The sequence below is a fragment of the Mauremys mutica genome, chromosome 12 (genome assembly GCF_020497125.1).
Source record: "Mauremys mutica isolate MM-2020 ecotype Southern chromosome 12, ASM2049712v1, whole genome shotgun sequence".
Taxonomy (NCBI): Eukaryota; Metazoa; Chordata; order Testudines; family Geoemydidae; genus Mauremys; species Mauremys mutica.
The window spans coordinates 54,912,733-54,969,782 of NC_059083.1; the positions used below are offsets into that span (position 1 = coordinate 54,912,733).

At 49.5% G+C, this 57,050-nt stretch overlaps 2 protein-coding genes across 7 annotated transcripts in view; one reads left to right on the forward strand and one right to left on the reverse strand.

Moving 5' to 3' along the window:
- Positions 1-4,536: 4,536 nt before the first annotated feature.
- Positions 4,537-14,654, reverse strand: LOC123345423 (zinc finger and SCAN domain-containing protein 2-like). 6 transcript variants are annotated; one of them, XM_044982286.1, is made up of 3 exons: positions 14,494-14,654; positions 7,985-8,109; positions 4,537-6,782 (listed from the first exon to the last, which is right to left on the reverse strand). In XM_044982286.1, the coding sequence occupies exons 2-3, from the start codon at positions 8,016-8,018 to the stop codon at positions 5,458-5,460; spliced, it is 1,359 nt and encodes a 452-aa protein (XP_044838221.1). In that variant the 5' UTR covers positions 8,019-8,109; positions 14,494-14,654; the 3' UTR covers positions 4,537-5,457. The 6 variants fall into 6 exon arrangements, 4 of the variants coding, with proteins under 4 accessions (XP_044838221.1, XP_044838224.1, XP_044838223.1 ...); XM_044982289.1 differs by lacking the exon at positions 7,985-8,109 and having other exon boundaries at positions 4,537-6,779; XM_044982288.1 differs by lacking the exon at positions 7,985-8,109.
- Positions 14,655-42,006: 27,352 nt separating this feature from the next.
- Positions 42,007-57,050, forward strand: part of LOC123345427 (zinc finger protein 34-like) — a 20,028-nt gene continuing 4,984 nt past the window's right edge. Inside the window, exon 1 of the mRNA XM_044982302.1 lies at positions 42,007-42,204. The gene's annotated coding sequence lies outside the window, so the exon portion shown is untranslated. The remainder of the gene's footprint in view (positions 42,205-57,050) is intronic.

Below are 57,050 nucleotides of genomic sequence, written 5' to 3' on the forward strand. Positions count from 1 at the left end.
TTGTATATCCACACTAAGGACACTAATTCGACTTTGTGAGTCCACACTAACGGGGCAAGCGTCGACATTGGAAGCGGTGCATTCTGGGCAGCTATCCCACAGTTCCCGCAGTCCCCGCTTCCCATTGGAATGCTGGGTAGAGCCCCCAATGCCTGCTGGGGGAAATATGTGTCGAGGGTGGTTTTGGGTAACTGTCGTCATTCAACCGTCACTCCCGCCCTCCCTCCCTGAAAGCGCCGGCGGGAAATCTGTTTGCGCACTTTTCTGGTCAGTGACAGCACTGGATGGAGCCCGCTGCGATCATCGCTGCACTTATGGCCGTTGTCAACTCCTCGCACCTTATCGTCCACCTCTTCCACAGTCAGCTGCTGAGAAATCGGGCGAGGAGGCTCCGGCAGCGCGGTGAGGACATGAAGTGTCAGAGTGGCACAGACCTCTCACAAAGCACGGGACCCCGCGCCGCGGAGATCATGGTGGCAATGGGTCACGTTCATGCTATGGGACGGCGATTCTGGGCCCGGGAAACAAGCACGGACTGGTGGGACCGCATAGTGCTGCAGGTCTGGGATGAATCACAGTGGCTGCGAAACTTCAGGATGCGTAAGGGCACTTTCCTTGAACTCTGTGACTTGCTGTCCCCTGCCCTGAAGCGCCAGGACACCCGGATGTGAGCAGCCCTGAGTGTGCAGAAGTGAGTGGCCATAGCCCTCTGGAAACTTGCAATGCCAGACAGCTACCGGTCAGTAGCGAACCACTTTGGCGTGGGCAAATCTACCGTGGGAGTTGCTGTGATGCAAGTAGCCCACGCAATCATTGACCTACTGCTCTCAAAGGTAGTGACCCTGGGAAACGTCCAGGTCGTCATAGATGGCTTCGCCGCGATGGGATTCCCAAACTGCGGTGGGGCTATAGATGGGACTCACATCCCTATCCTGGGACCGGCCCACCAGGCCAGCCAGTATATTAACCGAAAGGGCTACTTTTCAATGGTGCTGCAAGCACTGGTGGACCATAGGGGACGTTTTACCAACATCTACGTCGGGTGGGCGGGCAAGGTTCATGACACGCGTGTTTTCAGGAACTCTTGTCTGTTTAGACGCCTGCAGGAAGGTAGTTTCTTCCCGGACCACAAAATAACTGTTGGGGATGTGGAGATGCCTACAGTGATCCTCGGGGACCCAGCCTACCCGCTAATGCCCTGGCTCATGAAGCCCTATACAGGCGCCCTGGACAGTGACAAAGAACTCTTCAACTACCGGCTGAGCAAGTGCAGAATGGTGGTGGAGTGTGCTTTCGGACGTCTCAAGGGGAGATGGAGGAGCTTACTGACTTGCTCGGATCTCAGCGAAACCAATATCCCCATTGTTATTGCAGCTTGCTGTGTGCTCCACAATCTCTGTGAGAGCAAGGGGGAGACCTTTATGGCGGGATGGGAGGTTGAGGCAAATCGCCTGGCTGCTGATTACGCTCAGCCAGACACCCGTGCGATTAGAAGAGCCCAGCGGGAAGCGCTGTGCATCCGGGAGGCTTTGAAAGCTAGGTTCCTCAGAGAGCAGGGTAACCTATGACTGTCCAGTCTCTTTACAGAGAAGCTGAACCTGCCCCTGTTTCAGTTACTATTGACTTTTTTCAGCGGTTACATACCCCGTTCACCAGGTTTCCCCACTTCCAACAGACGTTTAAAAATAAAGTTATTGGAACATTTTTAATTAACAAAGTTTTCTTTACTAACGAATTCGCGTTAAAGGGTTCAAACAGGGACGCAGACTGTGGTGGGTACGGTGTGCAGTGATGTACAGACCGCTTCTACACTCAAGGAATGACAGGCTCCTGCTCCTACAGCGGTCTCTGGGGGGAGGATGGTTACAGGAGGGTGTCCAGGAAGGGGTGGGTTTGCAGGAAGGGGTGAGGGGTGTGTGGGAAGGGTGAGTAGATGTAGGGGGATGATGGCTCTGGCTGGGGCTCAGGGCATCGGAGAGGCTCATGGCTAGGGTGGAAGGGCATGGTAAGGGCAGCCTGCCTTGCCATTTGTGGATGCCAGGCGCTCGGACCCTGGGGCAGCATACACCTCCCAGACTGACCTGGGGCAGCAGACACCTCCCAGAGTGACCCGGGTGCCTAGTGACTGCACTCTGTGTGTAACCTGCTGTTGATCCTGCCCCCATGTCTGTACCCTGGTAATGGTGGCTGTCCTATGCAATTAACAAACCCCTATCTCCCCTTCACACAAAGTCTTCTGCAAAGAAACATGACGGAAACAGTAATTAACAGCAAACTATTTTTAATACTCAACTACACAGTTGGGGGATGAAACTGGGATTTGGGATTGGGTGAGCCAGGAAGGGAAGCAATTCTCATACTTTAGGGAATGAGAGCTGTTTGTTACATGAGCGCTCTGCTGGGGTGGAGTGACAGTTTTCACGGCCCCTAGCGCCCCTCCTTCTTGTTATTTTGGGTGAGGGGGGGACAGGACTTTGTGGCGGGGGAGGGCGGTTGCAGATACAGTTCAGGGGGGCTCTCTCCTCCTGCCTGCGGTCCTGCAGAACATCCACAAGGCGCAGGAGCATGTCCGTTTGCTCCCTCATTAGGCCAAGCAGCGTTTGAGTCGCCTGCTGGTCTTCCTGCCGCCACCTGTCCTCCCGTTCGCTGTGTGAGCGCTGCTGCTGAGAGAGGGTCTCCCTCCACTGGCTCTGCTGGGCCGTCTCGGCTCTGGAGCAGGCCATCAGTTCAGCGAACATCTCGTCCCGAGTCTTTTTCTTTCGCCGCCTAATCTGCGCCAGCCTCTGTGAGGGGGATGCCGGGGCAGGTCGGGAAACAGCCGCAGCTGTGTGATGGGAAAAAGGAAGTGATTTCCTTGCAAAGATACATGTTTGCGAACACTGAACACAGTCTAGTCTGTTTCTGTGAACAAGACCATACACGGCACCTATCTCATGCGCTCTCAGGACAAGTTCGAATTTTCGGCATTCGCTTTCATTGCCTGGGGTCTTGCACTGGAGATCAGACAAGCGGGGCAGGACAGCAGAATCCGTGTAGCAGCCAGGCCTGGTAAGCCGTAAACTTTAGGCTGCTTAAAAGTTAATGGATAGCAGTGCCCTCCTGCTGCAGGCAATCTGGAAAGCATAAACTCTGACCCTGTTCCACCCCCTCGCGGCTGTCCCCGGGAAAGATCCCTGTATGCTTCCCCTCTGCAGCCTCCACCACGTGGCTGTTAAACAACGCTTATTGTTATGCAAAGGAAAAGTGAAGCATTCCCAATAGTAACATTACACTAATTCCCCTAATTAGATGCAGCAGTCGCCGAGCGAGATCACCCTGAGGCGGGTCACTAAGAGAGACAGAGAGCGCATACTGCGTGAAACCCTGCACAGACCAGGGCCCTATGCTGCCATGCTCGTCGAGGCAATGCTCCCACTGTACGTGAGGATAGCCTGGCGCGGAAGAGTATGCTTCCACGGAGCACCCAATAAGGCACCTCTCCCCAGGAACCTCCTGCGGAGGCTTTTCGAGTACCTCTACGAGAGCTTCGTGGAACTCTCCCAAGAGGATTTCTGTTCTATCCCCATATGCATTGACCTTCTTTTCATATAGTTTTTATTCCTGTTTTTTAAAAAATAAATGTTTACATGTTTATAGCACTTACCGACTGATCCTTCCCGATTCAGAGTCCGGGTTAACGGCCGGGGAGGGTTGGTAGGGGATCTCTGTGAGGCTGATGAAGAGATCCTGGCTGTCGGGGAAAGCAGTATTGTAACCGCTGTCACCTGCCTCGTCCTCCACAAACCCTTCCTCATCTTCCCCATCCGCGAACATCGCCGAGAAACTGCCCGTCGACACTATCCCATCCTCAGAGTCCACGGTCACTGGTGGGGCAGTGGTGGCAGACCCACCGAGAATGGCATGCAGTGCCTCGTAGAAGCGGCATGTCTGGGGCTGGGCTCCGGAGCGTCCGTTTGCCGCTTTGATTTTTTGGTAGCCTTGTCTCAGGTCCTTGATTTTCACGCGGCACTGCGTTGCATCCCGGCTGTATCCTCTGAGTGCCATGGCTTTGGAGACCTTCTCGTAGGTCTTTGCATTCCGTTTTTTGGAGCGCAGCTCCGAAAGCACAGACTCATCGCCCCACACAGCGATCAGATCCAAGACTTCCCGGTCAGTCCATGCTGGGGCCCTCTTTCTACTCTGAGATTGCATGGACCCCTCTGCTGGAGAGCTCTGCATCGTTGCCGGTGCTGCTGAGCTCGCCCCGATGTCCAACCAGGAATTGAGATTCAAACTGGCCAGACAGGAAAAGGAATTCAAATTTTCCCGGGGCTTTTCCTGTATGGCTGATCAGAACATCTGAGCTCGGACTGCTGTCCAGAGCGTCAACACAGTGGTGCACTGTGGGATAGCTCCCGGAGCTACTAAGGTTGATTTCCGTCCACACACAGGCTAACTCGACATAGCCATGTCAAATTTAGCGCTACTCCCCTCGTCGGGGTGGAGTACCGAATTCGAACTAAAGAGCCCTCTATGTCGAACTAATTAGCTTCCTGGTGTGGACGGTTGCACGGTTAAATCGAATTAACGCTGCTAAATTTGACATAAACTCCTAGTGTAGACCAGGCCTTAGAGAAGGGAGGTAGTGCATCATGGGAGATGTAATCCAGCTGAGAGCCTGGCCCATAGGGGAGAATGGGGACATGACGAGGTAACTGAACTATAACTCCCATCAGTAGCGTAGCTAGCGGGGTTCAGTGGAAGCAGCCGCTTCCCCTCAGGGCGGCAGGCACGGAAGTGGTGCCTGCCGGCCGGTGCTGCCAACAACACAGCCGGAGGAGCCATGCGGGAGCGGCAGACGCGGCCGGAGGAGCAAGGGGGCTGGCTCCTCGGCTCAGGGCTCGGTGGCCAAGCGCTCCCCGGCCCCCCCTACCCGCCCCTTGCTAATGCGGCGGGCGGGGGGAGGCGAAAGGGCCCCTGTGCCTTTAAGGCCGCCTGGCTGGTGAGCCCTGCATGGAGCGCGCTGAGCACTGGGAGCAGGCCGGGGACAGGCGGTGGCACAGGAGGGAAAGTGAACGGGGGTGTGTGTGTGTGCCCGGTCAGGGGCGTGGCCAGAGGAGGAGCCAAGGGGTGTGTGGCCAGAGGAGGAGCCAAGGGAGGGCGCCTTTTTTATGTTTGCTCCCCCTATACTGAAAACCTGGCTATGCCACTGACTCCCATGAGGCAATGTAGCAACATTTCCAAAGCAAAATATTTGAAGTTCGGGGCATTCAGTATTTTTGCCCCCTTGCCTCCCCCCCCCCCAAAAAACCAAAAAACAAAACACCCACCAATTTTTTTCCCCCTAGAAAGCAGACACTTGACACTTTTCACAAAAATGGGTCAGATTAACGCCCCCAATTTTCCATTAAAAATAGTTTTCATGGGAAAGTTTCAACCCATTCTACAGATGTATAGTGTCTTTTTCCTGCGTGGGATCTAAGCACTGCTGCTTTGCATGGGCACCACTGTAATATGCAATAAAGTCTGGGCTGTCACCACAATAGGGACAGTCACAGGGCAGCCCTCCTTCTTGTGTTTCCGTTGATGTGACACAAGTCCTGAGCTGTGACGGAAGCTTTTCCCACACTCGGGGCATCCATAGGGCTTCTCTCCGGTGTGGAGTCTCTGGTGGGAAGTCAGTTGTGAGCTCACGGTGAAGCTTTTCCCGCAGTCAGGGCATTTATAGGGTTTCTCTCCTGTGTGGATCCTCTGGTGCCTGATCAGCTGTGAGCTGCAGCTGAAGGTTTTAGCACAGTCCAGGCACCTGTAGGGCTTTTGCTCCATGTGGGATCTCTGATGGACAATGAGGTTTGAGCTCCGATTGAAGCTTTTCTCACAGTCAGGACATTTATAGGATTTCTCCCCTGTGTGGGTTCTCTGGTGTCTAATGAGCCTGGAGCTGTTCTTGAAACATTTATTGCACTCGAGGCATTTATAGGATCTCTCCCCTGTGTGGGTTTTCTGATGCCTGGTGAGGTGCGAGCTCTCATTGAAACTTTTCCCACACTTGCTGCATTTATAAGGTCTTTCTCCTGTGTGGGTTCTCTGGTGTCTAATAAGGTCAGAGCTGTTCCTGAAACATTTCCAACACTCAAGGCATTTATAGGGCTTCTCTGCTGTGTGCACTCTCTTGTGGATAACAAGGGTTGAGCTCTGGCCAAAACTCTTTTCACACTCATCACACTTATAGGGTCTCTCTCCTGTGTGGATTTTCTGATGTCTCAGGAGGTAGGAGCTCACGCTGTAGCTTTTCCCACACTCGGGACACTTGTAAGGCAGGTCTCCCGTGTGGGTTCTTTGATGTGCAGAAAGATTGGAGCTGTGATTAAAGCCTTTCCCGCAGTCAGGGCATTTGTAGGGTCGCTCTCCCGTGTGCAATCTCTGATGAGTAGCGAGGTTCGAACTCCTGCTGAAGCTTCTCCCACATTCATCACACTGATAGGGCCTCTCTCCTGTGTGGATTCTCTGGTGATCAATAAGGGCTGATCTCCACCGGAAGTTCTTCCCACACTCACCACATGTGTTTGGAGTCTCTCCAGTGGGGATTTCCTGGTGGATGGTTTCTCTGAGCTCTCTCTCCACAGGCTGTTTTCCTTTCTGCCTAAGGGACCGGCGCAGATTCCACCTGTCAGTCCCCTGCTCCAGGCTTTGGGAAACGTTCCCTTCAGGATGTTGCAATAACATCGTGGGCGGGTCCACTCGCTCGGCACCTTCCTGCTGCAGATTCTCTTCCTCATTCGTGCTCACTGCCCCATCACCTGCTGGGACACAGAGAGAATCCAGACAGGAGTAAGTCCCTTTGCTGGGGGGAATGGGGACCTCTGAAAGGGGAACAAGAAAGGGGGGAACAAACTAAAGAGAAGCTGATTCAGGAGCTGAATACCTGAGAGGAGAAAGGAGGGGACCAATTCTCTTCCACATCACATCTGAACGCTAAGAGAGAGGGAGAGACTACCAGCTATTAGTCAGGGTGGGTGGGAAGCTATGATGAGTGACGTTTGCCATGAGAATACAACCCCTGCTGGGATAATCCTGACCTGGGTGAGAAGAGGCAGAACTGGTGGAGCTCATGGACCTTTTGTTGGAATCTCAGATTTTTGCTTCCTTCACTAATGGTTTCTGAGTTGGTTGAACCACCCCTGGGAGCGCCCTTTCCTCAGAGTCCTGGACAGCCAGGACCCACAGCTCTTCCCCTTGCTCAGGTGATGCTGAGTTTGGGAATAGGAAATCCTGCTCAGGGGACAGAAAGCAAATGGAATCAAACCTACCCTCTGTTTGCTGAGTGGTTGTTAGGGAGGATATGCCAGGATTTTAACCCCTTTCTTTGCTGTAGAGACATTTAATATGAACAACAAGGGAAATGGTCCCAGAGCCCCCTGGGAAAGGCAGCACATGTGGCCCAGATGCTGAGTCACTAAAGTGAGTTTAGGGATCTGCACCGACAGGGAACTTGGAGCCAGATTTTTAAAGGTCTTTAGGTGCTTAAAGATGCAGACAGGCGCCTTGTGGGATTTTCAATAGCAAAGAGGCACCTATCTCCATGTACTTTGGAAAATCCCATGAGGCAGCTATCTGCATAGTTAGATGTCTAAAAACCCTTGAAAACCTGGCCCTTGGGGGACTTAGGCAGAGCCGACTCATGAGACACAAGTCCATCTCTGAGTTGGCAGAGGGGTCACAGGCCCCACGGGATGAAACCTGCCCTGGGAAGGAGGGACTGGGAACAGGGAGTTTCTCCCACTTGGGAGCCTTACTTATGGGAAGAGCAGCACCATCATTATGTCCCTGAATCTCTGGTCCCACGGGAGAGGTGCAGAGGGGACGGTCCCTCACACATGGGATATGGGATGATAGAAGTGGCTCCCTCTGAAATCTAAGAGGCCAGGAAACACCCTTTAACACAACCCAACCCAGATGCTTCAGGACCCCAGCTTGCAGTACCTGAGAAGACAGGAATCCTTACCCAGCAAGGTCACAGTCTCAGAATTCTCTTTCATGACGTCCCTGTAGAAGGCTCTCTGACTGGGTTCCAGCAGAGCCCACTGCCCCAGAAAAATACACAGGCACCTCCTTGAAAGTCAATGGCTGCTGAAACAGCAAGGGTCCCTCACTCAGTATGTGCTGCCCCTGCACAATCTCACAAGTTCAGTCACTTGCTCCCCTTCCTCAGCCTCCCTTGCCATCTGCCCTATCGCCAGGGTTAGAGCTCCCATGAGCCCTGGCATATATCCCCTGCTGACTGGCCCCTCATGTCAGCCCCAAGTTACCCCGTCCCACACAGACCTGCTGCCCCCTGCGCTGTTTCCAGCATCACATTGCTAACCGTTAAATAGATGTTTAAATCACACCCTCTTTGTGGCTCTTGGCGGAGTATGCAGAAACCTCAGATTAATTTTCACTGTGTTTCTGGCTATTTAGTTGACCTCAGTTTCAGTTTTCCCACCATGTTAGATGGCACATCAGGGAGCTGGGTGTGGCTCATTATTACACTCCTTATATGCAAAGTCCTACTTGGCTTTTGGTGTAAGTTAGAGCAGCCTTAATGCTATTCTAACTTACACTTTGCTTTCCACAGCCCCCTATGAGCCCCAAGAGACAGAAGAGCTGTTGTGCAGTACGTTCTGACCATGCTCCCAACACACGCACACCCCAAAACAGAAGCAGCAAAGAATCCTGTGGCACCTTATAGACTAACAGACGTTTTGCAGCATAAGGTGCCACAGGATTCTTTGCTGCTTCTACAGAACCAGACTAACACGGCTACCCCTCTGATACTTGACCCCAAAACAGCTATCTCCTAATTCTGGGAGCTGTGCTTACACCCCCTTTCTGTAGGTCTACACTGCAACTAGACATCCATGGTTGGATTGTGCCAGCCAAATCGGGCTCATGGGGCTCAGGCTGCAGGTTTGTTTCACTGCTGTGTAGATGTCTGGGCTTGGGATGTAGCCCAGGCTCTAGGACACTGTGATGTAGGAGGGTTTAAAAACATGGCCTTTAGGGAATATTTGGCAACCAAATTCTACAGACAAGTGTAGAAGAAACACTAGAGTGTTGGATAGAAAGACAAAATAACAGTTGACAAAGGCAGTCTCCATTGGTGGATCAAAGAAATGAAAGAGTTTTGACACCAACCCAGGAAATCAGAAAGCCCTGAAGATATATGATCCCAAAGAATAAACTTGTGTATTAAAAAAAAGAGAAAATCTCCCCCCAGGAAATTTTAAAATTAAAATGTTGCAAGGCAAATGGGAAATGTTATACTAGAAACACTGAGATCAGATTGCTAAAGCCACTAGCGAATTAATATTTTGAGTGATTATTTGCTATTAAAAATATGCACAGTGATGCACAATGACATCCACCTGCGGAATGTTAATGCAGGTACATTATGAAGTGCTCAGGCCATGGCTACACTTGCAGATGTAGAGCACTTTGGGTTAAACCTGCCTTCAGAGAATGCACCAGGGAAAGTGCTCCATTCTGTCCACACTGACCGCTGCAAGCGCACTGGTGTGGCTTGCGCAGCACTTGAAGCGGCATTTGGAGCGGCGCATTATGGGCAGCTATCCCACAGAGTACTTCTTCCCATTCTGGCGCTGTGGCTTGTGGGAAGGGGGTGTGAGGCATTCTGGATCCTGTCCCAATGCCCCATGATGCATTGCTTCGCATCCCAGCAATACCTGTGTTTCCGTCCACATTTGGCGCCATCTTTCAACGGTTTCTGTGCAGGGTTGTCTTCCCGAACTGTTGTGGAACATGCTGATGAGTCTCGCCAGCACGTCTCGTTTGGCAGTCGAGTTACTGCTTAAGATCCAAAGTGACAGTGAGGAATCCAAAGATGATATCGAGTTGGGTAACGCGTACAACACGAAATTGCTTGTCTCATTCACAGACATGCTCTCCACCGTGGAATGCTGCTTTTGGGCTCGGGAAACAAGCACTGAGTGGTGGGATCACATCGTCCTGCAAGTATGGGATGATGAGCAGTGGCTGCAGAACTTTTGGATGAGAAAAGCCACTTTCATGGGACTGTGTGCTGAGCTTGCCCCCACCCTACAGCGCAAGGTCACGAGATTGAGAGCTGCCCTGATGGTGGAGAAGCGGGTGGCTATTGCAGTCTGGAAGCTGGCAACTCCAGACAACTACTGATCGGTCGCTAACCAGTTTGGAGTGTGGCTGGCTTTGAACAAATGGGTTTCCCTAACTGTGGAGGGGCGATCGATGGGATGCATATTCCTATTCTGGCACCATCTCACCTAGCCTCCCAGTACGTTAACCGAAAGGGGTATTTCTCCATGGTTCTCCAGGCGCTTGTGGATCACTGTGGTCATGTCATTGACATTAATACAGGCTGGCCCGGAAGGGTGCATGACGCACGCATCTTTCGGAACACTGTCCTGTTCAAGAAGCTGCAAGCCGGGACTTTTTTCCCAGACCAGAGGATCACTGTAGGGGAAGTCAAAATGTCCATTGTGATCCTTGGAGACCCCGCTTACCCTTTAATGCCGTGGCTCATGAAACCCTACACAGGGAGCCTGGACAGCAGTCAGGAATGGTTCAACTACAGGCTGAGCCAGTGCCAAATGACTGTGGAGTGTGCTTTTGGTCATTTGAAGGGCCACTGGCGCTCTCTTTATGGGAAGCTAGACTTGGCCGAAGATAGCATCCCCACGGTTACATCCCCGTGCTGTACCCTCCGTAATATTTGTGAAGGGAAGGGTGAAAGCTTCACTCAGGCATGGGCCTCGGAGGTTCAAACACTGGAGGCTGAATTTGCACAGCCAGAGAGCAGGGCTATTAGAGGGGCCCAGCGTGGGGCTGCAAGGATTAGGGATGCCTTCAGGGAGCAATTTGAGGCTGAAAGCCAGCAGTAATATCTGCTGCTCTGCATGGGAGTTAAGTGCAGTGGCTGTGTTTGACACTGACTTGCAGTACTTGTTGCTTTCCTGGGCTAAGGTATATTTTGGTTTATGCACTAATAAAGTACGTTTTCAAAGTAAAAAACTCCATTTATTGAAAAGAAAATTCATTTATTGAAAAAAACAAAAAAAACAAAGTAACACAGAAATACCAAAAGGGCAAGGGGGTGGGGTGGGTACCAGTTCACTCATAGGCTTGAGTATGTCCTGATTTCATACTCTCTAATCCTGTCTGGAGTGCTGAGCACTGAGTGCTGCACTTCAGGATGGCTATAAAGTATGTTGAGGGGGGTTGAGTGCAGTGGATAAGGGTCGTAGTTTTTGTGGGTGGGTGTAGGGGCAAGGTTGCGGAAGATTGGCGAGGAGCTAAGTGGCAGACTGAGTACATGACTGAATGTGAGCGGAAGATGCAGGCCATTCAGTGAACTTTGCCTGATAGACCCTGCCAAGATATGGTTTAGTACAGTTCAGCATATTTTTTGTCTGTAAACAAGTCAGTTTATATAATGTGTACAATTTATGACTGTAATGAATGTAGCCAGCTGTTAAACCCCATATAACCCTGAGATGAGAGCGGGGGATATAGCATCGTAGAGGACTCCCCTTGGTGGAGTCCTGCCTGGCCAGCTGTCCCAAACAGCCAGAGTCCCCTGCAGCCCCTTCGTGCGCCTCAGGGACTCCCCGCACAGCTTGGAGTGTAAGTCCTTCTCTCAGTAAAGCCTTGCTTATTATCTTCAGGCTGAATGTCATTCTTTCGCTGGTATTTTGGCCCCCCTTGCAGGCACAGTGGGTGGTGAAGCTTCGGGTGTAGGAGGCAGCTGGGGGCGGTAAGAACCCAGATGTTGGGGAAAATGGGTTGGAGAGGACATGGGGACACAAGGGGAAGAGTTTTGGGACAAGGGCTGCGGAGGGGGGAGGGAGGTGAGCGCAGTAGTGTTCCACCTGCATGGCGACGAGCGCCTGGATAGAGTCCGGTTGACACTCCATTATGCTAATCAGCCGTTCCGTGCTTTGCTGCCAGTGCATCACGTTTTCCTGGTGGATCCTCCTTTCGTTCTCCCTCCACTTCTGTGCCTTTCGATTCTTCATGCAGCATGTCTTCTTTGCTTTTACGTGGCCTCTTCCTGAGTCTTCTCAGTCTGTCGGCCGGTGATAAGAATGACGGCTGAGATCTCAAGGTTGCACCTATACAGACAAAATGCAACACTTAACAGAGGCAGCATTGTACACACCAGACAGAGCAATGATTCCCCTGTATTTAAGGACAGCAATCACAAAAAACATACTTTGCCTGTCCCAAAGCGAGCGCACATAACCCACAGGAGCCCCAGAAATGGTGAGTAAGCACAGGGTCCATGGGGACTGATTGTTTCATGGCTGTACTGTCCTCTGGGTTTCTGTGCCTTAGGGAGAGCCAACAGCTGCAGGGGGCACCTACACTGAACACTATCCCAACATTCTCCACAAGAGTTCGTCCTGGAAGATCTCTCACTGCTGAGGGTGACCGGGGAAGCAAGGGAGGGTCTTCTCCTACAATGCAGCTTCCGCCCTGGCCCATACGCAGCTTGCCTGTGTGCAGCAATGGTCCCCCCTCCTTACCCAAAGAACCCGTACCTAAAAACTTCCTTCCCGAAAAGAAAGCTGCTTACCAGGAACCTCCGTTGTTTGTCCTTCCTCAAGCACCGGACGCCACGACTGGCTGCCTTGCTCCTGGCTCGAGAAGAGTTCCTGGCTGCATGCATCTAGGGATTCCGGGGTGTCTCCCCCCTGCCTCAGCACCATCGCTCACTCTTTCCTCCTCCTCTTCCTCCTCCCCCCCTTGCTGTGCTGGGCTTGGAAGTGTCCATGGTGGTCGTTGCAGTGGAGGTGGGATCGCCCCCAAGTATCACGTCCATCTCTTTGTAGAATTTGCAGGTCGTGGGGGCAGCACAGGAGCGGCCTTTTGCCTCGTGGGCTTTGCGGTAGGCATTCCGCAGCTCCTTTACTTTAACCCGACACTGCACCGCATCCCTGGCCCCTGTCCATCATAGCCCCTGTCCATCATGGCCCTTGATATGTGCCCGAAGGTATCATACTTCCTATGGCTGGCGCACAGCTGGGACTGCACAGCTTCCTCCCCACAAACACTGATGAGGTCCAGCACCTCGCCATTGCTCCATACTGGGGATCGCCTGGCGCGTGGAGAAATGGCCACTTGGAAAGATGCGCTGAGAGCACTCCACGCCTGGCTGAGCAAACAGGAAGGGGATTTTCAAAATTCCCAGGGAATTTAAAGGGCAGATCTGACGCTTGGACAAGGCAGCAGAGTTCAAAAGTGATGACCAGAGGGGCTAGAACAGGCATTGTGGGACACTTCCGGAAGCCAATCAGAGTGCATTAGGTGTCCACACTGGCGGCGCTCCAGTGAGAGCACAACAAGCGTTATTCCTCTCGGGGAGATGGAGTACCAGGAGCGCTCCAGCCACGTAGTCAAAGCACTCTACGTGCCTTACCAGTGTGGATGGGGAGTGAGGTAGAGAGCTCTTGGAGGCCTTATTGTGCTATAATGCACAAGTGTAGCCAAGGCCTCAGAGTGAGCCAAAGAACAGTTTAAAAAGAAAATGACTTAAAAGAATGCAACTACGTTCCATGGATCACAAGAAAAAGGCAGAGCAATTCAGGCAATGAGAACGGCAGCTAGGGCATTTTGTGAACTGCCACAGGGTTTTATGCAGACACAGAAACTGATAAGGGACTCTTTCAAACCCTAAAAACATGTCTGACAATTACCGTTTTTTTTTATGGGGTGGAAGAGAGGAGCTGTATGTAAAATATGTCCCTGAACCAAGTCTCCTTTGGCAGCTCAATACACCATGTTATTTAGGGAAGATCTGCCTGGCCTATGCACTGGGCTGCCCTGTGCCTTCAAGAACTCAGCCCTAGAAAGTCAGGGCCGCTCGGGGGGGGGGGGGGGGGAGCAATTTGCCCCATGCCGTGCAGGGGCCCTCATGAGAATATAGTATTCTATAGTATTCCAACTTTTTTTTTAATGGAAGGGGCTCCCGAAATTGCTTTGACCCGGGGCCTCCTGAATCCTCTGGGCAGCCCTGTAGAAAATGGGTGCTGAGCTGTGGAAGGGAGGGGAGAGGGCAGCCCCTCTGCCCCCACACTCTATTTTTGCAAAGACTGCAGATGACTCCCCGGTCTGGGGTCATTTCTATCCCCTCTGCTGCTCCCTATCCCAGGGTTTTCCCTCTATCCCGTCTGGCAGTGCCTGTATCCTGTTCTTAACCCTGCTGCCTACCCCCTGCCCGGATTTTGTCCCTTGGCCCCTCTCCTGGCCCTGCCTCCAGCTGTGACACCCCCTGTCCCCCATGCAGTCCGTTTCCCCCCTGCACAGACACTGTCCCTCCCTCCGATTTGCCCCCTGGAGACCCGGAAGCGCGTTGTTCAGGGTGGGAGCCGGGGCACCAGCAGGTGGGACTGAGCAGCCTCAGTTTGCAGGAGCAGCAAAGCAGCAGATGGTACCATTGTCCCGGCCCCAGCCCTTCCCCCGGGTCTCTCCCCTCACCTGCAGACTCCGGCTCAGGGGCTGGTGTCGGCAGAGCCCGGGGCTGCCCCCGCAGAGAGTCCCCCCGGCTGGGCACAGAGGGGCGCTAGGGAAGGTCTCCCCACGCACACACTCCGCTGGGGAGCAGCAGCGACTCAGCCCGGGCTCCCGGATCATAATAGAGTCTGCAGCAGCGTCTGACCCAGGAAGTTCAGCCCCGGATCTCCCGGATGGGCAGAGTAGCATTGCGGGGGGCGCGAGGGGGCGTTAACTCCTCAGCTGCCGGACTGCTCCGCGAAGGAACATGCGATACATATACAATTAATGGATAGTTAACAACACATTCTAAGAAGTTGGATCCCATGGCCACAACCACCTCTCTCTGACCTGTTTGGTACCCAGCATACACTGCCAAACCAAAGCTTCCCAAACTACAGTGGGATATCTTCATGGTGCACCTCACTCTGAATCTATACAAGTGCTTCTGCTGAGTACCCTGACTGCTGAGACAAGGAGTCCAGGAGGCAGGCACACAAGTGACATAGTAACCATAAAAACAACAAGGAGTCTGGTGGCACCTTAAAGACTAACAGACAAGGTGCCACCGGACTCCTTGTTCTTTTTGTGGATACAGACTAACATAGCTACCTCCTGATACTTGACATAGTAACTGTAGTGACTCTATGCTGACATAACTTGAGTTAAGCCACACTTAAAGTCAGGGGTGGCTCCAGGCCCCAGCACGCCAAGTGCGTGCTTGGGGCGGCAAGCCGCGGGGGGCACTCTGCCGGGAGGGCGGCAGGCAGGCAGCCTTCAGAGGCACGCCCGCGGAGGGTCCACCGGAGCCGTGGGACCAGAGGATCCTCCGCAGGCACGCCTGCGGGAGGTCCACCGGAGCCGTGGGACTGGCGACCGGCAGAGCGCCCCCTGCGGCATGACGCCGTGCTTGGGGCAGCAAAATGTCTAGAGACGCCCCTGCTTAAAGTGTAGATATGGCCTTAGGTATATTAAATGTTTGGAAGAAGTAACAGGAAAGTATGAGGGCAGACTAAGATTGATTCAGGTGTTCAGGCTCAAGGCACTGGAACTGGCCTTACTGCACTCTACAGGCACAGGAACAAAGAGGCACATAAAAAAAAGATATAATTTATTTATTAAAATTTCTTGGCTCAAGGATATATAACTCATGATTTTAGAATTCTTGTGGTTGTAAAGGTATCTTGGGGTTGTAGATGTGTGTTCATTATATTTTGAAAGGCAAAACTATGAATGGGTTCATTGAACAAAGAGTTAGATCTGTCCCTCAGGATAAGTACATTGGCTATTACCCAAGATAATCAGGGATGCAGGCCCATGCTCGGCATGTCCCTAAACCGTCCTTTGACTGCCAGATGCTGGGAGTGGTTGGTTGGTTGGATGCTGGGAGTGGTTGGTTGGGATAGTTCACTGAGGGTATGGCTACACTTGCAGCTGTACAGCACTGAGAGTTAAACCTGTCTTCGTACAGCTGTGTAGGGAAAGTGCTGCAGTGTGGCCACACTGACAGCTACCAGCACTGCAGTGTGGCCACATTTGCAGCATTTGCAGTGGTGTTGGGAGTGGTGCATTATGGGCAGCTATCCCACAGCGCACCTCTTCCCATTCTGGTGCCATGGATTGTGGGAAGGGGGCAGAGGGTGCAAGTCATTGCCTGGTCTGATCATTCCCTTAGAAGCACCTGGCATTGGCCATTGTCACAAGACAGGATAGTAGATTAGGCGGATCCACGATGACAGTTCTAATTTTCTGCAAAAATTACAATAGATTTTTTTTCCAGGGAGAAAGATGTTGTAGGAGATAGTATAATGGTCACCACCTCTCTGCCAGGGTCGAGTGGCAGACTCCTCCGCCCCTGGGACCACTTGCTGCAATCCCCTGGGGGATCCTGTTACTGCAAAAGTCCTTCTTGCTGGTTACACACTCCTGGGGTTTAATCAGCCCCTGAAACTGTCCCTCGCTGACTCTTCAGCATGCCTGGTCCCCGTCAATCCCCCTTCGCTTTACTCCTCCCCAGTCACTTACTGCAAGAAGTGCCATTCACGGAGTGCAGTACATCCCACTGCTATCACTGGTTGTCACGGAGTGTGGGGGGAGACTAGGCCTGGCACCCCCGGCTTCCTGTGAGTCACCATGACTCTCACCCAGCCAGTAAAACAGAAGGTTTATTTGGATGACAGGAACACAGTCCAAAACAGGTCTTGCAGGTACAGACAACAGGACCCCGTTTAGTTAGGCCCATCTCGGGCCCCCAGGTAGGCCACAGCCCCGTTGAGAAGCCCAAGCCCCTCTCCATTTCCCAGCCAGCTCCCAACTGAAACTCCCTCCAGCCTCTCACTCAGCCTCCCCCCGGCTCCTCCCCCAGCCTCTGTCCTTTGTCCAATTTCCCGGGCAGAGGTGTTCCCTGGCCTCCAACCCCCCCTCCTGGGTTCTCAGGTTACATGCTCAGGTATGTTTTCTTCCCCAATGCAGGCAGTCCCAGCAAAACTCCCCTGCCACCTTCCCAAGTTCATACTCCCCACTCAGCATTCACATAACACAGCAAGAACATTCCCACTTCATCACAGTGCTGGGCCCGTGCTCTGCCTCTCTAGGCCACAAGCAGCAATGGATGCCTTTGAGACAGCCTGCGAGCTGCACCAGGTAGATCCTGCAGACAGGCTCCGGGTTCTCATCCCCTTACTGGACCCCAAAGCCGTGGCATTGTACTGCCAACTGGAAGGGTCGGAGAAAGGGGACTACGAACTATTAAAAAAGGCCTTGCTGCACGAGTTTGGTCTGACTCCTGAGATGTACTGGGAAAGGTTCCGGGGTCAGGATATAACCCCTGAGGTCTCATATCTGCAACTAGCCATTCGCATGGAGGGATTCGCCAGCAAGTGGGCAGATGTGGCCCAGACGAAGGAGGACCTGGTTAAAATGATCATACTAGAGCAACTGTATGAGCAGTGCCCATCTGACCTGAGGCTGTGGTTGAGGGACAAAAAGCCAGAGAACCCGCAACATACAGCGCGGCTGGCCAATGAGTTTGTGAAGAGACACAGTTGGAAGTAACAGAGGAGAAGGACCTCGGAGTATTGGTTGATCACAGGATGACTATGAGCCGCCAATGTGATATGGCCATTAAAAAAGCTAATGCGGTTTTGGGATGCATCAGGCGAGGTATTTTCAGCAAAGATAAGGAGGTGTTAGTACCATTATACAAGGCATAGGTGAGACCTCACCTGGAATACTGTGTGCCGTTCTGGTCTCCCATGTTTAAGAAGGATGAATTGAAACTGGAACAGGTACAGAGAAGGGCTACTAGGATGATCCGAGGAATGGAAAACCTGTCTTATGAAAAGAGACTCAAAGAGCCTAGCCAAAAGAAGGTTGATGGGGGATATGATTGCTCTTTATAAATATATCAGAGGGATAAATATTAGGGAGGGAGAGTGTTATATCCTTGGGGCAGCCGGAGTAGGAAGCAATCACTTGAGGCCAGAGAGCAGACAGCTAACGAAAACCTCCATTTTATTTACAGACCATAATACTCTAACTCAGTTGCCATAGCAGCAAAAACCATGACAACCAAATACACAACATATTCCTCCCCCCCTAATAAGAACATCCCCTAAATAAAAAAAAACACACTAGACTAGAGAAGGAGGGTAGACTGCCTCCATTCCCGCTAAACCCTGGGGATTATTTTGCCCCATAACCGTGGGTTCGCCCTAGCTAGAGATCCAGCCGATGAGGAGGCCTTCTGTCTCTAGGTGGATTACGGCGAACTTCTGGTGTTATTGCACCCGAAAGCACTAGGGGCTCAGGGTCCGCAGCACGAACGGGTGAGGAGGTGGTATCAGCTCGTGCTGGGCAAAGGGGTATCTCAGCCGCCGGCAGTAATGGAGGAGAACAGTCAGGAACAGGTGACTCGTGATTCGGTGCCTCACCAGAAGAGGTGAAGTCAGACCCCTCAACTGCAGATGGGTCCTGAGGACTGGCATGACCTGGCAACAGCTGATCTACATGTCGCCGCCAGGTTACATTCTCTGTAGTCCGGACTGTGTAGGAAACAGGTCCTGTTTGAGTGATGACTGTGGCCGGGACCCATTTAGCTCTGGAAGTATAATTCCGAGCCAAAACTGGCTGTCCCGGGCTAAAGGTTCGGTCTTTTGCTCTGGGTGCCCATCTGATGACTTGATATTGCTGCTGATGTTGCACAATTTGTCGGGGTTCAGAAGGTTTCAGCAGATCAAAGCAAGTGCGCAGCTGTCGTCCCAACATTAGAAAGGCTGGGGATGCCTGGGTCGTAGCATGAGGGGTGTTTCTGTAGGAAAGTAAGAAGATATCCAGACGCTTTTGAATGGAGTGTTGTCCCCTTGCTGATTTCAAAGCGTTTTTCATTGTCTGCACAAATCTTTCAGCTAATCCGTTGGTGGACGGATGATATGGTGCTGACGTGATGTGGTGTATCCCATTTGCCTTCATAAAATTTTGAAACTCCTGAGAAACGAACTGCGGTCCGTTGTCGCTCACAAGTTGTTCTGGCAGACCAAAACGACTAAAGAGTCCTCGTAGTTTTTGGATAGTACTCTCTGCAGAAGTGGACTGCATTATAGAGACTTCTGGCCATTTAGAATGGGCATCTATTGCCACCAAGAACATGCTTCCTTCAAGGGGACCAGCAAAGTCAACGTGAATACGTTGCCACGGGTTTTCAGGCCAGTCCCATGGGTGTAGGGGTGCCCACTGGGGTGCATTCCTCACACCCTGACATGACATACAAGCTTTTGCCTTCTCTTCAATAGCGCTGTCCAATCCAGGCCACCAAAAATAGCTTCGTGCAATTTCCTTCATGCGCACTATTCCACAGTGACCGGAATGTAGCTGTTCTAACATCTGTGATCTCAGCGGTGGTGGAATAATGACACGTCTCCCCCACAACAAACAACCAGATTGGACCGATAACTCCATCCGTTTGGACATGTAGGGAACAAGGTCGGATGAGACCGGAGAGGTTTGTCGAGATTTTCCATGCATCACCAGGTCCATAACTTGGGACAATACTGGGTCAACGCGAGTTGCCTTCTTTATCTGAGTAGCAGTGATGGGTGTATTCTCTACCTGTTCAAAGTAAAAGATTTCCTTTTGGGCACTATCTTGATGTTTGACCGGCAAAGGCAACCTCGAGAGGCCATCTGCATTGCCGTGCAGAGTGGATTTCCGATATTTGATTTCATATGTGTGTGCTGAAAGTATCAATGCCCAACGTTGCATACGACTAGCAGCTAATGGGGGAATGCCTGTGTAGGGTCCAAAAATTGACGTCAGAGGTCGATGGTCTGTAAGAAGAGTAAACTTTCGCCCAAAGAGGTACTGATGAAACTTCCGAATTCCAAAAACAATTCCTAATGCCTCACGTTCGATTTGGGTGTAGTTAGTTTCTGCTTTGCTTAGAGTGCGTGAAGCAAAAGCAATAGGTCTCTCTTCTCCTGAAGGCATAATGTGTGACACGACTGCTCCCACTCCATAAGGGGAGGCATCGCAGGCCAATTGCAGGGGTAAGGATGGATCAAAGTGCGTTAGAACTTCAGAATTTAACAATGCATCCTTAGCTTTGTTAAATGCAACATCACAGGCTTCAGTCCACTTCCAGGCCTTGTTCTGCCCAAGGAGCTCGTGAAGTGGTTTTAGCAGTGTGGCTAACTGTGAGATGAACTTTCCATAATAGTTCAGTAGTCCTAGAAACGAGCGCAGCTGGCTTACATTTCGTGGTGGGGGAGCCTCCACAATAGCTTTAACTTTTGCAGGGGCCTTATGAAGACCTGCAGAATCGATTATGTGTCCCAAATATTCAACAGAGGGCTTGAAGAATTCACACTTGTCTTTGCGAACTCGTAGGCCATACTCTTCCAATCTTTGTAGGGTAGCCTCTAAATTCTTTAAGTGATCCTCTTCATTTCTTCCAGTGACCAGGATGTCATCCAGATAGCACTGAACTCCTGACAAGCCACACAAGATCTGGTCCATAGCTCTCTGGAACAGGGCGGGAGCCGATGTTATTCCGAAGGGTAGGCGACAGTATCGATAAAGCCTCTTATGAGTCACAATAGTCAACAGCTCTTGGGACTTTTCATCGACGTACATCTGTAAATATGCTTGACTCAAATCAATCTTACTGAACTTTTGTCCCCCAGCCAGGCCTGCGAAGAGGTCATCGATGCGGGGAAGCGGGTATTGCTCTGCACACAACACTGGGTTGACAGTGACTTTAAAATCCCCGCAAATCCGGAGAGAGCCATCTTTCTTCACTATTGGAACGATAGGAGTGGCCCATGAGCTATGGGTAACTGGTATTAGGACTCCATTGGTGACCAGGCGCTCCAGGTCTGCTTCAACCTTTGGCCTGATGGCATATGGCACAGTTCGGGCTTTCAGATATTTTGGTGGACTGCCAGGTTTAATGTTCAATGTCACAGTGATTCCCTTCATACTTCCCAAATCATCTCCAAAAACAGCAGCATGTTTCCTTAGTATAGGGGTTAGACTGGTTTCTTCTTTAGTCATCCGGTGCACTTCTGCCCAGTTCAGTTGAATCTTCCCAAGCCAAGACCTACCCATTAAGGCTGGGTAGTTACCTCTCACCACAAACAGTGGCAATCTAGCGGCCTGTCCATTGAGCTCCACCTTAACATCAATAGTGCCCACCATGGGCACAGCTTCTCCCGTATACGTCTTCAGAACAGTTTTTGTTGCCTTAAGCGGAAGATGCTGTAACTTTTCTTTATACACAGTCTCAGAGACCAGCGAGACAGCTGCACCGGTGTCCAGTTCCATGCGTATAGGTTTGCCCTCCAATAAGGGGGTTACCCAGTATTCATGTGAGCCCGCTGCCAAAGACAAAACATGCAGTGGCACTTCCTCTTGTGATGAGGTGTCTCCTTGATCATCCTGGGTCTGCTCTAGAGTATGCAAGGTTCCTCTTTTTGTCGGCCAGACCACAGGCCTCTTTTTCTTTTGTTTACAGGCACACTCAATGTGTCCCTTTTTGCCACAGTGTCGACACACCAGGTCCTTACACCAGCATTCTGATGCCTGGTGTCCTGGCTTACCACAGCGGTAACATTCTTGACTCTGCACAGTTTTGTGGGTCGGTTCTTGTGACACTTTTTGCACCCTAGGGGGTGCACCGATGTATTGTGCCTCCCTTGTAGCCAGTTCCATGGAGACAGCAATATCAACAGCCTTCTGTAAGGTAAGCTGAGCCTCTGTCAGTAGGTGCTTCCGTATAGCTTCACTGTACAGGCCACACACTAACCTGTCACGCAGGGCATCATTTAACATTTCTTTAAATTCACAGTGTTCTGCTAGCTTTTTTAGAATGGCTACAAATTGTACAACTGTTTCATCTTCCTTTTTGGTCTCTTTTGTGGAACCTATATCTTTCAGCAATTACCAGTGGTTTTGGGGAAAAATGGGACCCCAGGATTTCCACAATGTCACTGTAAGATTTAGTTGCTGGCTTAACAGGGTGTAGTAAGCTGTGTAGCAGGGAGTAGGTTTTAGCCCCTACAACACTTAAGAATATTGGCACCTTCTTCGCTTCTGTAATGTCATTTGCAATAAAAAAAAGCTCAAAACGCTCAGTATACACATGCCACTGCTCTGTATTCTCATCAAAAGGCTCCAGGGGCCTGGTCAGAGTAGCCATGATTTTTAGTTTCACTTTCACAGTCAGTGCAAAGAAGCAGCTTTTTTTCTTTGTTTGGTCTTTACCTTGACTTCTACTTCCTTCTGTTACTGGAGCAGCACCAGAATCCCACCCTCGTCGCCAGTGTTATATCCTTGGGGCAGCCGGAGTAGGAAGCAATCACTTGAGGCCAGAGAGCAGACAGCTAACGAAAACCTCCATTTTATTTACAGACCATAATACTCTAACTCAGTTGCCATAGCAGCAAAAACCATGACAACCAAATACACAACAGAGAGGAATGTGGACACAAGAACAAATGGATATAAACTGGCTATCAGGAAGTTTAGACTTGAAATTAGACGAAGGTTTCTAACCATTAGAGGAGTGAAGTTCTGGAACAGCCTTCCAAGGGGACTAGTGGGGGGCAAAAGACATATCTGACTTTAAGACTAAGTTTGATAAGTTTATGGAGGGGATGGTATGATGGAATAACCTAATTTTGGCAATTAATTTGGCAATTGATCTTTGATTATCAGCAGGTATGCCCAGTGGTCTGTGATGGGATGTTAGATGGGATGGGATCTGAGTTACTACTGAGAATTCTTTCCTCGGTGTGGGCTGGTGAATCTTGCCCACATGCTCAGGGTTTAGCTGATCGCCATATTTGGGGTCGGGAAGGAATTTTCCTCCAGGGCAGATTGGCAGAGGCCCTGGAGGTTTTTCACCTTCATCTGCAGCATGGGGCATGGGTCACTTGCTGGGGGATTCTCTGCACCTTGAAGTCTTTAAACCACAATTTGAGGACTTCAATAACTCAGGCATAGGTTAGGGGGTTGTTAACAGGAGTGGGTGGGTGAGATTCTGTGGCCTGTGTTGTGCAGGAGGTCAGACTAGATGATCATAATGGTCCCTTCTGACCTTAAAGTCTATGAGTCGATGAGCTCAGAGTCATTGCATATGCCTCCAGGCTTCTGGGTCATATAGAGCAAGGCTTTACCCCCTGTGAAAAAGAGTGTCTTGCATTGGTCTGGAGCCTCATGCATTGGGAATTTATTATTGGAGGACTGTTCCCTTCCCTTTATAGTTATGACAGAGGCAGTTAGAGCTGTCCTAGCTTATGAATCCCGGGACACTTCTGTTACTATTTACATGGACTCTGACTGGACAGTCAGAGCAATCACTGTGTGGCTCCCTCTTTGGCAGATGAGCAAGAGGAATTTTATAGTTAACTGGCTGGCTGGCTGTCCATAAAAGGGAGCTCCACATCCCTTCATTTATCATAGCTCCCCTGACTGAAACTAGCCATAAGGGTTGGGATGAATGAGTAAGAATGCGGCAAGGGACCAACCATGTAAATAAAGTAAAAAGGGAATTAAGTTATTGGATTGCACCTGTAGCAACAGGAATCTCTTTAGTTGATGCTGCAAACATAGAAGTTCTGGCTAATAAACTATCATATGCCACCAAAAATATATGAAACATGGGAATCCCCTTAATAGCATCTTTGAAACAGTTAAGTGAGGAACAACAGTTAATAAGTAAGGTATTTCCTGGGTTAGAAAGACTCATAGAAAAAGATGAAGAGTTAATAATATCTGGTGTACAGAGTCCCTCCAGAATAATGTCTCATTGACCTCAATGTGTGAGGAAGTTCAGGCTTTCACCCAGAACATAATCATGGCAATGATTTGGCAAGCCATAGCAGGACAAATTCCCATGGAGGCAATCAACTTGATTTGGCACCATGTAACGAAGGAAGAATTAGTCCTCCAGTCCTGGTAGAGACAAGTTAATGCTTTGTACAATCACCACCCAGGGCCGCCCAGAGGATTCCAGGGGCCCGGGGTCTTTGGCGGCGGGGGGCCCTTCCGTTCCGGGACCCGCGGCGGGAGCCCCCCGCCGCCGAATTACCGCTGAAGCGCAGCCCGGTTTTCGGCGGTAATTCGGCGGCGGCGGGGGGGGGTCCCCGCCGTGGGTCTTCGGGGCACTTCGGCGGTGGGTCCCGGAACGGAAGGGCCCCCCGCCGCCGAATTACTGCCGAAGACCGGGCTGCACGTCGGCGGCGGGTCCCGCTTCGGCGGTAATTCGCCAGTGGGGGGTCCTTCCGCCCCGGAGTGGAAGGACCCCCCGCCAGTGAAGACTGGGAGCGAAGAAGCTCCTGCGCCCTCTTGCCCCGCCCCCTCTGGGCGGCCCTGACCCTATCCACCCCTCCCAGAACACCCACAATCCAACCCCCCCCCATTCCCTGCCCCCTGACCGCTCCCCCAACCTCTGCCCCCTCCCTGTGCCCTGACTGTCCCCAGGACTCCCTGCCCCTTAGCCAGCTCCCCTGGCCCCAGCCTCTTACCCCCGGCTCCCTCCTCGCCCGGAGTCTCAACGCCTCGCCCGACAGCCGCAGCGTGTCTCCGGCGGGGCCTGAGCTCTGTCCCGCTCAAAGCCGCGTGGGGAGGGGGCGGGGCTGGGAGCTCCACGCCGAGCGGAGGGAGCTGAGCTCAGCCCTGAGCTCCCAGCCCCGCCCCCTCCCCACGCGGCTCTGAGCGGGGCGGGGCTCAGGGGCCCCGGCGGAGACGAGGACGCCGCTTGATGCGCTAGGGCTCCAGGAGAGGGGTGGAGGCGGGAGCCTCAGCTGTTCTCTTGGGGGCCCCTGCGGAGCCCGGGGCCTGGGGCAAATTGCCCCCTTTGCCCCCCCCCTCTGGGCGGCCCTGTCACCACCAGCAAAGCTTGCAGTTATTCCTGATAACTATGGAGGCATCTCCATTAGCATACAGAATGGAGAACAGAGATTCGAAGGCAAGAATCACACGGAACTCTGGGACCAGAAAACCAGGGAAGCACTGCATGATGGGGGATCTCTGCTCCAGATGTCAGTGAACCCATGCTTGCACACACCCAGCTCAGTAGTTATCAGACCAATTCTAGTAATAAATCCTTTATTGGTATCCAAAATACTGAAGCTGCCTAATTGCATTGTGAGCTCCTTCGAAGGAATACCGCTCATAGCCAGGAATGATCAGTTCCTATTGTCTAGCCTGAACAAAACAACTTTGGTATTCTCCCTTGAGCCATCAGTTTACCCATGAACAAATCTAGTGTTCTCCCTTGAACCATTGTTGTTTCCCTACAAAAACCCCTACTCATTGTAACAATGCTGCCTTTGGTGGGACACTTCTGAAAGTATCAATTCAGGATGAATTTCTTAGAGCAGGGCAGTTACAGTCCAAGGCTGGGGTTTTTCCACTTCGAAGGCACACCAAGCCAGCCAGCCAGAGAGGACTTTGCTTTTACCCCACTGGCTAACCACAAATCATACAAGCAATTTGGGGGACGGGATAGCTCAGTGGTTTGAGCCTTGGTCTGCTAAACCCAGCGTTGTGAGTTCAATCCTTGAGGGGGCCATTTAGGGAACAGGGGTAAAAAATCTGTCTGGGGATTGGTCTTGCTTTGAGCACGGGGTTGGACTAGATGACCTCAAAAGGCCCTTTCCAGCCCTAATCTTCTATGAATTCCCTTAGACACTCCAGTATCCCCAGCAGTGCCACTCATTATGGGGACAAATAGTTATGAAAAACATACCCCAGTAAAAGATAGAAGGTTCTCCCAAAGGACCCAGACCCAGGTCAATATACAAATCACACTGTTGCTAATCCTTTAAAATCTAAAAGTTTATTCATAAAAGATATAGATGAGAGCTAAAATTGGTTAAATGAAATCAATTACATACAGTAATGGCAAAGTTCTTGGTTCAGGCTTGTAGCAGTGATGGAATAAACTGCATGTTCAAATCAAGTCACTGGAGTACATCCACAGCTGGGATGGTTCATTCAGTGCTTTGTTCAGAGCTTCATTTTGTAGCAAAGTTTCTCCAGAAGTCAGAAGCAGGATTGAAGACAAAATTGAGGTGTTTTCAGGACCTTTTATATCCTCTGCCTGTGGAAGGACACCCCTTCGTCTTACTGTGGAATTCACAGCAGCAAGATGGAGTTTGGAGTCACATGAGCAAGTCACATGTCCATGCATGATGCAGTTCTTTACAGGCCAATGCCATTGTTTACATGTTAGTTTGAACATTCCCAGGAAAGCTCAGATGTGGATTGGCATCTCCCAAAGTTCATTGTCAGTTAAGTGTTTCTTGATTGGGCACTTGCTGAGAATAGTCCTTTCTTAAGAAGCTGATCAAATGCTTCACTGAGGCTACTTAGAATCAAAACACATTGAGATACAAGTACATAGCCAACATTCATAACTTCAACTACAAAAACGATACACACATACAGATAGCATAATCATAACCAGCAAATCACAACCTCTTCATAGATACCTCACATGACAACCTTTGTACCATATTTGCTGCAAATATAGAACAGTGGTTGCAACAATGATCTATACGGTCACAGTTTATGTCAATAACATCACACCCATGCTCAAGTAAGTGCTCTGATGCGTGGATCCAAAATCTGCATCAGTTCCATTGGGACTTCATCTTCTCCAGACTGATCATGCTGGGGACTATGCCTGTCTCCAGCACTCCGGACCCTCAGCTACCACCACCACCTGGGAACCCCAGTCGATTCAAGCTTCCTGGAGTGGTGAGAACCCATCTCTCTCTAGTTATAGCCTTCTGACCCTGACTTGTGTGATCAGTTATAGTTTTCTAAACCTGACTTTTGTAATCAAATTTAAGTTAGATTTAATATTATAACTGTTTTGTTTGTTTGGCTCCCCTTGTATGGTTATTACCTGGCAATAATTAACGTCCATGGTTAAGTTGGTTGCTTCTCTCTCTCTCTCTCTCTCCCTCCCTCCCTCCCTCCCTCCCTCATGGGTGTTTTTGGCTTCCCCATTCACTCTTCAGCAATGCTCCTCAAACCTAAGCTAAAGATCCCTACAGCGCCCCAAAATCCTGTGGGATTTGCTCATCAAGTGGGTTACTACCAGAACAATTATAACGTGAAAGTGGGGATAGGGATGTGCTGAACCTGGGGCATATGAGGGTGGCAGCTTGGAAGTGCTGTTCGACCCAGTCTACTGAGTCAAGGGACATATAAGGGGTCAGCTTGGGAGTGCTAATTAACCCGGTCCTCTCAGACACGCTCTGTTAATGTGTGTGTGCATGTTCATCTGATTCTAGGGCTGGAAGAACCCAGCACTGGGTAATCTAGGTCTTTCAGGATAGCTCCATTGGGAGGGAACTAGCAGAAGGGAGAAGTAGAGCTCCGTATGAGAACACCAGTGACACAAGCAGCACATTGATAGAATTACCAATCCCCCCGCCCCGAAGAGTAACCCTAATAAATAAGCATACCCCCAAAGTAATGGGCAAATCTGGTAACAGTGTGGGTTGGTTTAATCACCAATTGATTGTTAACATTGGTTTGAATCACGTATGCACCAAGCAAATTAATTACAGGCGGTTCCAAAATCCACACTTCTTCTTTTATTCCATGGGGTATCTGCAAAAGCAATTTCCTGTCAGATTGGGCTGCATATTAATAACCATTTTACCAAGGCACCATTTAACTACCCTATTATCTAAACATCCTTTATCCCTATTATAAGTTTCCTGAGAACCCGGGGCTTTCCAAGGGAAAGGCAAAAGAATTTCCAATTTCCCTTCTGGTGTCATTATCTGTAGTCCCCCCACCCCCCCTCTGTCTTCTTGTCCACAAGTCAACACACTTGAGTGTACTACAATTACATAGCAGCCTGTCAATACTTAGCAACAACCGTTTTCACCTGGGTAGCCTTTAATTCCTGCAACTAACAAATCTGCTCCCCGACCTGTGTATTCATAAAGATGGTGATGTTGCCACCAAAGTGGTAGGGATTGTGTTGTCGCCAGTGTAAATCCTTTGCAATCCAAACCATGGTACATTGCCTTTTTTCTCTCATTCCCATGCTAATATTTACTTTGTCCAAGTCCAAGCCTTTCAGTTTTACTGAAGTCGGATTATATCCATCCAAGGGGCCTAAAAGAGTGATTGATTCTCCTGGCATGTTGGGATCAGTAGTAATGCTGAGGGTGTTGTTCACTTTACATTCCACTGTCATCCATGGGAAGTGTCCCAATATCTCAAAAACAACAGGTTCTGGAGTCACACCACCAAAAGAGCAGATCTACAATCCAAACACCAGCAAAAACAGCTGTGCATCTCCAAAATCTTCCAGCATCTATGCAATTAGTAATCTAAAATACAAAACAAAGCAAAACTCCCCGCCCTATATAGTGGGAGTTACACATTAACATTTAAACTAAATGTATTAACTTGTACTCAGACCCAGCCAGGCCTGAGTTCTCCTCCCCACACTTCTTGGGAGAGGGCTCTTGTACTTTTCACTGTGCTGCAAGTGCCCTTTTGGGGTCCAGCATGTGCAATTATTTTAATTTGTTTTGGAGTTGGTCAGGGCTATCCCCTTTCCAGTATTTCAGCTGTGAGGAGTGAAACCATTTCAATGTGGCTTTCTTCCCTGACTGGATTTCTAGCTGATAAACTGGGATTTGCTTTTTTGCAAATTCTCACAGGCCCTGCCCCAACTGATTGTGAGCTCTGTAACCAGTTGGTACATAGAATCATAGAATATCAGGGTTAGAAGGGAACTCAGGAGGTCATCTAGTCCAACCCCCTGCTCAAAGCTTCTTGGGCCATTGCTTGTTGTGCCAGAACTTCCAGTTCTCCCTGCTTGTTTCCCAGGCTTCTTGCATTTGTGTATAGGCACTTAAGATAACTTGCTGATCATCCTGCTCTCAGTATGAGGCAGAAGTTCTCACCTCTTGCGCTCTCCTGCTCATGCTTCCTCCTCATATCCCACTTCCCCACTTACTTCAGGGCTTTGACCTCCTTCCCTCTCTTCGTTAGGTGGAGCCCATCCCTGCCTAGCAATCCTTCTTCTTGGAAAACCATCCTATAACCATACCCTATCTGCCACACCTGGGTATTCAAGATTGGACCCATTCTTGGATCTATTTTTCGAACTTTGGCTCCTAGGGCCACAGCAACTTGCCTATGGGTATGTCTACACTATGAAATTAGGTTGAATTTATAGAAGTCAATTTTTTAGAAATTGATTTTATACAGTCGATTGTGTGTGTCCCCACTTAAGACCATTAACTCTGCGGAGTGCGTCCACCATACCGAGGCTAGTGTTAACTTCCGGCGTAGTGCACTGTGGGTAGCTGTGGATAGCTATCCCACAGTTCCCGCCATCTCCACTGCCCATTGTAATTCTGGCTTGAGCTCCCAATGCCTGATGGAGCAAAAACATTGTCATTGGTGGTTCTGGGTAAATGTCGTCAGCCACCATGCCCCCCTTGAAAGCAACAGCAATAAATCATATCTCGCCTTTTCTCCTGGGTTACCCATGCAGACGACATACCACAGCAAGCATGGGCATACGGGCTCAGCTCACCATCACCGTATGTCTCTTGGGTGCTGCCAGACATGGTACTGCATTGCTACACAGCAGCAGCTCATTGCCTTTTGGCAGCAGATGGTGCATTATGACTGGTAGCCATCATTGTTGTCTCTTGGGTGCTCTTTTAGCTGGCCTCAGTGAGGTCGGCTGGGGGCGCCTGGACATAAATGGGAGACGACAATGGCCAGCAGTTGTACTGCACCATCTTCTGGCAAGCAGCCAGGAGACGATGATGGCTAGCAGCCAGGAGATGACGATGGCCAGCAGTCATACTGCACTGTCTTCTGGCGAGCAGCCAGGAGATGACAATGGCTAGCAGTCATACTGCACCATCTGTTGTCAGCCTAAGATGTATAAGAAAGATGGAGTGGATCAAAACAATAAAGAGATCAGATTTGTTTTGTATTCATTTGCTCCCCACTCCCTCCCTCTGTGAATAGTGGGGGAGGGATAACTCAGTGGTTTGAGCATTAGCCTGCTAATCCCAGGGTTATTAGCTCAATCCTTGAGGGGGCCAGTCTGTGTGACAACCCTGTAAGCCATGTCATCAGTTGCCCCTCCCTCTGTCAGAGCAACAGCAGGCAATCATTTTGCACCACTTTTCAGTGCAGACACCATAGCATGGCAAGCATGGAGCCTGCTCAGATCACCACTGCAATTATGAGCACTGTAAACACCACACACATTATCCTGCAGTATATGCAGAACCAGAACCTGCAAAAGCAAAACCAGGTAAGGAGGGGATGGCAGCACGGTGGTGAGGACATGGACACAGACTTCTCTCAAAGTATGGGCCCTGGCAATGTGGATATCATGGTGTTAATGGGGCAGGTTCATACCATGGAATGCCAATTATGGGCCCGGAAAACAAGCACAGACTGGTGGGACTGCATAGTGTTGCAGGTCTGGGACAATTCCCAGTGGCTGCGAAACTTTCGCATACGTAAGGGCACTTTCATGGACCTTTGTGACTTGCTTTCCCCTGCCCTGAAGCACAAGAATACCAAGATGAAAGCAGCCTTCACAGCTGAGAAGCGAGTGGTGATAGCCCTGTGGAAGCTTGCAACGCCAGACAGCTGGGCATTAATTTGGCGTTAGCAAATCTACTGTGGGGGCTGCTGTGATCCAAGTAGCCAACACAATCAAAGAGCTGCTATCAAGGGTAGTGACTCTGGGAAATGTGCAAGTCATAGTGGATGGCTTTTCTGCAATGGGATTCCCTAACTGTGGTGGGGTGATAGACAGAACCCATATCCCTATCTTAACACTGGAGCACCACGCCAGTGAGTACATAAACCAAAAGGGGTACTTTTCAATGGTGCTGCACGCACTGATGGATCACAAGGGATGTTTCACCAACATCAACGTGGGATGGCCGGGAAAGAAACATGATGCTCACATCTTCAGGAACTCTGGTCTATTTCAAAAGCTGCGGCAAGGGACTTTCTTCCCATACCAGAAAATAACCGTTGGGGATGTTGAAATGCCTATAGTTATCCTTGGGGACCCAGCCTACCCCTTAATGCCATGGCTCATGAAGCCGTGAACAGGCAGCCTGGACAGTAGTCAGGAGCTGTTCAACTATAGGCTGAGCAAGTGCAGAATGGTGGTAGAATGTGCATTTGGATGTTTAAAAGCACGCTGGCGCAGTTTACTGACTTGGATAGACTTCAGTGAAACCACTATTCCCATTGTTATTACTGCTTGCTGTGTGCTCCACAATCTCTGTGAGAGTAAGGGGGCGGGTCGTTTATGGTGGGGTAGGAGGTTGAGGCAAATCACCTGTCTGCTGATTACATGCATCCAGACACCAGGGCGGTTAGCAGAGTACAGGAGGGCATGGTGCGCAGCAGAGAAGCTTTGAAAACCAGTTTCATGACTGGCCAGGCTAAGGTGTGAAAGTTCTGTTTGTTTCTCCTTGATGAACCCCGCCCCGCCCGGTTCACTCTACTTCCCTGTAAGCCAACCACCTTCCCCTCCCCCCTTCGATCACTGCTTGCAGAGGCAATAAAGTCATTGTTGCTTCACATCCATACATTCTTTATTAATTCATCACACAAATAGGGACATAACTGCCAAAGTAGCCCGGGAGGGGTGGAGGAGGAGGGAAGCACCGGGTGGGGTGGGGGAGGAGGGAAGGACAAGGCCACACTGCACTTTAAAACTTATTGAATGCCAGATTTCTGTTGCTTGGGCAGTCCTCTGGGGTGGGGTGGTTGGGTGCCCGGAGGCCCCCCTCCACTGCGTTCTTGGGCTCCTGGGTGAGGAGGCTATGGAACTTGGGGAGGAGGGTGGTTGGTTACACAGGGGCTGTAGCTGCGGTCTGTGCTCAGGCTGCCTTTTCTGAACCTCAACCATATGCTGCAGCATATCAGTTTGTTCCTCCAGTAGCCTCAGCATTGCCTCTTGCCTTCTGTCACCAAGCTGACACCACCTATCATCTTCAGCCCACCACCTGTCCTTGCATTCATATTGTGCTTTCCTGGACTCTGACATTGTCTGCCTCCACACATTCTGCTGATCTCTTTCAGTGTGGGAGGACTGCATGAGCTCAGAGAACATTTCATCGCAAGTGCGTTTTTTTCACCTTCTAATCTTCGCTAGCCTCTAGGAAGAAGATAGTGTGAGCGCTGAAACATTTGCAGCTGGTGGAGGGAAAAAAAGGGAGAGTGGTAGTTAAAAAGACACATTTTAGAGAACAATGGGTAGACTCTTTCAAGGTAAACCTTGATGTTAACATTACATAGCATATGTGCTTTTGGTACAAGGTCACATTTTGCCTCTTATTGGGGGTATGCCAGTTTGGTGTGAGAGATCTTTCACGCAGGGCCGGGCAACAGAATTTGGCTTGCAGACAGCCATGGTAAGACACAGTCTTTTGGCTTCTTTAACCTTCTTAATATGTGGGAATGGTTTCAAATAGCGGTGCCCTCATTTCCCATATCAAGCAGCCATTGAGTTGGCCATTTAAAATGGGTTGGCCATTTAAAGGAGGAGGGGCTTGATATCATGCAGCACAAACCCAACTAACCCCGCCCCCGCACCCAATTCTTTGGGATGATCGCTTCACCTCTCTCCCCACCGCGTGGCTAACAGTGGGGAATATTTCTGTTCAGCCACAGGCAAACAGCCCAGCAGGAATGGGCACCTCGGAATGTCCCCTTAATAAAATCACCCTATTTCAACCAGGTGACCTGGAATGATATCACTCGCCTGAGGCTAACACAGAGAGATAAAGAACAGATGCTGTTTCTCCGCTTCCTTGCTGTGAGCTATCTTCAACCTCCTCATCATCTTCCTCATCCCCAAAACCTGTATCCCTGTTGTGTGCTACTCCATTGACAGTCAAAGCACAGAGGTGGGTTAGTGGTGGCTGCACGACCGAGAATGACATGCAGCTCATCATAGAAGCGGCATGTCTGGGGCTCTGACCCGGAGCTGCCATTTGCCTCTCTGTTTTTTTGGTAGGCTTGCCCCAGCTCTTTAAGTTTCACACGGCACCGCTGCGGATCCCTGTTATAGCCTCTGTCCTTCATGCCCTTTGAGATTTTTTCAAATGTTTGGGCATTTCGTCTTTTGGAACGGCGGATTCGTCTCCCCATACAGTGATCAGATCCCGTACCTCCCGTTCGGTCCATGCTGGAGCTCTTTTGCGATTCTGGGACTCCATCATGGTCACCTCTGCTGATGAGATCTGCACTCACCTGCAGATCACCATGCTGGCCAAACAGGAAATGAGATTCAAAAGTTTGTGGGCCTTTTCCTGTCTACCTGGCCAGTGCATCGGAGTTGACAGCACTGTCCAGAGCGGTCACAGTGGAGCACTCTGGGATAGCTCTCGGAGGCCAATATCATTGTGCAACCACACTACTCCAAATTTAACCCAGCAAGGTCAATTTTAGCACTAATCCCTTCGTCGGGAGAGGAGTACTGGAATCAATTTTAACAGCCCTTTAAGTTAAAAATGATGGCTTCGTTGTGTGGATGGGTGCAGGGTTAAATCGATCTAACACTGCTAAATTTGACCTAAGCTCGTAGTGTAGACCAGGGCTATGAGTACTAGCAACAGCTTTTAACAGCTGTTACATCCACTGGTCTGTAAGGACCCAGGGTTGCAGATTATCAGGCAGTGTCTCATCTACCCACCATTGTTCTGGAAGGCATGTTGCTTCCAGTCATTACCTCAGTTGGGATAACTCCATGGGAGGTCACAGAGCCCCTTATGGCCATAAGAATAAATGGTAGTTGCTGATCCCAATCCTTACCCTGCTGGTTCACTACTTTTCTTAAAGCCATTTAAAGTGTGGTTAGACTGTTCTACATGGCCTGAACTTTGAGGGTATCCTGCTATATGCAATCTCTGCTTAATCCCAAATGCTTGACAAATTCCTTTTGTAATATCCCCAATGAAATTGGGTCCTTGGTCCAAATCAGTTTCTTTCAGAATACCCCACCTGGTTATTACGTGCTCAATCAGCACACACAGGCTGTGTTATTTCAGGTGGAGATGGCTTCAATCCTTTTTGTGAATGGATCAACAATTACTAAACGATACTGATTACCCCTGGCCATTCTTGCTAAAGGGCCAATGTAATCAACTTGTAAATAAACCCAAAGCCCATTCATTCTCTGGTGTCCCAGAGGCCCTTTGATTGCTTTAGAATCAGCATTATTGGCTGCACAGGGCAGACAGTTATTTATAAACTGTTCCACATCACTTCTCATGTTTGACCACCAGCCCATGGTTTGTGATCTAGCTAATATATGCCTACTCCCAAATGCCCCCTGCCCCCTCCAGGGGCTAGAGAAATCATTTCTGTTCTTAATGCTGTGGGTACCACCCAAACATCTCCTTCTTCCCCAGTGTTAATGGCTAGGATTAATTTGGATTCATGCTGTCACACTGTCCATTTTCTGGACTTTCCTCTTGCCATTGGCTCTGCTAGACTGTGGGCCTGACTTTGAAGGGTGATTAAATCTATCTGTCCAAGGTCTCCTTTCTTTGCTGCTAGTACAGTGGCTAAGCCTTCCTTTGGCAAATTCTCCCCAAACTGGTGGTTAACACTGTAGTTAGATTCACCAACCAGTCACAAGCTGTGTTCCTGATTCCCCATACTGATTATCAAGAAGTTGTAAAAAGAAATTACACAGCACCCCTTTACTGCATTCCAGTTCTCTGGCTCTCAATCAGCACATAGGTCCAGTAAGGTGAGGAGCTATTTAAAACTTTGTTCACTAAACAAAATGTTCTTCTGATCCCCAAAGGGCCAGCCACATTACCAGATCAAAACTAGTTTCCATCTTACCCAAAATACCACACTACCAGCCAATCCTTTAATATCTAAAACAAAGATGATACATACATATAAACATGATTATCACACTTATCATGTCATTACTTTTCCACTGATACTTACATGACATATCTTGTAAGTGTAAGCAGAGTCAGGATGAACTCTACCCTGACATCTGGTGGTGAATTATGGCGAGCGTGGAAAAGAATTTCAGGGGCTGATCTTGTTTGCATAGGCACACCCACCCTGCCTAGCATGAGTCCACGGCAGCCCCAAATGGTCACTTTGACAGCTGTGGGATCCCCAATTTCTCTGTTATTGGGGCAGGAGGAATAAAGTGTTGTTACCCTGATTATGTGAATGAGGGACTATGAAACTGTTTTATGACAGAGGGTCTCACCATCAACTAAAGAGCACTCGCTAGACAAGGGACATGGGTTCCAAAACCCAGTGACTTGAGAGAGGTTGGGGACTAGTATGTGTGCCTGATGGGTCTGGCCCCTTTTGAAGGCCTGGAACACCAATTGTACTATCTTCTTCTCTCTCTGCTCTTGAATAGCAGAGCTAATTTTGATTCTATTAGGAGTCTAGCTAGAGATTGCTGAGCTGAATTCATTTTGGGCCAATAGTGCACCAGCACTAGGGCTCCCCTACTACAAGCTGACATCACTAAGAGCTGAAATCACTAAAAGAACTAAACTTACTGAGCTGAGTGCTGTGTTAACTAGTGGGGGAGTCTGAAGATATATCGCTAAGCGGCTGGCAGAGCGGAGCAGTTTGGAGGATGGTTGGAGTGGCCCATGGAACAGTGAGTGGAGCGGAGCTGAGCAGTTTGTGGGATGGTTGGAGTGGCCCATGGAACAGCGAGTGGAGCAGTTTGCGGGGATGGCTGGAGCAGCTCACAAAGCGGCTGGAGGAATGGAGAGGCTGGTGGAGTGGAGCCGTTCGTGGTGAAGGCTACAGCAGAACTCCATGGAGAGGCAGGGCAGTCAGCCTCGGACCATGTAAGGTTCCCCTTAACACCCTGTGTGCCCCCCCCATTTCCACCCAGGCTGGGGGGTGGTGGTGGTGGTAAAACTCTGCAGATAAACTTTTGAACTCTGGGGCGACACTGACCAGGGACAGAGACTTTTGGGTTGTTGGACTTTGGGGTGATTGGACTTAAGACCTTAAGGGGAAAAGGACACTGCCAAAACTTACTTTGTGGGTCTTTTGCTAATGGTTTATGTTATGAATCCTGTTTGTGGTGTTTCCCCAATATGATGCAACATTGGTTCTCTCCTTTATTAAAAGGATTTTGCTACACTCAGACTCTGTGTTTGTGAGAGGGGAAGTATTGCCTCCTAGAAGCGCCCGGGGGGGGGGGTATGTAATTGTCCCAGGTCACTGGGTGGGGGCTTGAGACAGTTTTGCATTGCGTTATTGAAATGGAACCCCTGGATACTGAACCCGGCCCTTGTTGCTGCCAACTCAGAGGGGCAGAAGGGTTACATAAGATTCATTGCAATTTTGTAATATTGGCATCAATAATAATATAAATAATCACCCATATCACATACACACAAGGGAATGCCCTTCCCATCCCAAAGCCACTCCTAGATAATTTACTTGTTGGAAACACAACTGAGCTTTCTTTGGGCTTACTTTAAACACAGATTCCTGAATCTGCTGTAACACTGTGTCCAATACTTACAAATTGTCTTCCCTGGTCTGAGTGCAAATCAGGATATCATCAACATAAAAAAAATCACACTGTCTCTTGCATCCCATCCCATATCTTGACTACATGGACATGACAAATAATAGGGGCATTTTTCTAGCCTATGGAACAACTGCTTCCGTTGAAAGATAAAAGTATATTTGTAAGAGCTATCTTGATGTAAAGGGATAGCAAGGAAAGCATTGGCTAAATCTAAAGCTGAAAACAAATGGGCCCCTCCTGCAATGGAGGACATCACCTCAGATACTTAGCCACTACGGGTGCCATTGGTGGTGTCACCCAATTCAGGGTCAAAAATCAACCACCAGTTTCCAGGTCTTGCTGTCACTTTTAAGACCCTTGGAGATATCAGCAAGCTACTGGATAGAGATTAAAGCATCCGAAGAACTAGACTGGCCCACAGTGGGGAAGTATTGCCTCCTAGAGGTGCCCGGGGGGGTGGTATGTAATTGTCCCAGGTCACTGGGTGGGGGCTCGAGCCGGTTTTGCATTGTGTTATTGACACGGAACCCCTGGATACTGAACCCGGCCCTTGTTGCTGCCAACTCAGAGGGGCAGAAGGGTTACACCCCATCCCGATTTTTCACACTTGCTGTCTGGTCACCCTAGGGTGTGCACATGTGTGGGTACCAGCTGCTCTCTTCTCCCATCATTGAAGCAGGTATGCAGGGTTACTGCCCAGGGAATTGCAGGGCACCAGGGGACATGGGGCTGGCTGCAGGCAGGGCAAGGGGTGCAGCAATGGCTGGAGACAGGGGTGTGTGGGGTGGGGTGGGGTGGGCTGGCTGGCTTCAAGCAGGGCCATAGGGGTGTGTGGCAGGGGTTGGCTGGAGATAGGGCAGGGGGTGCGGGTACAGGGGGTACAGACCACCCGGTATGGTAAGTGCTCCCTCCTCCTCCTCCCTCCCCCACCAGGGGCTCCCCTGCTTCCACAGCCCTGGCTATGTACATAGCTGCCGGAGCCCTGGGGAAGCGGCGGGGCTCCAGTGGCTATTTAAAGGGCTGGGATGGTGGAAGCAACGGGAGCCACAGACTTTTTAAGTAGCCCACAGATCCCCACAGCCCTACCCCAGGGCTCCAGCAGTGTGGCTATGGTGGCAATTTAAAGGGCCCCCATGCCCTTTAAATTGTCCCCTGGAGAAGCCGGGCCAACCCGGTACAGTGCACCGACTCTTGCCAATACACCAAACCAGGGCTTGGGCGTGGGACCCTCTTAGGGGCAGGGCCTGATTCAGGGGAATTGGTTGAATTGGCCTAAAGCCGGCCCTGCCAGTATATCCAGGACATTACTAGCACACTTTTCCCCCACCAATACCTAGTAGTTGCACTGTCTTCTCCCATAGCTACTTACGTTTTAGCTTTATTGTTAAAACTAAATTGGGAAGAAAGACGACTGATTCAGAACTTGTTTAATGGTTACTTTATTGTTAAAGGGTGTAGTGGGGTGTAGACTTGGAGAGAGGAAGGTTTCTATGATGTAGGCATGATCAAGTATTTTATCCAAAACCAGAATATGAATGGTGCTGGTCTTCTTGGTGTCTGACCTTGAGCTATTGTCAAAAGTTTGAGGGTGACTCTTCTCCTTCCTCATATTTTGGTTAGGATTCCATTGATAAAGGGATTGGCCTCAAATACCTGGTTGTAGGACTCTTCTACAGTGTAGTTTTCATCTTGGGTTGCCCGGTCCTAATTATATTAAAGCATGTACTTTAGTCTTTGTAATTATCTGTTATAACTCTGTAGCTTTTTATGAAGGCAGGAGTAAAAGAAAAGTAGCTGCAATAGTTCCACAGTTAACTAACACTGAAAATGTACATAATTTAAATCAGACTCCTAATCTTAATTTTTGCTTAATAAATAAATTCATAAGAAAACTATGTTGGGAAACTGCTATAGGGAAGTGCACTTCTCCTATATAGGTCATAAGGATTCTATCTGTCTGAAACTGGCTGCTCTTTCTTTCTTTGATCTGCAGAGTGACTGATGCTTTTCAGACATCAGTTGTGGGTACAGAAGGGTTTCATTGCATCTTCTCTCTTGGCACCAGCTACTGTTCTCCCTTCTTGTTGTGTTGATAGTGGGTGGGTGTGTCTCACCTTTCTTTAAAATCATATATGCTAGGGACAGTCTTGTCCTCTTCTCCTCTCCTGATGTCACTGTAGATGCAGGCAGTGCAAAGTGTACTACAGTCATATAGTATCTCAAATGCAAAGCTGCATTTCAATGATCTGAGGTTTGAAGAACAATGTGGAACTAGCTGTTTTACGGGATGTCTCGATTTCATTCCTGTAGTAACATAACTGGTGATAGGAAAGCAGGGAGAGAGAGAGGTGTGTGCTCTGCAAGGCTGCTGGCCACGGGGCCAATGGATGTGGGTGGGCTGGGTAGGATCTCGGGAGTCACGTCTCAGGGATCTGCCCACTCCCCAGCACTGCTCCAGCTCTGAGCTGTCTCCACTGCCTGGGACCTGTGTGGCCCCACCTGCCTCCCCAGGGGAAGAGCCACCTGGGGCTGGTGCAGAGGCTGGGCCAGTCTCAGCCACTCACAGGGAACAGTCGGGGAGGGGGGAGGCTCAGCTGGGTCCTGAGAGAGCCTGGCCCGGGTAGGCTCTGCTCCTGCTCTAGCCTGGCTGCTTCCACCACTCCCAAGAGTCCAGAGTTATCCTGCCCCAGGACCAGCTCTGGCTGCGCTGCCATCTGAGCCTGGCAGCCTGGCTGGGTGTTAGGGTGTGGGAGAGTAGGTCTCTAGTGGGTCTGGGTAGGTGCTGGGCACTGGGGGGTGGGGAGATCTGTGTGTTGGGGGGCTGTCAGTGGGGGAGATCTGTGTGTGTGTGGGCGCTGGGAAGTGTGGGGGTCTGTGCGGGGCACTGTGCAGTTGTGGTGGTGGGGGGCACTGGACAGTGAGGGGATCTGTAGGGGGGCTCTGGGTGGGAAGGTGCGGGGCACTGTGCAGTTGTGGGAGGGCTGGGGGGGGTCTTCAGCTGGGGGGCACTGGTCAGTGAGAGGATCTGTGGGGGGGTTCTGAGTGGGTGGGGGAGTGATCTGGGAGGGCACTGGGCAGGGGGTTTGTGGGGGTCTCTGGGTGGTGTGGCATTGGGCATAGGGAGTCGGAGGGGTGCTGGGCAGGGGGTTTGTGGGGGTCTCTGGGTGGTGTGGCACTGGGCGTAGGGAGCCAGAGGGGTGCTGGGCAGGGGGTAGCATGGTGCAGCATGAGCCCACCCACAAGGGGAAGAAGCACAATGGCAGTGCTGGGATGGGCTGGACAGCGTGGGTCTGGCAGCTCCCGGTTTGTAAACAGTGCCCTTGTACTGGGCTGGGTGGAGTGGAGCTGTCCCTGCCGTGCCATGACTCATCTCCCATTGCCCCTGGCCAGCCCCTCGCTCTGAGGACTCTGCCCCTCTGCCCCATGTCCCCATTTCCCCCATGGGGACCCACAAATATGTTTAGCACCGGGCCCACAAAAGGTTAATCCGGCCCTGTTTGGGGTGCAGGCTCTGGGATGGAGTTGGCGGTGCAGGAGGGTTGCAGCCTATGGGGAGTTTGAGTGATGGGTGCAGGCTCTGACCTGGGGCAGGAGATTGGGGTACAGGAGGGGGTACAGACATGTGGGCTCTGGGAGGGAGTTACCAAATCAGCACGTTGTATAAGAGAAAGGAGCTGCAGTGATTTCATATAGCCACAGAAAATGATAGACACTTTTCCATAGTCAAAATGTGAGAGGCGGAGTTTGAGGGAGGGAGGGGGCGTCTGTACAATATTTCCCCGCATTCAGGATCCTGGCTGGAGCAGTAACAGCCCCGCAGCACTTGTATAGGATAGAGAGGCGCTGCGGTGTCTAAGCTTTGACAGTCTAGGAATTGGGCTGCCTGTGCCTTTAAGACCCAGCCCCAGGAACCCGCCCCTGCTCCGGGGCTGACAGGAGGCAGAACTGAAAACAGCCTCTGCCCCCGCCCCACACAACCCCGACACCCCCAGATCTGCGAGCCCAGCTGGGGTGGCTCATCCCGAGGGGCCACTGTTCCCCCCACACCCCTTCCCTAAACGGGGGTTTTGTCCCCACACAGGGTCTCGCAGCGTCTCCCCCCCTGGGCTTAACCCCGGCTACCACCCCCCACCCCCAATTTTTCCCCTTCAGCCTCTCTCCTGCCGCTGCCTACAGCAGCTTGACCCCCCCGGCCAGTAAATTTCTGTCCCCCGCTCAGACCCTGGCAGCCCCCCCGCTGCGATTTGCCCCCTTGAGCCTTTTAACCACCCCCAAGAGGAGGCAGCAAATCGTAAGTAGAAGTGAGGGCAGAGAGAGGGCAGTGGCGACATGCTCAGTTCGGGTGTGCATGCTCAGTGCAGCCAAAGTAGCGAATCTGGAGCGGTAAATGTTTCTGTCGTTACAAGCTGTGTGACACCCCCCCCCCACCTCCCCGTACAGTCAGTCTGGCCCCTGCACAGACTCCGCCCCTCCCACCCCTCCGATTTGCCCCCTTGATCACGTTGTGCAGGGTGGGAGCCGGGGCACCAGCAGGTGGGACTGAGCAGATTCAGTTTGAAGGCCGCTGCTCAGGAATAGCAAAGCAGCAGATGGTGCCATTGCCCCGGCCCTAGCCCCAGCCCTCTCCCCTCACCTGCAGGCTCCGGCTCAGGGGCTGGTGTCGGCAGAGCCCGGGGCTGCCCCAGGGGCTGGTTCCAGCCCCCGCTGGGCACAGAGGGGCGCTAGGGAGAAGCAGCGGCTCAGCCCAGGCTCCCGGCTCACAATGGAGGCGGCAGCAGCGTGTGACCCGGGAAGCTCAGCCCCGATCTGCGGAGCAGCAAGAGGCCGTGCAACTTCCCCTCCCTTAGCAACGAGCAGCGCGGGCTGGCGCCACAGTGTTAACCCCTCCGCTGCCAGAGACCAGCCACAATCCTCGCCCTGCGCCCCGTGATACCCCAGGAGTGACTGAACCCGAGAGCGAATCCCCGAGAAACGGGCCCCAGGCACTGGGGTGGCGTGTTCCAGGTATAGCGTAGGGAACTGTTCCCTGTAGGAATGTGCTGCTACCTGTAGCAGTTACTGATAGGCAATGGATTGTAAGAAACTGCTGTTGTAAAAAACTGCTACCCGATGTTCCTACAGGGAACAATTTCCCGTACTACACCGGCAATGGGCAAAGTCCCGATTCTCTTTCCGGATGTGGCCCGCACAAGCCGCCCCAGCAGTGCCAGGGGCCCGTTTCTCGGGGATTCGCTCTCGGTTCAGTCACTCCTGGGGTGTCACTGGGCTCCGGACGGGGCGCAGGGCGAGGATTGTGGCTGGTCTCTGGCAGCGGAGGGGTTAACACTGTGGCGCCAGCCCGCGCTGCTAGTTGCTAAGGGAGGGGAAGTTGCTCGGCCTCTTGCTGCTCCGCAGATCCAGGGCTGAACTTCCCGGGTCACACGTTGCTGCCGCCTCCGTTGTGGGCCGAGAGCCTGGACTGAGCCGCTGCTGCTCCCCAGCGGGGTGTGTGCGGGAAAAGCCCTTCCCTAGCGCCCCTCTGTGCCCAGCCGGGGGGACTCTCTGCGGGGGCTGGAACCAGCCCCTGCGGCAGCTCCGGGCTCTGCCGACACCAGTCCCTGAGCCGGAGCCTGCAGGTGAGGGGAGAGACCCGGGGGTAGGGCAATGGCACCATCTGCTGCTTTGCTGCTCCTCAGCAGCCGAGGCTGCTCAGTCCCATCACATCAGGGCAGGGGGTAGGCACCAGAGTTAAGAACAGGATACACAGGTACTGCCAGCCGGGGCCAATTAGAGGGGGGGGGCCAGGAGGGCCATTTGGCCTGGGCCTCAACCTCAAAGCAGGCCTCAAATTTAGACACTTGTTAATTTTTTTGGCATTTGATAAGCAGGGGCGGCTCTAGGTATTTGCCGCCCCAAGCACGGCAGGCAGGTTGCCTTCGGCGGCTTGTGTGCAGGAGGTCCCTGGTCCCGCGGATTCTGTGGCACGCCTGCGGGAGGTCTGCCGAAGCTGCAGGACCAGCGGACCCTCCGCAGGCATGCCGCGGAAGGCAGCCTGCCTGCCGCCTTTGTGGTGACCGGCAGAGTGCCCCCCGTGGCTTGCCGCCCCAAGCACGCGCTTGGCGTGCTGGTGCCTGGAGCTGCTCCTGTTGATAAGTTTCGCAATTTTTTTTTATGTGCATCCCTATCGGACCAAAATGTGACACGCTCTCAGTTTAGAGCTGCTAATTTAAGCAAATAAAAGATGTGATCTGATAAAAGACATAATTTTTTATTAACTGATATAGATTTTGTCATATTAAAGAGTTAAAAATGTTCATATATATCTCAGATCAGTTGATTATATAAACAAATCACTGCTAGTTGCTGCTGCTGGATTAAGTGAGTTTGAAAGATGTTTTTTACTCACAAAAGCTTATGCCCAAATAAATCTGTTAGTCTTTAAGGTGCCACCGGACTCCTGGTTGTTTTTGTGGATACAGACTAACATGGCTACCTCCTGATACTTGCTACATTTTAGTGTCCTTATAGTTTTACATCTAGTTGACTAAGGAATTATTTATGTGTGAGAATTCCTCATTAGTATCTTCATATGGTAGCTAAAAGAGGTGACTGGTTGGTTGGTTGAGCGCTAGCTTGGTAGCGTTGCCATCATTATAGGCTTTCGTAGTCTATGGGCCCAGATTCAAGGTGAAAATTTGTGAGGACAATCTTGTACAGTGAGTTCTGTGAGGACACACATTTGAAATTTTTGGACATTATTCCTCTGTCTGTATCCGTGTCTGTGTTTACTATTTATATGTCATCCCTTTGTCTTCAACTCAGCCTGTTATACCTTGCATGCTTGAGTTTTGATTCAGTGATAAGGATAATAACCTGTCTGACTGTTTCATTTTGTGTTCTTCATTAGTATTCCTTCGTTTTAAGTCTTTTCAGCATTTGTGTACATGTTTACAGTGGAAGATTTCAAGTGTACTTATTTACAGCAGAATATTTCAGGTGTGGATAGGCTACATATTGACTAGATCAGGGGTCGGCAACCTTTCAGAAGTGGTGTGCCGAGTCTTCATTTATTCACTCTAATTTAAGATTTTGCATGCCAGTAATACATTTTAATGTTTTTAGAAGATCTCTTTCTATAAGTCTATAACATATAACTAAACTATTGTATGTAAAGTAAATAAGGTTTTTTAAATGTTTAAGAAGCTTCATTTAAAATTAAATTAAAATGCAGAGCCCCCCAGACCAGTGGCCATGACCCAGGCAGTGTGAGTGCCACTGAAAATCCGCTCGCTTGCCATCTTTGGCACATGTGCCATAGGTTGCCTACCCCTGGACTAGATAGATCACTATGAAAAGGAGATTTGAAAGTGGTGCAAGCAAGAGACGGCAAAAACAACCCAGTGAAGCAGCAGCTAAGAGCTCAAAGCCAATAACTTCATTTCTTAAACCACTGAAAAACATACCTTACCCAACAAACAATGCTACAGATAATGAAAACTCCATAACTGCAACAGGTGATATTTCAATGTCAATACCTGAACATCAGGACAGTAGTTAAGAAGGAAGATGTGCCAACAATAACAGATGCAGCAGAAGATCCTGTGTACGTTCAAGAAACTCAACAGCAACAGGAAGATGTAGATCTTACGCAGCAAGAGCAATTCATGAGTACTACAGGTTTGACTGTGACTGACATTAGAATTATTGACAAGAGCAATGCTGCCCAAATGCAGTCTTTTCTTTAAATTAGTGGTTTTGAAATTCCAAGTAACATTCCATGAGATACTGATAATCTTACTTTCCCTACTTGTCTGCTGACATTAAAAACTCTTTCAAATGGTGAGACCTGCACAAGAGTCTGGTTATGCTGGAGTACGGAAGAACAATCTCTGTACTGTGCACCTTGCTTCATTTTGAACAAAAATGCTGCAAATGCATCAGTTCTCTCTGATCAATCAGGATGGAGCATCAACAGAGATTGGAGGAAGTTGAAAGGCTGAATACCATCATATGAGAGTTCAATGTCACTAAAAGAAAACTACGTTGCATGGAAATCAGCCAGTAGGGCAGCATCAGCTAAAAGTTCAGTTGAGAATTGAAGGAACATTAATTCACACCATGTAGAGTCAAGCACAGGAGCTTATTACGCACAGCGCTGGTGAAGTGTCACTTTGCTTATCAGGCTCAGAGACACTGCCGAACAATTAGTTACAATAGATTATATAGCGTGCTCATTGGGTGGAGAGAAGCAATGGGGATGGGTTTTCCCAAGCCCCTGGATAGGTTCTAGCAGCAAGACAAGATAGCACAATAAGCCAATGGTCTAAAAGATTACATAATGGCTCCACCCAAGGCTCAAATTAACATATTGCTGACACACAGGTAATTACCCCCAAACTATGTCTCTTAAAGTGTATGGGTTAAATCCTAATTTTGGGGTCCAGGGGAATGAGGTAGCAGCTCTGCCAGTTGACCAACAGGTACATTCCTGGAGATTTAAAGCAAAAAAGCATTAATTAGTACATAAAAGTTTATAAGTTTACCCTTGCGTTTCTGTGGGCCAGGATTGGCATACATTTGTGAGGGGAGGGAGTCATAACTCATGTCAATCATATTAGTCCTCTACCCGAACTCTGTCTGGGACCTGAGGGGTATTGTACCACTATCTCCTCTCTGCATTAGGGAGTAACCATTAGGCCTTTCTCAGTGCTTCATATGTCTATAACTCATGATAAGGACGCCCAATTACATTCGGAGTTATGCTGACTCCGCTCACTGACTTGAAACACACCATGTTATCTATCAGAGGGGTAGCTGTGTTAGTCTGGATCTGTAAAAGCAGCAAAGAATCCTGTGGCACCTTATAGACTAACAGACGTTTTGGAGCATGAGCTTTCGTGGGTGAATACCCACTTCGTCGGATGCATGTATAAGTCTATAAGGTGCCACAGGATTCTTTGCTGCTTTTACCATGTTATCTGTTTACCCCAGCTTTCTCTTAGCTATGTATTGTTCTCTGTTGGCCAGCCCCCATGGCCCAGGCCAAGCTGTGGACTCCAGGCCTATATGAAAATTTCTTAGCAGAAACTGCAATTAAGATCTTACATCCACATAAATGGATTGACTCTTGACTGAACTCTCTACAGAAACTAATAACTAGAAAAAACTTATTGAGCGCCTCCTGAATATCATCCTTTTTTTTTTCTGAGTGGGTATTGGCTTTTTTTGGTTCCAGTCAACATACTGGTGCTTGTGCAAATTTAAACTTTCTAGGCATAGTTGAGTTCCTCAGCAAATATGACCCATTTTTATCAGAGCATGTTAAATGTGTTCGAGAATCAGAAGAAAGTCAAAAGTGCATGCAAGTCCATTATCTCTCCACACGCATACAAAACGAGTTTATTGAGCTCTGTTGGTCATTTGTGCAAACAAGATTTCTTGATGATATTCGAAATGCCAAGTATTTTTCAAGCATTGTTGATGCCACTCCAGATTGTTCTCACAGGGAGCAGACAACTATAGTTATTCGGTATATTAAGATTGTAGACAGCTCAAAATTTTCAGTTGAAGAAAGGTTTATTTTGTTTGATAATTTCACAAGAAAAACTGGAAAAGAAATTGCTGCTCGAGTGCTAGCAATTCTAGAGATTTTAAGTTAGATTTTCAAGTCTGCATTGGTCAAGCCTATGACAATGGATCTAATATGGCTGGGAAGTACAAAGGTGTACAAGTAGTTCTGCTTGAGCATAATTCAAACTGAATTTTTTCCAGCTGTGGAAACCACACGCTAAACCTTGTAGGTGTTGACTGTGCTGAATCATCCAAGGAGACAATTACTTTGGAATTGTTCAACAAATGTACAGTCTCTTCAGTAGCAGTCCACAAAGGTGGAAGATTATGAAGCAAGATCTTCCTGTTTCACTGCATGGGATGTCCAAAACTAGATGGTTTGCATGGATTGATGGTTTAATAGTTTTTATGTTGTGATTTACTGAGATCTGTTGGGCATACAGAACTCCTTTTCATCACTTTGGTTTAAATTGAAAAACAGTATTATTTCAAACAAATAACTTCCTGAAACTGTTTTCCAGTACTAAGGCCTGGTCTACACTATGAGTTTATATCGAATTTAGCAGCGTTAAATCGCATTAACCCTGCACCTGTCCACACAACGAAGCCCTTTATATCAATATAAAGGGCTCTTAATACCGGTATCTGTAATCCTCCCCGATGAGGGGAGTAGCACTGAAATCGGTATTGCCATTTCGGATTAGGGTTAGTGTGGCCGCAATTCGATGGTATTGGCCTCCAGGAGCTATCCCACAGTGCACCATTCAGTGATGAGCTGCCAAAATCTTAGGAACCGGTTCCCTACTGGGTCTTCGGCGGCACGGCTCCGGCGGCTGAAGGACCCACCACCGAAGACCCGGTAGGGAACCGCCCAGTGAGTACACCCCCCACCCACGTCCTGCCCCCCCTCAGAAACCACAACCCATAACCCCCCCCGCCCTGCTCCTTGTCCCCTGACCACTCCTTCCCAATACCCCCAACCCTAACTCCCCCCCAGGACCCCACCCCCTGCCAAACTTGCCCCGCTCCCTGTCGCCTGACTGCCCCGACTCCATTCACCACCATCCTAACAGACCCCAGGAACTCCCCCGCGGCGCCTACCCAACCCCCCCTTCCCCATCCCCTGTCTGCCCCCCCCAGAACCTCTGCCCGATCCAACCCCTCCTCCCCTGCTCCAGTCCCGGCCCTGGCCTCTTACCCCTGCCGGGGTCGTGGCCAGGGTCGGAGCCACGCCGTGCGGCCGGAGTTGGGGCCGGGGCCGGGCAATGGCTGGAGCAGGGCCGGGCGGCGCCTGGAGTCCTCATTGCGCCCCACCCTGCCCCAGCTCACCTGCAGGAACTGTGCCGCCTGGCCGGGCCCGGCCCGGACCCGGCCAGGACCCGCGCCGCCCAGACCCACGCCGCCCGGACCCGGTCAGGACCCGGCCAGGACCCGCGCCGCCCGGACCCGGCCAGGACCCGCGCCGCCCGGACCCGGCCGGACCCGGGGGCCGGACCCGGGCAGGAGCCGTGCTGCCCGGCCGAGGTCGCAGCTGGACCCTGGGGGCAGGAGCCCAGCCGCCCGACCCCAGAGTCTCGCGAGCGGCGTGCCGCCTGGAGCCCTCCTCCCGCTGGCACCCCCGCTCACCTGGTGGAAGCGCTGCTTGCTTCTCAGCCCGCCCAGCTTCCCGCGCGAACAGCTGATTCGCGGGAAGCTGGGGAGGGGGAGGAGAAGCCGGAGGAGCTTTATCAGAAGAGGCGGAGTGAGGTGAGTTGGGGCTGGGGAAGGGTAGGGACCTGCTAGAGCTTTAGTTAAATTTAAAAGTCCTTTTGGAACTAGTTGTTCCTCCAGGAACAACCGGTTCTAAAGGGGGCTTCTAAATTTAACAACCGGTTCGCGCGATCCGGTGCGAACCGGCTGCAGCTCACCACTGGCACCATTGTGACCGCTCTGGACAGCAGTCTGAACTCGGATGCACTGGCCAAGTAGACAGGAAAAGCCCCGCGAACTTTTGAATTTCATTTCCTGTTTGCCCAGTGTGGCGCGCCGATTAGCACGGGTGACCATGCAGTCCGAGAATCAAAAAAGAGCTCCAGCATGGACCGTACGGGAGATACTGAATCTGGTCTCTGTATGGGGAGATGAATCTGTTCTATCAGATCTCCGTTCCAATAAACAAAATGCCAAAGCATTTGAAAAAATCTCCAAGGCTATGATAGAGAGAGGCCACAACAGGGACTCAGCACAGTGCTGTGTGAAACTTAAGGAGCTGAGACAAGCGTAACGGAAAGCCAAAGAATCAAATGGACGCTCACGGAGGGAGTGAAGGAGAGGGGACTGAGGACTCTAGCTATCCCACAGTTCCTGCACTCTCTGAAAATCATTTGCATTCTTGACTGAGCTCCCAATGTCTGAAGGGTCAAAAACATTGTCGCGGGTGGTTCAGGGTATGTGTCGTCAGCCCCCCTTCCCGCCCCCGCACCCATGAAAGAAAAGGGAAAAAAATAGTTTTTCGCCTTTTTTCAATGTCACCGTATGTCTACTGGATGCTGCTGGCAGACGCGGTGCTGCAGCGCTAAACAGCAGCATCCCCTCCCCGATGGTAGACGGTGCAATATGACTGATAGCCGTCGTCGTCATCATCATCATCATCCCGTGAGTGCTCCTGGCTGGCCTTGGTGAGGTCGGCCGGGGGCGCCTGGGCAAAAATGGGAATGACTCCCGGTCATTCCCTTCTTTAAGCTTTGTCTAATGGAGATTCAGTCCTGGCTGGAATATCATAGCAGCTGGAGGCTGCCTCCCCCTGCCTTTTATCTCTGATTGCAGATACAATAAAATCAGTTTCTTATTCATGCATTTCTTTATTACTTTATCACACAAGTGGGGGGATAACTGCCACGGTAGCCCAGGAGGGATGGGGTAGGAGGGAAGCAACGGGTGGGGTTGTTGCAGGGGCACCCCCTAGAATGGCATGCAGCTCATCATTTCAGCGGGATGTCTGGGGCTCTGACCCAGAGTGGCTGTTTGCCCCTCTGGTTCTTTAGTAGACTTCCCTGATATTGTAGGCAGGACTGACTCTACCTTTAGACAAATCTTAAAGAAAGGAATGACCTGGGGAGTCATTCTCATTTTTGTCCATGTGCCCTCGGCAGACCTCAGCGAGGGCAGCCAGGAGCACCCATGACAGCAGCAGACAGTACAATATGACTGATAACCGTCATTGCCAATTTGCAAAGCAGCAGACGGCACAATATGACTGATAACCATCTCTGCTAACTTGCAAAGGCAAGTAAATGCTGCTGTGTAGCACTGCAGTACCGCGTCTGTCAGCAGCATCCAGTAGACATATGATGACAGTGAAAAAAGTCTGAACGGGCTCCATGGTTGCCATGCTATGGTGTCTGCCAGGGCAATCCAGGGAAAAGGGCGTGAAATGATTGTCTGCCGTTGCTTTCACGGAGGGAGGATTGACTGACGACATTTACCCAGAATCACCCGCAACACTGTTTTTGCCCCATCATGCATTGTGATCTCAACCCAGAATTCCAATGGGCGGGGGAGACTGTGGGAACTATGGGATAGCTACCCACAGTGCAACGCTCCGGAAATCGACACTAGCCTCGGTACATGGATGCACATCGCTGAATTAATGTGTTTAGTGTGGCCGCGTGCACTTGACTTTATACAATCTGTTTCCAAATACCGGTTTCTGTAAAATCGGAATAATCCCGCAGTGTAGACATACCCTTAGCCTAGGTACTTTATTGATGTAATTGGCCTAGTTGCCATCTTGGTAACAGGTAAAGGCCTTTTATGTAACCAAGGTGAATATCTGGTTGATTTTTATAATTCACAGGAAATAACAGGATTTGGGAAAACGTCAGGTAAATTTTCTTGGAGGTTAATTTTGTGTTTGAATTGAGTGATGTCCCATGTGAAGAGCTACTATATTTGAAAGGTGTGCTTGAAGGGGTCAGGGGATGTTTCATTGTTAACTACAAATATGTTCACATTTGTTTTACTTTTTTGCAGTTGTGATCTTTTTGTCTATGTTGTGTTTTTGTGTGTGAATTTATTTGGTTTAAGGAAAGGAGGGAGATAACCCTTCTTGGATATGTAAGGTAATTTTTTATCTCAACTAAAAATGACAAGAGATATTCTGTCACTGGTTCCAAACTGGAGAAAATGATGACGACAATCTGACTGCTGTGCATCTAGAATTATTAACTTTGTAAAAGTAGGTAACTTAATTTTTCCTTTTTTTGTTGCTTTTAAAAGTGGCAAAGTGGTTTCTTCACTTAACAGGTCAAATACTTACAAAGCTTGTGGTATTTGCTTTTTTTTTAGTTTGGATTTTTAGATTAAATTTTGTTATTGGAAGAACTGAATTTCAAAGATACATAGGCACAAAGAGTCACCAGACCAACAATTTATTTTGCCCTATATGATTACATAGTAAAAAAAAATTAATATGAGAGTAGAGTTACCAGCATTATGTTAATCAAACAACCCTGGAGTTTAAACTCTTTAGGGGAAGGAATTGTCTTTTAGTAAGTGTGTGTACAGTATTCAGCATAATAAGGGCCTGATCCCTGATTTGGACCCATAGGTGCTACTGTAAAATAAATAATAATTCCCTTATTTATTTTATTCGTGAGAGTGCCCAAAAAGTATCCAAAAAGTTTTCACAGCTGTTTTCTATAACTCAAATCCTGATTATTTGTATTTAAAACTTTATTTTAAAACAAATTATGATCCCAACTGGAATCTTGCATGCCCAGTTTCTTTCGGTAGAAGGTGTTATTAACACAAAGTTTATAAATCTTGAAAACAGGAGTTTTTAATGAACACCTTCAACCATAGTTATATAAATATCGCAGCATAAGATCAGTAATATAGTCCCCTCTCATTTTATGTGTTAGGGGTAGATTGCATAGTGACTAATGAATCAATGTTTCAAAAGATAGGGTGTGGTGACAGTTAAAATGAATACACTGGTTTCATCTTAGTCTCTAGAGGACATTTGTCTGCTTCATAAAAAGCACTTGAATTTGTACAAGATTTAGCATGCATGTCGCTGACTGTTGAGGAGCGGACCACAATTTAATCAGGTTGTGATGATGTAGGTTGGATTTGAGTTGCATTGGCATAGCAGCGTGTGGAAATTGCCATAGAATTTACTGTGTGCTATGCTGATTCTAACTTACTATCATGTTCAAGAATTTACCCCCTCCCGCAGGAAAAACAGAAGGGGGAAGTAATAGACATGTGGGCCAGATTATCATAGATACATACAGTTCCTCAGATATAGTTGCATGTGCCTCGTTTATGCATTTAAATACTTTGTGTACAGCTGCCTTGTGTGTGCACATATGTGATTTCTGTGCATTTGCTTCAGGTATTTGTACATGCATGTGAGTTATACACATGTCGGTTAGATACATGCAAATTTTTGGTATCTAGCTTTGAAAATCTGGCTCTTTTCCTTATGTCAGCATAATTATGATATGTATTTCAGTATATTAATAAATATGTTGTTCCATTTTATAGCATACTGAAAATGTATTAAGAAATGAAACCTCTTTAGAAATATATATTATGTATTTATTGCATTTACTTCACTTGCAAATTACTTCCATTAGTTATCAACAATCTCAGATAAATTCATTGTAATTGATATGTACAGCTACATTTGGAATGTAGACGTAAGATAGGATAAAAAGTTAGACAAGACACATTTGTTGTTGATGTTTTTATTAAAAGCAAACAAACAAAATGCTCCATTTCCACAAAAGATATATACCATGTTAATAAGGAGAGAGCTCTGATTGTTGCGATTTTGTAGCATAAAGATTTTACTATGATTTCTTTTTTCTAAACTGAATGAAATGTAACATGAAGTCTTGATGTAACACTGAAAAGAAATACTAAGCCATTGGGGGACGTCTGTGCTATTTTCCTTATGTTTGTGAAACTTCACATCTGCTATTGACTTGCAGAGTCACCTTGATCTAGTCGAGTGGTCACCAACCAGTCAATCACGATAGGCTGGTCGATCCTAGAGGATCGCCCAGTCAATTGCGATCTCTGGCAGCAGTGCAGTGTGGCTGCCACTAAGGCAGACTCTCTGCCTACTCTGGCCCCACCCTGCAGCCCCACGGCCCCGCTGCTCCTGCCTGCAAGCACCGCCCCCACAGCTCCCATTGACTGGCAGAACTGTGGGGACGGTGCTTGCAGAGAGGGGTAGTGCATGGAGCCACGTGCCCTCCCACACCCCAGGGTCGCAGGGGCACGTTGGCCCCCTCCAGGAGCGATGTAGGGCTGGGGTAAGCAGGGAGCTTGCCTTAGACTCGCTGCACCTGCTGCCAACTGGGAGCCACCCGAGGTAAGTGCTGCCCGGCGGGAGGCCGCATCCCAACCCCCATCCCTGAGCCCCCTTCTGAAGCCAGCACCCTTCACCCTCTCCTGCACCCCAACACTCTGCCCCAGGCCGGAGCCCCCTCCTGCATCCAATCTACCTCCTAGAGTTTGCACCCCTCACCCCTCCTGCACTCCAACCACCTGTCCCAGGTTCAGTCCAGAGTCCCCTCGGTCCCAGCCCAGAGCCTGCACCCCCTCCCGAACCCCAACCTCCTCCCCCAGCTCGGCAAAAGTGAGTGAGGGTGTGGGAGAGTGAGCGACCGAGAGCAAGGGTGGGGAAGGAGTGAGGGGGCGGGGCTTTGGAGAAGGGGCAGGGCCTTGAAGAAGGAGCGGGGTAGATCCTGAGTTGCCCTTAGATTCAAAAAGTTACCTTGGGCACAAAAAGGTTGGAGACCACTGAACTAAAAGAATTAACATAGGGTTTTTACCTTAAATTCCTGCTATTCTGTTCCCTTATTAAGGGCTTATCTACATGGTGTGACACTAAAGAAGTGAAGTTAATGCACATAAATTGCAGCACCTTAAATCTGAGAGATTTAAATATTTAATCTGTTCAGTTTAAATATAGCGGTAGTTTAAACAAATAAATATGTTGAAAGACTGAAAGCTGACTTGCTTACTCTGTATAAGTATGTTCATGGAGAGAAACTAATGGATCCCAGTCTAGTGCAGCGGTTCTCAAACTGGGGTCTTGACCCTAAAGTGGGTCGCAACCACATTTTAATGGGGTCACCAGGGCTGGTTTAGATTTGCTGGAACCTGGGGCTGGCCAAAGATGAATCCTGAGGGCTTCAGCCCTGGGTGGTGGGGCTCAGGTTACAGGCTTCATGGCTGGGGCTGACACCTTTGGGCTTTGGCTTTGCCCTTCTCCTCCCCGCCTGGGGTGGTGGGGCTCAGGCTTTGGCCCCTCAACCTGGGCTGGCAGTGCTCAGGCGAGCTCGGGTTTCAATCCCCCCTCCTGGGGTTGTGTAGTAATTTTTGTTGTCAAAAGGGGGTCGCAGTGCAATGAAGTTTGAGAACCCCTGGTCGAGTGGATAAAGGCTTACTGTGAACAAACAATTGAAAGCAGAAGCCAGACAAATTCAGATTAGAGAGTAGGCACAAATGTTTAATAGTGAAGATGATTAGCCAGTGAAACAAATGACCAAAGGAAATGCTGGATTCTCCATCTCTTGATGTTTTCAAATCAAGACTGGATGACTTTCTAGAAAATATATTTTTGGGAAATACCAGTTTGGTAACTGGGTTAAGTGTAATGGCTTATGACAAATAGTAGGTCAGACTACATGACTAACGATCCCTTCTGATACTGTGAACAGGGCTGGCCTTACCATGAGGCAAACTGAGGCAGCGCCTCAGATGCCAGACTGTGGGGGTGAGGGGCGGGGGCACTAGGACCCAGAGTGTAGAAAATTGTGTCTGCTGCTGGTGCATATGTATTCTCTCTGCTCTAGCTACACAGAGATGGTGGAGTGCTGTGCTGGAGGAAGGAGGGCACAAGAGACATAACAGGCAGGCAGGAGAAAAGGCGAGAGGAAATAACAGAAAGCAGCGGGAGCTGCAGGGAAGAGAGGAAGAGGAGCCTCTTATGTACCTCTCTAGCACCCCCAGGATCTTGGACTGATTAACATCAGCTTCTCAGGGAGCTTCCTGTTTCCTGCTGCTTCCCTGAACCCACTTGAGGAGAACAGGCAGTCAACTGAAGTAGTAGGAGCCAGTTAGGCCTTCAAGACACTGATATCTTCCCTCACTCAGGCCCTGCTACCAATTGAGTGTTGAGAGCCACTATAGCTGGCACAGAACAGCAGTTATGAGTGAAAGAAGAAAACGCCCCTCTGGGGCAGCATTCAGAAAAAGAAAGAAAGCAAAGGAAGCTTTTCTATCTAAGCAGGAAGGAGCTCTCCTGAGATACATAGACACAAATGTTCATAGTGAGCCTTCTGGCCCCAGTGAGGATATGATTGGTGAGGAGATGCCTGATCGTCCCTTTAGTCAGAGTGCAGGTGACCTGGCAGCTACTGCAGCATCCATATCTCCATCTCAAATGGATGTAACCATGCACATTCCTGAAGAAAAGTGTAGATCAGAGAAGAGTGTGGTGGAGGCGCAAGAAACAGCTGCTGCTGAGTTTAGTTCCTTAAGTCTAGATGATCCAGGACTGTGGACCCACTTGAGCAGTAGCCTGTGAGACTTCCTTGTACTGCACAGCCACAGCAAGTGAAAAACGTAATGTTCCCCAAAGACAATGAAAATAGAAGTTTCCATCCAACACATTACTGGCGTGAAATCCCCAATGGTGACAAAGTGGAGAGGCCATGGCTTATGTACTCAAAAACCCAGAATGCTGCATACTGTTTTTGTTGCAAAGTCTTCCAGTCTAATGTTCCAGCCACATTGGGTTCTACAGGAACAAAGAACTAGAAAAATCTGCCTAGAAATCTGGCATGCCATGAGAAGGCAGCAAATCACCAGAGAGCATTCCATAGGTGGAAAGGGCTTGAGATGAGACTAAGGTTAAAGGCCACCATAGATAATCAGAATCAAGAGAAGAGTGCATCAGAGTCTCTTTACTGGCAAAATGTTCTGAAAAGGCTCATTGCCATTGTGAGAATACTTACTACCCAAAACCTAGCACTGTATGGCACTTCCTTGAAATTGTGGAGCTGATGGCTGAGTTTGATGCTGTATTCCAGGAGCATCTAAGTCACCACCCAAGAAATGTACACACTCCACTACCTTGGAAAAACAATTCAAAATGAGATCATACAGTTACTGCCATCAAAAGTCAAACAGAAGATTGCGGCAGATCTGAAGTCAGCAAAATATTACTCTGTTATTCTGGACTGCAAACCTGACATCAGCTGTAAGGAACAAATTACTTGAATGGTGTGTTTTGTAACAACAGAACCAAGTGAAAATGTCCCTGCAATAGTGACTGTCAGAGAGCATTTTCTAGAATTTATTGACATTGATGATACTACAGGAGCTGGTATGACAAATGTGCTTCTTAAAAGCTGGAAGATACGGGAATTGCGATAGTTGACATGAGCGGTCAGGGCTACAATAATGGTGCCAACATGAGAGGAAAGAACACAGGAGTGCAGACATGGAACCGAGAGTTAAACTCTGGAGCTTTTTTTGTCCCATGCAGTTCTCATTCACTGAACTTGGTGGTGGGTGATGCAGCATCAGCTTCTAGTGAGGCTGCTGAATATTTTAATGTAATTCGAAGCATCTATGTATTTTTCTCTGCATCAACTCATCGATGGCAAATTTTGAAGCAACATCTGGGAACATCCTCTCTGACACTGAAACCACTGAGTGCCACATGATGGAAAAGTCGAGTGGAGGTGATAAAGCCTATCAAACACCAAATTGGGAAGATAGATGGTACCATAGTTGCCATTATGGAGGATAATGCTATGACAGGAACTGTTCATGGGAGAACAGTGGCAGAGGGGAATGGAATCACCAGAAACATACATAACTTAAAATTTCTGTGTGGCTTAGTGTTGTGGCATGACATACTGTTTTGAAATAAATGTTGTAAGCAAGAGACTCCAAGGTGTTGACCTTGATATATCTGGAGCAATGGAACAACTGGACAAAGCAAAGTCATACCTACAGTCTTACCGATCAGATGAGGGATTTAAAACGTTCTGAAGAGTGCACAGAAGTTGGCAGAGGAACTTCACACTGAAGCTATTTTCCCACCCATTCAAGAATACAAGCGTCACCAAAAAAGAAGACATTTTGATTACAAGACACGGAATAATCCCATAAGAGATCCCAAACAACAATTCAAAGTTGAATTCTTTAACCAGTCCTAGATTGTGCAGTACAGTCAGTTGAAGAATGTTTCATGCAGCTCAAGGAACACAGCAGTATATTTGTGATGTTGTATGATATTCCCAAACTCTTCTTCTACCTGAAGAAGACCTATACCAGCAATGCAGGGCACTAGTGACAGTGTTGACACATGATGACATGCACGATATTGATGCGAGTGATTTAGGTGATGAACTGAAAGCCCTTTCAAGATACATTTCAGCAGGATCAACTCCAAAGGCTGTTCTGGAATATATGTGCACAAATAAGATGACCACCCTCTTTCCAAATGCTTTTGTTGCTCTACACATACTTCTAACACTTCCTGTAACAGTTGCCAGTGGAGAATGCAGCTTCTCCAAGCTGAAGTTAATAAAAACACATCTATGCTCCACAATGACACAGGAGAGGCTGTTCGTCCTTGCAACCATCTCAATAGAGGATGAGCTGACCCAGACTGCGGACCTTCAGCAGGAAGCAGTTCAAATCTTTGCAACCAAGATGGCAGGGAAAGCACCACTTTGATTATTCAAACAGATAAAAATGCCAGTGTTTACTATGCAGACAAGAAAAGTTACATTTGCTGTTCAGGCGTTTGAAAGTTAAGTGTTACTTAACATTTTTTAACAAGGCATTTTAAGTTGTTAGTTCTCCTTTAGTGGGGTAGGTAGCAGAGCAGTACCAT

Bases quoted from the DNA above. Each gene is read 5' to 3' on its own strand.
- LOC123345423 (XM_044982286.1), bottom strand. From the start codon at position 8,018: ATGAAAGAGAATTCTGAGACTGTGACCTTGCTGG. The intron at 6,783-7,984 runs GTAAGGATTCCT...TCTGTGTCCCAG, and splicing joins TGAGACTGTGACCTTGCTGG to CAGGTGATGGGGCAGTGAGC.